The 69752-nt window shown below is 38.2% G+C and overlaps 16 protein-coding genes across 16 annotated transcripts; 7 read left to right on the forward strand and 9 right to left on the reverse strand.

The window, feature by feature from the left end:
* Positions 1–2393: 2393 nt before the first annotated feature.
* Positions 2394–3512, forward strand: BDW43DRAFT_316861 (uncharacterized protein; the record flags this gene model as incomplete). Its single annotated transcript, XM_032048403.1, has 1 exon — positions 2394–3512. The coding sequence occupies one exon, from the start codon at positions 2394–2396 to the stop codon at positions 3510–3512; it is 1119 nt and encodes a 372-aa protein (XP_031894219.1).
* Positions 3513–4586: 1074 nt separating this feature from the next.
* On the reverse strand, positions 4587–5671 carry nut2 (mediator complex subunit NUT2). Its single transcript, XM_032039750.1, has 3 exons — positions 5373–5671; positions 5204–5300; positions 4587–5105 (listed from the first exon to the last, which is right to left on the reverse strand). Exons 1-3 carry the CDS (start codon positions 5401–5403, stop codon positions 4754–4756), a joined length of 480 nt encoding a protein of 159 aa, XP_031894220.1. The 5' UTR covers positions 5404–5671; the 3' UTR covers positions 4587–4753.
* On the reverse strand, positions 5654–9455 carry BDW43DRAFT_294284 (putative serine/threonine protein kinase). Its single transcript, XM_032043924.1, has 3 exons — positions 8069–9455; positions 7907–8004; positions 5654–7852 (listed from the first exon to the last, which is right to left on the reverse strand). The coding sequence occupies exons 1-3, from the start codon at positions 8955–8957 to the stop codon at positions 5819–5821; spliced, it is 3021 nt and encodes a 1006-aa protein (XP_031894221.1). The 5' UTR covers positions 8958–9455; the 3' UTR covers positions 5654–5818.
* A 1231-nt stretch (positions 9456–10686) lies between these two features.
* BDW43DRAFT_294288 (uncharacterized protein) lies at positions 10687–12665 on the reverse strand. Its single transcript, XM_032043925.1, has one exon. It carries the CDS (start codon positions 12166–12168, stop codon positions 10906–10908), a length of 1263 nt encoding a protein of 420 aa, XP_031894222.1. The 5' UTR covers positions 12169–12665; the 3' UTR covers positions 10687–10905.
* A 2226-nt stretch (positions 12666–14891) lies between these two features.
* Positions 14892–15694, forward strand: BDW43DRAFT_294290 (uncharacterized protein). The gene has a single exon (XM_032043926.1). The coding sequence runs from the start codon at positions 15240–15242 to the stop codon at positions 15510–15512; it is 273 nt and encodes a 90-aa protein (XP_031894223.1). The 5' UTR covers positions 14892–15239; the 3' UTR covers positions 15513–15694.
* A 1465-nt stretch (positions 15695–17159) lies between these two features.
* On the reverse strand, positions 17160–18036 carry BDW43DRAFT_294291 (uncharacterized protein). Its single transcript, XM_032043927.1, has 2 exons — positions 17378–18036; positions 17160–17322 (listed from the first exon to the last, which is right to left on the reverse strand). The coding sequence occupies exon 1, from the start codon at positions 17985–17987 to the stop codon at positions 17661–17663; it is 327 nt and encodes a 108-aa protein (XP_031894224.1). The 5' UTR covers positions 17988–18036; the 3' UTR covers positions 17160–17322; positions 17378–17660.
* A 15-nt stretch (positions 18037–18051) lies between these two features.
* BDW43DRAFT_294292 (uncharacterized protein) lies at positions 18052–18480 on the reverse strand. Its single transcript, XM_032043928.1, has one exon. The coding sequence runs from the start codon at positions 18296–18298 to the stop codon at positions 18113–18115; it is 186 nt and encodes a 61-aa protein (XP_031894225.1). The 5' UTR covers positions 18299–18480; the 3' UTR covers positions 18052–18112.
* On the reverse strand, positions 18320–19042 carry BDW43DRAFT_247070 (uncharacterized protein). The gene has a single exon (XM_032039754.1). The coding sequence runs from the start codon at positions 18970–18972 to the stop codon at positions 18400–18402; it is 573 nt and encodes a 190-aa protein (XP_031894226.1). The 5' UTR covers positions 18973–19042; the 3' UTR covers positions 18320–18399.
* Positions 19043–20689: 1647 nt separating this feature from the next.
* BDW43DRAFT_304657 (putative translation elongation factor EF-1 alpha subunit) lies at positions 20690–24181 on the reverse strand (the record flags this gene model as incomplete). Its single annotated transcript, XM_032045639.1, has 4 exons — positions 20690–21798; positions 21860–22120; positions 23896–24105; positions 24169–24181. The coding sequence occupies 4 exons, from the start codon at positions 24179–24181 to the stop codon at positions 20690–20692; spliced, it is 1593 nt and encodes a 530-aa protein (XP_031894227.1).
* Positions 24182–24502: 321 nt separating this feature from the next.
* BDW43DRAFT_294300 (ankyrin repeat-containing protein ANK1) lies at positions 24503–26023 on the forward strand. Its single transcript, XM_032043929.1, has 4 exons — positions 24503–24623; positions 24763–24956; positions 25017–25194; positions 25317–26023. The coding sequence occupies exons 2-4, from the start codon at positions 24945–24947 to the stop codon at positions 25640–25642; spliced, it is 516 nt and encodes a 171-aa protein (XP_031894228.1). The 5' UTR covers positions 24503–24623; positions 24763–24944; the 3' UTR covers positions 25643–26023.
* A 75-nt stretch (positions 26024–26098) lies between these two features.
* On the forward strand, positions 26099–27580 carry BDW43DRAFT_294303 (NAD(P)/FAD-dependent oxidoreductase). The gene has a single exon (XM_032043930.1). It carries the CDS (start codon positions 26265–26267, stop codon positions 27519–27521), a length of 1257 nt encoding a protein of 418 aa, XP_031894229.1. The 5' UTR covers positions 26099–26264; the 3' UTR covers positions 27522–27580.
* On the reverse strand, positions 27580–28355 carry BDW43DRAFT_247150 (uncharacterized protein). The gene is made up of 2 exons (XM_032039755.1): positions 27701–28355; positions 27580–27626 (listed from the first exon to the last, which is right to left on the reverse strand). The coding sequence occupies exon 1, from the start codon at positions 28256–28258 to the stop codon at positions 27713–27715; it is 546 nt and encodes a 181-aa protein (XP_031894230.1). The 5' UTR covers positions 28259–28355; the 3' UTR covers positions 27580–27626; positions 27701–27712.
* Positions 28356–28803: 448 nt separating this feature from the next.
* BDW43DRAFT_323910 (glycoside hydrolase superfamily) lies at positions 28804–30624 on the forward strand (the record flags this gene model as incomplete). Its single annotated transcript, XM_032049838.1, has 4 exons — positions 28804–29156; positions 29195–29764; positions 29837–30199; positions 30289–30624. Exons 1-4 carry the CDS (start codon positions 28908–28910, stop codon positions 30622–30624), a joined length of 1518 nt encoding a protein of 505 aa, XP_031894231.1. The 5' UTR covers positions 28804–28907.
* A 220-nt stretch (positions 30625–30844) lies between these two features.
* Positions 30845–32255, reverse strand: BDW43DRAFT_316871 (uncharacterized protein; the record flags this gene model as incomplete). Its single annotated transcript, XM_032048405.1, has 3 exons — positions 30845–30993; positions 31095–31911; positions 31974–32255. The coding sequence occupies 3 exons, from the start codon at positions 32253–32255 to the stop codon at positions 30845–30847; spliced, it is 1248 nt and encodes a 415-aa protein (XP_031894232.1).
* A 1673-nt stretch (positions 32256–33928) lies between these two features.
* BDW43DRAFT_304662 (male sterility protein-domain-containing protein) lies at positions 33929–35271 on the forward strand (the record flags this gene model as incomplete). The annotated part of the gene is made up of 2 exons (XM_032045640.1): positions 33929–34062; positions 34116–35271. The coding sequence occupies 2 exons, from the start codon at positions 33929–33931 to the stop codon at positions 35269–35271; spliced, it is 1290 nt and encodes a 429-aa protein (XP_031894233.1).
* Positions 35272–36124: 853 nt separating this feature from the next.
* BDW43DRAFT_323912 (uncharacterized protein) lies at positions 36125–36847 on the forward strand (the record flags this gene model as incomplete). The annotated part of the gene is made up of 1 exon (XM_032049839.1): positions 36125–36847. The coding sequence occupies one exon, from the start codon at positions 36125–36127 to the stop codon at positions 36845–36847; it is 723 nt and encodes a 240-aa protein (XP_031894234.1).
* Positions 36848–69752: the final 32905 nt, after the last annotated feature.

Here is a 69752-nt window from a genome sequence, read left to right on the forward strand (position 1 = left end):
AAAAAAAAAAAAAAAAAAGGAAAGAAAGAAAAGAAAAGGAAAAAAAAAATTAACATCCGAGACATACTCGAAAACATTCCAACTCATCCTTGATAGGTATGAATATTAGTAGAAGGAGGTATATATTCCGGAGGTGGTATCTCTAGCCGCCGCGTAGACCCCGAGGCGTAACGCTACGGGTGGCTGAATGGCAGCCTGACTTGAGAGATTTCCCCATGGGCCGCGTTGAACGGACAACAACTTATTATGGTAGCAATCCACGAAGTTCACCAGACCTGGGGACCGGTCAATTTTGAATGGATCTTAAAGGGAATAAACCGGGTTAAAGGACAAAGTTCACGCCGTTTTCTTTTGATGAATTGTCCAGCAGAATAAAGAATGACCCTGTCAAGTGGCCAACCGTTTAGGATACGACGATTGGATACCGGGATAGAAAATACGAGGGAGTAAGAAAAGGTTTGGGGGTAGAAAAATAATAAAATAAAATGAAAAAAACAGAAAGGGAAATACCGCCCTTCCCTTTCCTTCCCCCCCTCCCCTTTACCCGCGGACCGCGCAGGTTCAGCTTAAACGGCGGGAACAAAGGGAGAACCAAGAAACGCAATTCCGTTAACTATGGGCAATAGTCTGGGGGTCGAGTTTATCGGCGTCGAACAATGAACAAACGGTTAAGAGACGGGGCGGCCAGTCCGTCGGAGCCGTTTTAGCCGTCTTGGTAAGTTGGTGGCCGGGGTTTCATTGGGTTAGCATTTTCAAAGCTGGTCCCTTAAGTGGAGGTTCCCACGGGTCAGATGAAGTCACTCTTTTCGCACGGGGGTATTCTGTAATGGAGAGAAGGGTTTGTGCTCCTCCCGTCAGAATCGGTGAGATACACTTTTTAGTCGCTTTCCTTGCCCCCGCGATATGATTTTGCCGGAGGGAGCTGTGTGTAATAGGTTGCCTTATTCCCAGTCTGTTGGGCGTGTCTTGGTTATGAGGGATTAAGGGAGCGGTTAACTGGCTAGGTCCAAATGGTGAGAAAATAAATCGGGATCCAGGAGTCAGTAGAAAAAGAACCTCGAGGATGGCGGTAATGGAATTCCGACTCTCTTTCTCTTTCTCTTTCTTTCTCTCGTCGAACGATCCCCGTCGAGTTTAGGGTTAAGGTCAATTTGACTCATTTGGAGATCCCGTGATTCGAGATTTGAGAGGCGAGGGAGATAGAAAGAGGAATGGTGTGAGACTTACTATTGGAGAACCGGAAGTACTAAACGAACCAAGAGAGAGGTACCGTATTTATATTTTTATTATTTTATTTTTTTTTTTTAAATTAAAATCCTGCCTGTGTGAAAGTGGAGACCATGACACCTGACAGAGTGAGAGTACTTGAGGTATGAAAGCTCTGGTACCTCTCCGGTCAGGTCAACAATTTAAATTTACTAATTAGGAAAACGGAACTCTTCCGATGGGGGCTTTTTTTTCCCCCAAAAAAAAGGACAAACGAAATATGATACGCGCTGTCGCTTCCACGATCTCTCAATGACATGTACATAGGCTATACAGGATCTATCCTTTGGAGGTCCAAGACAATTCTCATTACTCGTCATTACCTCAGGATGAGATGCGAAGAGAGGACATCGCGTCTTTTGTGATATCATTGGATTGGACCCTCTAAAGTGGGCGAAACCGGGTTGGATCTGTGGATGATCGTCTCTCGTACCCATTCGGTGCTTTTCTTTTTCCATCGATCGGACAATTAATTTCTCTGTCAATTTGGATCAGTCACCGGGTATGAATGGAGACACACACATACACACACACACACAGACACACCCTTTCCTGTTGGATCCATTGACAGTGCTTTCCACCTTTTAGCTGGTGTCTTCTATGATTGTGTACACCTGCATTGATCTCGATTTTGAGTAGGGCCTGTGCATGGATCCATCATAGTTCCGCGGACAAATCGATCTGAGGCTGATGGGCCTTTTTTTTTTTTTATTATTACGATTATTTTAGTTATTATTTTATTATTTTAATTTCTTCTCTCTTCTTTCATGAACTCCGTACCTAGGGATTATTATAGTTCTTCATCTCCACTCCCCAGAAATCGGCCCCAGAAAATAGGTCACAGCCTCTCACCTGACAAAGACCAGCTAGTAATCTTTCTCGTCTCTCTGGCTTCTCTTTTGCTCTCCTCACTCTTTCTCCTCTCTCTTTCCCTCTTGACTCTCTTCCTCCTCTTTCCCACTTTTACCCTATTCCTAATTGTGTTCCACAAAAGACTCCACCACCTGCTGCGACGACTTATTGTGACGGTGGATGTGGTTTCCGTATCGGTTCTTCCCCCACACGACGCTCCAAATCATGCCTCGTATCTATCCGAGCGCTTAAACGGGACGAGCCTCTAACTCGACATGGTCTCTGGGGGTAGTCCTGCACCCGGGAATGGTATCACCGGCGGTTATACAGGCAACGACATTGGCTTCAAGATCGCCATTGCGACGCTCGCCGCCGTAACCTGGTACAATGCTATCGAACTGATTATCCTCGTCTTCGTCACGTTCAGCCAATACCACGGCCTTTACTTCTGGAGTTTGTTCATCGCTTCCTCTGTCGGTCTTGTGCCCTATCAGGTCGGCTTTCTGCTAAAGTTCTTCAACTTGACCGACCAAACATGGCTATCCGTCACTTTTATCACCATCGGTTGGTGGGCAATGGTCACCGGTCAATCTCTGGTCCTCTACTCGCGACTCCATCTGGTACTGGCCAACCAACGCATCCTCCGCCGTGTACTCGCTATGATTATTGTGGATGCTATCATCCTGCACCTCCCCACCACCGTCTTTACCTATGGATCCAACCTGGCTAGCGGCCGGGTCGCCTACATCAACGGCTACAACGTCATGGAGAAGATCCAGATGACCGGGTTTTGCATCCAGGAATTCATCATCTCCGGCTTGTACATCTGGGAAACTATTCGCATGCTCCGTCTGGATCCCGACAGAGGCAAACGCAAGATCATGTACCAGCTGGTCGCCATCAACCTGGTCAGTATCCTGATGGACATCGGCCTACTGGTGATTGAGTATAAGGACATGTACATCATGGAGACGATGATCAAAGGCGTCATATATAGTATCAAACTGAAACTGGAATTCGCCGTGCTGGGCAAGTTGGTGCATCTCGTCCGCAGTCATGTCTGGAAGACAGAGTCGGTCAGCCGCCGCACGCCGGAATTCCCCGATTTTGTGGACGCAACCCGGGTCACTTCCGATCTCACACATGCCGTGCCAACCAACCGCCACCGTTCACACCCCTGGATGGACACGGACGACGTTTCGATTGCCATGTTCGAGCATTCGGGGCATTCCCGGGATCAAGAGACCGGCCACTCGGAAGTTTCTCACTCCTGGAGCGGCGAAACTCATACAAATCATCCATATCCCGATCGAGAATTGAGTCCGGTGGACTTTACCTCGCTACATCAACAGAAAAGCCTTCCATCGAGACAATCATCAGATAGCCCAGGATGACAGATCTCCAGATATCTTTTTACGCTACCCTTCCCACCCCCCCCCCCAAACCCCTGAATCTCTTTACTCCGCCCACCTCCTTGACTTCTTTAGCAGCGCCTGAGTATTGTCTGTTCTCAACGAATGACGATTTATGAGACCACGCCGTGTAAAAGTCACCTGATATACTGAGGATAGATTTGGGCAGGATAGAAGTCAAGACTGACTTCAAGCGGGACACCGTTATATACTGATACATATGGGAGGAACTCATGTATATATAAAGTATACCCCCATCGCGCCCGGCTCTCGCCATTTCTGGACGAGAGTTTGCTGTCGTGTCTAAGCACAACAGATGGGCCGTATGAGGGACAGTCGGAAAGAAGTCTTAACATAGAGGCAGTATAGGATACAACTGGAATTGACACTTCCGGTTCAAGTACATAAATTCATTTCAACATTAACTAATTAAAAAGATCATGTTACATAAGAGCAATGGGTCGACATAGCGAGGGACATCCTCGGGCAATTGTCGGAGTTGATACTTTATTGAACGATTTATGAAATGAATATCGAAACTTTTTTTCCCCCGCAGAATCCACATCTCCATTTAAATCAAGGGATGAAACTTCCCCCCACATTCCGAAAGTCAATCAAAAACCCCCAACTAATGTCTCATATATTTGAGGTTGGATGAATCATGCATTTGGTTGTCAGACTTGGATTTTTGGGCAGTCCTCCAATTCTTGCGCTCCGTTCCCTCGCTCTCCACCATGTCCGCAGCGCCCATTCACCTTCGCTTTGGGCGACCCTCCATACCACAACTACTTCTATTCGGACTGCCATGCCGCGACACAAGTACATGCAGGAGAGTCAGCTTGGAAGATGTGAGAGACTCAGACTGGTATGTACACCTCTTTCACTCTAACAGCCAGCTCATAATCCAATGGAAGCGCATTCACACCATGTTAACGATAATACTGACGCCCAGCAGAATCAAACATCTAAAAACTATGGTCCTTGACCCTCCTAAGCGTGAAACGAAATCCATCATTGCAGTAAGTCAAGTCGTCCAAAATTCTCTACAAGGTATCATCAAGCCAAATGTACAGATATACACACACACCAGCCAAGCATAAGCACATAGATCCCGTAAATTCCGCATCTCTTCCTCCTCAACCATCCATCCATCCATCCATCCATTTGAAATAACAAGCCCAACCAAAAACCCCAAACACCATAATGCACCCAAATCAAACCACTCACTCCCTCTTCCCCCCGTCCCCCTCCCCCCCTTCAACTCCCAAACTACCAAGAACCCTACTAACCTCCCCCCTAACCTCGGGCAACGCACTCCTCATCTCCCTAGCAAGCACATCCCTAAACGCCCCAAACGCCTCCCTCTTCCCTTTCAAATCCTGATTCCCCCTCTGCACAAGCTCCACAAACTCCCGCGTATAGATATCCGGGTTCCTAGCCGCATCCACATAATCAATAATCTCAGGCGGGAGTTGGATGTTCCCCAGACTTGGGTCTTGGGGGTTGGGGTTACTGTCTTCGGGCGGGTTGGCGGTGTGTGTTGAGAGGGTTTTTAGGGAGAGGGTTAGGTTTTTTCTAACCCCATTTCTTCTGGTTAGTTTTTCTGGTTTGAAGATGAAATGGAGGGAGGGGGTGGGGAGAAGATCGGGGGGTAAAGCTTGGGGGTAGGGTACATTTTCCGGACGAGTTCTTGCTGGGTTTCTGGGCCGAGGTAGCCGTGGACTGCGGATTGGATTTCGAAAAGGTGGTGGATTATTTCTTTTAGGTCGGCTTTTGGTTTTTTGGGGGGGACTTGTGTTAGTTTGAGTGAAGGTGTTAGTGTTTGTGTGTGGAGGGACTTACTGTCGACTTGGTTGAGGGTTATGGGGGCCATTGTGGGGGATATGTGTTGATTGATTGTATGGTTTGGAGATGGTGATGATGTTGGATTGATTGGAATCTAGACTTTTTTTTTTTGAGCCGCAGTGGAGACTTCAAAGTTGGTCTGGGGGAGTCTAACCGGATTTGGCAGTCTTATCGTTCAGGCTCAAATGTGTTTTACTCTCAGTTTCACTTTTCAATCTTAATTTCAGTCGCTTTCTATCTTTCACTTATGATGTATGTAAAAAAAATTTCCAAACTCACGCAAGTCTCCAATATTCAGAGAATATAGATATAGATATATATATACGTATAGAACAAAATTAGTCCACAGAGTCTATAGAACCCATACACACACACGCACATGCCAAGCGATTATCGCACCAACAGCCCCTGACGCTCGAACAGAAACAATGGACAACTAAAAATTACACCTCCTTCGTCCGAAGACTAGGTAGATTTGGTATCTCGATCTCCGTTTCTACCATCTCTAATCCCGACAGGCTCGGAAACCGCCGACTGAAGTTGGCCTCCCAATCCTCGCTTGGACTAGTAGGCGTGGCCTGGCTGCGGTCGCTGACCGGCGGCGCCCCCGGGCCCCGAGCTTGTAGGCTCTTGGGCTTGGGAGGGGCAGCTGGACGAGACGGCCCCGTGCGCTGTGATTGGGCATAGCCGCTGGATGCCGTCTCTTGGGTAGGCAGGTTGGGCGTCTCCCACCGATCCTTCACAGGCGACGCTTGCCCCTGTTGCGATCCATACATAGGTGCTGCCGTTCGCGTATTAATCCGCGGGGCCGGAAGAGGCTCATTCTGCTTTGCCGGCAAAGCAGCGCTGGGCTCCTCCGTGAACCGGCCGTAGCCTGTGGCTGTCTTGGGAGCGGGCGCCGATTTGCTGCTTTCCTCTAAGAATGTCTGCACCCGGTTCTGTATCGACTGCGACCGCGTATCGGGCCCTGGCCGCCAGCCCCCCTCACCCCGCTCCGCTACCTGACGACGATACTCCGCAGCGGCGTTGGCGACGCGCTTCTCCTCCTGGGAGAGACGTCTGCGCTCAAGCTCGCGACGCATCTCAGGGGAGATGTCATCGTTCTCGGGGTCACTTAATTCAGCAGGCGGCTCCACTAGTTCCGAAGAAGTCACCGCCAGGGGCTGTTTTGGTTCTTCTGCCGCGGGTGACTGAGCCTTGGATTCCTGGTTGCTCTGCTCGAACCGGCGGAATGCGTCACCGAACCGACCAGCAAACAATGTCTTGGTTCCGGAGAGTGACAATGTAGATAGACTTGACCGCTTGATGTGCTTGGAGCTCGTACTGTACCGTTTCTCTTTCTTCCGGTTGCTCTCCTCTTCTCTCGCTCGCAGATAATCGATGTCTGAAGAAATATTAGCCCGATCATAGCTCTGGTCTGTCTCCGTCCGCGCATGCTGCAGCGGTGCACCCATATCGTATGCGGGTCTGGGGATATCGAGGGAGGAGCGTGCGCTTTCGGACCCGCGGGAGAAGTCAAACTTGGAAGTTGCCTGAACAGACAACGGGCGGGCCTTGCTGTTCGCCGACTTGGACCGACCCGTGATCTCATCCAACTCGAGATTTGACGGTCGCATGCCCTCCAAGGAAGGCCTCGACGAAGAGGACGACAGATCGGAAATCCTGTCTGCAGAAGTTCTTGGATCCACGGATGGCCTCGTGGGGGACGGAGGGTTGATGGACCGAGAAGCCTTCTTGTCACTCTCAGAGGACCACGGTTGACTAGAGGACCGACGTTGATGGTCTGACGAAGGGAATCGAAAGATGGGACGGCTGGATGGCTTCAACTCCGGTACAGTTGGCGTTTCTGGTGGCGAGGTCATCGTGCCTGTGGATACCATGGTGGGCTTCTGCGGCACAGGTTGATACAGGGGTACCTGCGGCTGCTGAGGCTCCTCGCGATATTGATTGAAAGACTCGGCAGGTCGGGTCTTGATCTGAGACGTATGAGGTTTCTGTGCTGGTGTTTCGGGAGCTTGCTCATTCGCCGCGGGAGACGGGCGTTTGGCAAAGGCATCGTCGGCAAGGGCGTTTGTGAGCCTCTTCGCAAGATCATTATCCTCTTGCTTCGTCTCGGAGAACGCTGCCTCAAAGTCGAACTTTCCACCTTTCTCATGTAGAATATCGAATTGATCCAACGAAGGGAACCGATTCGAAAATTCGTCCGTAGAGTTCTGGGACCTGTTGGCCCCACCGTCTAGGGCAGCGAAAGGGTCTGTGGAGGTGTTGCGGAACGGGGATGGACTTGGCTTTGCAGAAGTATGCTGGGAATTGGTCGACTTGGTCGGCCGCCCGCGTCGCATGGGGGCGATCTCGGGAATAATTTGAGTCTCCTGGACCGGCGGAGAGAACACCGCGCCCACTTGTGGCGCCTCAGTCGGGGAAGGCGGTAATTCCTGATAGCGGCGGGCTTCCGACTTAGACCGATGCGCATAGATCTAGCACGAGTAAGAGACTGAGTACTGAATCCAGCGACTAAAAAAGATACTCACATCTCGAATTGGAACATCCTTTCCTTGCATGTGGCAGACTTCTCGCACAACCTCATAGATATTGGGACGCTTCTGCGGGTGTTCCTTCAACATCCACGCTATGTCGAAGTCAGTTCTATCGCTTGACCACCGGCAAGTTCCGCTCAAAGGATATAGACTTACCAATGAGCATCCTAAGACGATCCGAGAAAACCGGATAACTAGGGAATTTGTAGGTTGCGTTCAGAATGGCCATCTGTCCCACTTCTTCGAACGGAGTTGTATAGTAGCACAACTTGTATAGAAGTACTCCCAGCGCCCAAATATCACTCTTCTCGTCAATAGGCTGCTTCCGATAGACATCGATCATCTCCGGACTCCGGTACTGCAGCGTCGTGTGCTTCTGCACATCGTCCTCGATCAGGCGACCCTCCGCGGCCGAGGTCGCTGCTGGACGAGGGGGTGCCGTAGATCCGAAATCGCACAGCTTGTAGACACTCGAGGTACCGTGACGAGATATGAGAACGTTCTCCACCTTCAGATCCCGGTGCAACAACGGGGGTTTCAGATAGTGCATGCAAGCCACGCCCTCGGCTACATCCGAGAAGATCTGAATAATTTCTGGTTCGGTTAAGCGATGCTGCAAGCGTGTATTCATGAAGTCGATTAGGCCTCCGCCCGAGCAGAACTCCATGAGCAGGAACACCTCATACCCGCCGCCTCGGAGCTGAGACGCATGCGAGTCGAAATATTTCACGATGTGCCGGTGTCCCTTCAATTTCTTCATTGTTTCGACTTCCGTCCGCATATTGGCGAGCGCCGCTTTGTCCGGAACCGCAACCCGCTTCAGCACCGCCCTATCTGTACCATCTACGGGCTGTGGGAGACGCACGACGTACACATGGGCAAATCCACCTTCGGAGAGGTACTTTTCGACGACCACGCGATGATTGCCGACCTGGACCTTGGTTCCTGGTAGGAAGGTGCCTGCCGGGGCGTTCACTGCAGCCAACGGATTGTACGATGGAATCGGCCTATGAGAGGCCGCATGGCTCTGATAGGATTGGGACATGGTGATTGGGGTGGCCCTCGAGGGGCGAGGTTGAAATTGCCGGTCTTGTACTAAGTTATCGTCACAGCATAGAGAGAATTATTAGGGACCAGGACAGGGGGAGGAGCCGGACGTTAATAAGTCGACTTATACAGAGGACAGTTGGCGGCGGGGAGGTGGATAGGAGGAGGCGGTGATTTGAGGGGGGGAGAAGGTTGGTACCTGACTGGACCCCCAACAAAAGGAGGGTACCGGTGAGTTGGCAGGAAGACGACAAGGAGGATGAAGTATTCCAGAAGGACAGGAGGAGATTGGAACCAACACAGTGCTGAGAGAGAGGAGGAAAGAGCTCCGACTGACCAGCAGTGATACCTTGATTCACTTAACTTGGTTGGTCCTTCAGTCACGGGCGTTTCCCCGATCGCTGACTCAGCGCCGGCGATCTCCAGGTTTTCCCCATAATATTCTTGCTTCTTCTTCTCTTCTTTTATATACGGTCGATTATGCGAAGGATACAGAGACCCTTTTATATATCTTCTGTTCAATAATGACTACCCCCTGTTTCAACTCTTATTCTCCCCTTAAAGGATGGTCGCCCATTTATCACCCTTCAGGAACAATGCATGACCTCGGTCACGGGAACCCTGGGAATGCCGATGGTTCGGCCATGGAAAGCATGCTCTAACCCTCTTGAATCCAAATTTTTCCTATCATCGAGGTAGGTATCCATGCGGCGCAGTTGCTCTCTCATGTACATCATCCCATCTTTACTTTCTTTATCCGAGAGATTATTCGGCCAGAGGTAGGGCTTTACAATAACACTTAGTCTGTGTACTTCATTCGCCAACCGAGACTCCAAGCGAGACATTCCATTCAAATACCTTTGATACTAGTCGGGTGGTCGGCAATCATACGACCACCCCATTCCAGAGGTCACATCTTGACAATTAAATGCCGTCCCGAGGTCAAACTCCTCGCTCGGATCAAGGCGGCCGTCCCGACCAACAAATGATGTGACTGCCTAGATCTGCGCCGGCAAATATGGCTCCGGCTACCGACAGCCCTAGCAGTGGCCCAACGCTGATCAAGGTCGATACCATGCTAACACGGGAGCCGATCTTGCTGTTGTCCCCGGTCAACGGCAACGCGGTGGTACCGGCAAACAGGCCCGTGGCGGCTGCGAAAGCAAGTCTGTAGAATACGGCAAGGATGTATAGCTCAGCGACGCTATGCATATCGGCTGAGCAGTAAATTAAGATCCCGGGGGGGGGAGGGGCGGGGGCAACCCAGGGTATAAAGCTATTTAGTGGGCGAATATATTAGCTCGCAGGATATTTGCAGGGTGCACGAATTATGCCAGCGCATTGATGATGATACTAAGGTTGCCCCTGGAAGCCTGCGAGAGTTCTAGCTCCTCAGTGGCCTAGACTTATATTTTGGATCAATCAGTCAAAGTGCGGAAACTGGAAGTTTACGCACATAGAATAATATAAAGAAAGAAGTCCTATACAGTAGGAAAATCTTAAATGTGAAGAACTAGCCAACTAGAGCTTGACACGACTTGATATTGAAATCTCCATGGCGCTTTCCATCAGACAATGATCTCGAGTCCAAACGCCGAGTTCATGGTCTAGTATTGGCCTCACACTCTCTATAAACAATAGCTACGATCATGTCAGGTTGATGGAGGTATGGCCTAACCGCTCCGGCTGGGAGCAGGCGGCTATATAAGAAAGGGTTTGTTTCAATATGAACTTCCGGGCTGCATTATATACAAATAGAGATATATGTGGATAGCAATAAATCGTCAACTTCATGAGCAATCAACAACAGGGGGAATCTCTGTACAAACGAACGTCGAGTCGTCAATGACACTATGCAAGGCTGGAGCTTGAGATAACGTCGCGCTATGTGTGATATGGGGAATGATATGTAGCGTAAAGCAGGAATCGAAGATCACCCGGGCGAATTAGATATATCCAAGGTTTCCGAGTATTGAGCGGCCCTCATTGGCCGATAGATTCGTCACTCCTAGGGACCGAGCTAGCGAGCTCTTTCGAAGCCGCTGGAGTCCAATACCCACCTTCCAACCTTCTGTTTCTTCCAAGATGAAGAGATATTTCCGTCCTTCCTGGTCACGTATGCTAGCTCGTAGTACATGGAGCCCCTGCTTCTCAGAATGGGGTCCTGGCGGCGCAAGGCGACATTTGTTCTTGCATACTTTCAACAAATTCACCAGGTACGCATCGGACTCCCCCGAGGTTGGTCCTTCATCCCGTCGGCCAAAGAATGAGCTCTGCTTGGGTGGGTTGTGCTTTTGAGAGGCATATTGTGGGCACCACACCTCCGTCAATTTTATCGTCCACGCCTTCACGTCCCACTCTCGCTGACCCACCCCCCGGATATCATCATCAATAAACAGCCCTTCAGTAGTGATGCGCAGAACCAGACCATCCGACACCAGTCCCTGTCCAGAGACTAGTTGAGCTGCTGGGGTCTTGATAAACGCATTGTTGAACTCGAAAACAGCCTTGATAACAATCTTATCAGGGTCTTTAGTTTCATACCGTCCTCTAGTTGATGGTGGAGGCGAAGTCCGAGCCGTAGATTGCGAAGGGGCATAAGATGATTCGGAGTACGCTGATGAGCTTGACGTACCCCCATATGGCCGCCTAGGTCTGTCATATGGTCGAAAGGAATATGCATCGTCTTGGTCGGCGGACGTCGTAGTCCGTGCCCCAGAAGGAGGCGGCTTCTTCGGTGATGGAGTTCGGGGAGGGACCGATGCGCTCCCTGCTTTCTCCCTGGCTGCCTTCGCGGCGGCCTCCTTCGCTGCTGCTTCTTGTGCATCTTTGGCCTTTTTCTCGGCATACTTCTTTGCCGCGGCCTCTTTGAGGGCTGCAAATTTGGCATCAGCCTCCTTTTTCGCGGCAGCTTTCGCGGCGGCTTCCTTCTCTGCAGCTTCCTTCTCCGCCTTGGCTCTGGCTTCAGCAGCTTCCCGTTCAGCCTTTTCTTTCGCTTCCGCAGCGGCTTTCGCTTCTTTTTCGCGGATCTCGGCTGCTTCCTTCTCAGCACGCTCTCGTGCCTCCTTCGCTGCTGCTTCTCTGGCAGCAGCCATCTCTTTCTCGAACTGCTCCCTACGCTCACGCAGTTCCTTCTCCATTGCCTCGCGATCGCGCTGTCGTTGTTTTTCTCGTTGGTCAGCCTCTCTCTTCCGCTTGAATTCCTCCATCTTCCGACGAAGCTCTTCCTTTCGCCTCGTTTCTTCACGGGCCTTTTCTTCACGTTCCTTTTCTGCACGAGCCTTCTCTTCGCGGGCCCTTTCCTCTCGAGCTCTTTCCTCTCGAGCTCTCTCCTCCCGAGCTCTCTCCTCCCGAGCTCTCTTCTCGCGGACACGCTCTTCTTGAGCCTTTTCTTCTCTAGCTTTCTCTTCTCGGGCTCTTTCTTCACGAGCTTTTGCTTCTTGTCGGGCCTTCTCCTCGGCCCTCGCCGAGTCGGATCTATTTGGCCCTGGACCAGCGTTAGGAGGGGGTGTCTGAGGCGGAGGACCGGCACCATACTGATTCCCAGGCGGAGGATCTCCATAGTTTCCTCCAGGATTTCCCCGTTGTCCACCAGCGTTACCACTGAAGTTCGATCCGCGAGCATAAGCCCCTCCAGCACCCCCAGCGCCAGAACCACGCCTAGGCCCCCACCGCTCTTTTCCACCGGATTGCGAGCTGCCAAATCCAGCTTGGTACACGCCAAATCCCCATCCCGCTATCCCAACACCAATCCCCAAAAGACCGATCCCCATTCCTCCTCCGCCTCCGCCACCGCTCGCGGCAGCAGCTATATACCATGTTCTCACGACAGGAGATATAAATGACCATATAAGGACAACGAATAAGGTGCATACGGAGCCAGCGATGAAGCTATTTCGCTGACATTGTAGAGAAGGGAGGTATAGAAATCCCGATCCGGAAGAGTGTGGTGGGATGACGAAGATGTCATAATTTCCTTCGGGGAGGTCCGATGCCTTCCGGTACTCCTCACCATAGGTGGTATTCGGTTTCTCGCCGTGAGGGGGAGGAGGGGGTGGAGGACCATCCATGTCGAGGTGGTTCGATTAGTTCGCAAACGGACTGTCTAGGATTTGCGTTTGCGGGTTCCCAGCAAGGCCCGGGAATCCCTTGTAATTTCGTGTGCTATAGATATAGTGTTCGTGTCTGGCGCGTAAACTGCGATATATAGATCATATTCAATGCGACATCAAATAGGCGCTGAGGCACCGGCACTCAGCGCTGGCCTGGAAGAGATCTGGTGTGAGTATTCGACTCGAAACCCCATGAACGGTATTCTCGGAGTCGTACCTAATCTCGATTCTTTCTCTCGGAAAGGGGAATGTCAAGGTGACAGAAAAAAGAAATACAAAATAAGCAACGATAAAATTAAACTCCAAGGTCGAGAGGAGAGGAAAGGTAGGATGAAAGTGAAAACAAAACAAGCGGCAAGTAAAACCCGAGAGGGTGTGATGATTGTCCGCTTGGTTTTAGGTCCGCGTCCGCTGAACCTTGCAGGCAAACGGTTGCCCTGAAAGGAGATGGAATTGACGGTCAGAAGAACTACTGCTGTGTAACGCCAAATGAATGGTATTTCGTGCCTTCCTTTTGCTTTTATTTTTCCTTTGCGCTCTAATTCTTTTGGATCACGACAGGTGTTGCTATTGTGATTGAGTTTGTTTACCATAGATGGTTGCGCTATAGGTATGGGGGTGCTTACGAACTAGCACGGTAGAGTGCCTCTTTTTCTGCTAGTCTTATGTTGGAAATTAGGTCCATTTGATATGTAATTTGGCTCTTGGATTTGAGACTTATAGTTCATGTTCAATTGCGATTCATTCTTATCAGTCTTTGGCTTTCTAAAATGCCAACAGTAGTTCCACACTGAATCTGTTACCCGCACATATTTGGCTGAGACATCAGGTCCTTTTCTGGACAATTTTACTGGGTTCAGTCTATGGGGCGAGAGAGACTGGAGTATACTATCATAATAACATTTACTTGATCATATTCGCTCGGGTTGTTTGCTTGAGAATCTTGTCTGTCCATCTCCATAGTACAACCTCCACTTTGTTTGTTTTGATTTTCCTGCTTGAGTCTTAGCGTGGGGCTTGGTTCTTGCGGGCTGTTCATTGGCCAGACTTATCAGATGCCGATGATCTCCTTATGTAAGATCATCCCTCGGAGATACAATGATCCGCATAAATTCCTTAACCTAGAGCCGTGAGGTACTAAATTTAGTTCACCTTGACTTCCTTTTACTATCACCTTCAGTTTCCTTCAATTTCAAAATAGGGTTTCGCCGAGTATATCACTAGAAATAGATCATGCAATGCGTAATCAATAAATGGATTATGTGGCAAGACTGTACCTCCCCATTTGTATGTGCAATATTCAAGTATCATCGTGAATAAGTACAACATTTTACAGCTTCTAGCAAGATAATCCATGCACTAAAGGCCTTCTTGCTGTCTATAAAGGAGCCAATAACCCCCTCTTTAACCTGCTGTACTTTCCTTCCTCCTTACCCCTTTAAATCAAGTCATGAGTTGGGCAATGTGTTCCCGCACATTATCCCGGCATGCTCTCCTTCAGTGTATATCCTTCCAATCCATGAGTATCATAGTCTATAAAGCTTCAAGAATATAATCGTACATACGTCCATTCTCATCACAAGCTTTTTACCAAGACCTTGTGTTCTCTAGGACCCGAGCCAGCCTCTCCCAAAGCCTTCCACCCTTCGACGTCTCGCCAAACCTTCCAAGTCTCCTGACAGTCCTGCTTGGATCTCAAGTGGAAACATTCACACCGTCTTCAACCACAATTAGATTGACATGCGCTCGACCAGACGGCATTCCTCATCATAGTCCCAACAACTGGATCGCTCCATCTTCGTCAGCTACGATGTTTGTAGGGATATCTTCCCGGTGTCGTTGCTTCATTTACCAGACGGTATAGTTCTTCACATTGCAGATCATTTCCAAGAACTAGACGCTAACTTACCCTACCTTTACGTGTGTAACTTACATACCTCAAAATCAGCATTATTTTGCGCCGCGGGGGACCAGCCGGATCAGCACTACCGAGATTCTCACCTAGCGAGCAGTCGATATTAAAGATGATGTTAGCCTTGATGCCAAAGACGATAATGGTGTCTCTCCACTATTCCATGCTCTCAGAAACAACTGCAAAAGACTCCATCCAAAATGAGCTTTGAACCGTTCGAAAGACAGAACAGGGTTACAATTGAACCCCTGGGGGGATGACCCATCACAACAAGTGGAAGGACGATGATATTGTACGTGAAATTGTCACTTACACCCCGACTAAAGTCAAAGATCTTTTGGATCGAGAAGAAGCTCCTACCTTTCAGGACATATTGAGTCCTCCATGGAAAAGTGATTGTCGGCATTGCGGTGCCTATCTGAAGCTCATTTACAGAGATGAAAATGACCCAACTGCTCTCAATCACTATGCTTATGTCGGCTCGGCGACCTCTTGGCTACATGGTTATGGAGAATCCTGTTTCTATTGAACACAAGACAAAACAGAAACAGCTTATAGTCTCGACAGCAGTGATCCTAGTTGTCCACCAAGAGTATAGTTCATGTCAGGTACTTTACTTAACCAGAACCCGGGGATATGGAGGCCTCCGATCTATTCATGACCCGATTAGACTAATCTATGGTCCCTCAGGGACTGGGAAAACACTAGTAAAGATAACCTTGACAGATGGTTCTAACGAAGTCTTGTGGGCCTTTTGGTTCTGCCCTGGCCATTCGCACTGGACCATTTCATTGACATGGAGTACCTCTATGCGGCAGTGAAAGACTAGGCAAATTTTCTGGATGTTGCTCGGACTCAAGCTTGCAAAGATTGAGCGTGTCGCAGCTCAGTCCGTTGCTGACGAACATGCTCAAGAATAGACATCAGACACAGGTCACAAGGGATTTCAAAGTCAAAAACTTATGAGCTAGGCCAAGATATCATAAATAGAGCAGCGGATGAGCGTAGTATTCGACGAGCCGTCATCCTCTGACAAGATATTATGTTGGCTGGGAATTCCGGCTGGCAGGCCTGATTGGACCGGCCAGTGGGATGATCTGGCCGGTAAGCGGATTTAGGTGTTCGTGCTGAAGATAGCTTAGATAGGAAGCAGACAATCATGATTTTGTGAGGAATGAGCTCCATATAGTGTCCCAAGATATTACACCAAATCAACTACATCGCACGGAAGGCCGTGATGCTCTGGCTCAAACACCATCCCGGCGACGTTCTAGAATCAAAATACAGGGGATTTCTTGTGAAGTTGTACCTAACCCTAAGATTTAGCAATCAGAGGTCGATTATAGGATCGAAGATCACGAGGCTTTCTACACGGTTGAATTTTCAGGGGTTATGTGCTCACATAGACACGTTCCTGCATGATAAGCAAAGCACGCCTCTATTCGGAGACATATACTTTAAATTTTTAAGCTGAATCTAGAGCCCCCGCTACTCTCTACTCCATCGAAGTTTCTCCTGATGAATGAATGGGAGAATAAAAATAAGTATGGATAATAGGACCACGATTCCACTTTTACTTAGACTGACCTCATCATGATATAGTATCCAAAGTACTTTAAACAAGCTTTCGTTTGATCTGGAAATGCATTCTAGTTCACTGCATGTATTCATTTAAGATAAAGGTCTTCTTCACCAAGGGCTTCTCAGATCTTCAGGTCGAGATGAAAACAATCTTCGACAGTGGTAAATAAACGGACACGACCATTTGTTGTGGAGGACATGAGTACATGGTACACTGTGCCATTATATGTCCTCCGTTCGCCATTCTTTGCCTCTGCTTTAAAGGGTGGATTTGAAGTAACTTAACTATTTGGCTGTTATAGATAGCATGGCACTGCTAACAACCTCAAAGTATACCTAGCCGCGGATAAGTTCGACATCCCGCCTCTCCAAAATCTACACGACTTGGATATTGGTTGAGATCGAACTGCAGGTCCGCGAACTTCTCTGAAATCGTTTAGGAAATATGGCAATGTACTCCTCAGGAACATGAGCTCCGGGACACTGTTTCTAGCATCATTTCATTAAATATCGAGCATTTTCTAAGCCAAGAGACTGGAAATAGTGTTCTTATCGCCAACCCTGAACTTGCGGTTAAGGTCTTAAGAAGGGTGGCAGATAGTGTAGCTCGAACTCGAGATCGGTGTATGGGTCGACATCAGATCTAGAGACCCGGACCGTTAAATCCGTTGGCGATATGAGATTGCCTTCTGCATAAAAACGATTCATGGTGGTCTAGACATAACCATTTACGGGACTGAAAGTGGGCGCACCCATTGCTTTTATTCAGCGGTCAGATCAACAATATAGTCAACTCAGAACGAATATGCCTACCGCAATAGTCACAGGTGCTACTGGTAGGCAGACCATACTTCGAGAAAACCTCTTCTTTCCGCCTTTGTCATGCTTGACTACAATCGAATCCTGGTAATGACTCCATACTCCTGGGGTTGACAGGCGTCACCGGTAACACCATCGTGCCACACCTTTTAAAAGACTCCTCCCCTCGTACACGAAGATCTACATACCACCCGCAGCAAGCCAGGCACCAATGATGTACGAGTCACACACGGACGACCGGTCCTCCAAGCATCAGCCGAAGACATGGCAGGAAGCCTCATCGGCAATTCAGTAGACTACATCCACTTCTGTGTTTACCTAGCCAGACCGGACGAAGGCGAAGCAAACCGCGTGGATCGTGAACTGTTTCCCAATAATATCCCTTGATTCTGTCTCTGATCAGGAGATAGACGCCTAACTTACTACATCCGCTCGGCTGAGGTGTCGGCCCTATGATACCGATCAATGATTTCCACCAGTTTCCTTGCGTCGGCACCCATTCGTGTAATGGCAATAGGTCCCCGGTTTCTTCTGTTGTTCCCATTCCTGACAGGAGGAAATCGGCGCACGCTAGGTGCATTGAAATAAGCAGTACCTGTGTCATGCACCAGCTGGTGGAAATGCAAGTATTCCAAATTCGGCATGGAAGTAGATAGGTGATGAAAAATGGACTCAAACTTCCCACTGGCCAGCCGCACCTTTCCAATTGATAGACTGGCCAATTGAACGTTATGGAGAAATAAAAGCAGTGCTGCCGCGGAAGTACAAATGTTCCGAAGAGTGCACTTCTTGAGAGATGGGAATGCACAAATACGCAATTCGATTGAAGAAATGTTCTTCTTCCTCAATAGCATCGCTGTAGTCGATATCTTGAAACTCCCATGCCAAATCAAGTTCCTCTAGCACTGGGAACATGGTCACGAAATCATAAATAAATCAGGCGTGTTCTCGGGCTTCAGTGAAAGAAAGCGGAGACCGCCACTCCTTATCAATATCGAGTAGACAATGTGACAAGCTTAGACATAATTTTTACACCTTCTGAATGAGGACGATAGATCCGTCTTCTCCACAACTGCCATTATTTCACCGCAAGCCAACGCACAGCCGCGGGGGTAATCTTTGGCGAAGATATCCAACATCTGCACGGGCAATTTGCTGTTGCTGAGTGCTAGCATAGAACGTTTAAATAGTTTTGCAGCGGCATCATATCCCTCATATTCTGAATCCTTTATTCCGCGGAGGGAAAGAGACAGGGACACCAAGCAACCATGTGAAGTGTTAATGCGTAGGTTCTCCATTCCTTGCACTAGCAGGCCAAAACACCCGTCGGAATCTCCGGGATTTGGCACCGCATAGTGTTGTAGAGTAAGTTGCTGACCTGGTTGGGTGACGCGAGCAAAATCTTCCAAGGGGGCTTTGGCAATGTGTAGTGTCTTGGATTTGAAATTCTCACGAAATCGACCATTGGATGATTTGCCTGAAATGCTGCGCGCAGTTAAACGAAGAGCACAGAGGTCTTGGGATCCAAGAAACTCAACAACAATCTCGATCAGTTCTATTGGAATCCTGTCCAAAGCCAGCGGAGCCATATCTTGGAAATTTGAGAGATGAGTCGAAAGGGAAAGAGAAAAATGCAATCCCAGACACCGATATATTAACTACCGGGGGCTGCCACAGCCCCGGCTATTCCCGATCAGATTGATTGTGTAATATGAGAAAGGATCCATGATATAGGTTGAGTAGGATGGTAATAAAGAACTTAAAAGCTTCTGAAACAAGAAGGCATTATCGCGTTTGTAGAGAACTCCGCGTAGTTAAGTAGAGTACACCTCTTCAGGGAACCAAGGAACGCTCAAATCTGTCTGGTTAGGCACTTGCTCATCATGACTAGCTTCTCAGGCGAACGTTTGCAGGGTGCAATGCGGGGAAGGGCTCAGGAGTGGAGTGTATAATCCTACTTGACGGTAAATAGCCTCAGGTATGAAACCAACTACGAGATAGAAGAAAGGCCGCCTGTTCACACTTTTCACCTTTTTTCATAGAGTTTGCAGTTGCAGATTTGTTGCCATGACACACTAGGTATATACATGAATAACACATGGAAGGAAGATCATGTATAAAACTTCAAGAGCATGTAGATTGCTGCCAAAAGCGGCGAGTATCTTCACCATTATGGTTAGCGGAAAGGTCCACCCATCGGGTTGTCCTGTATAGCGGTAATTCAAGCGGTAAAGAGAAACCGGCAGAAAGAACTAACCGTCCCGGAGTGCTTATCGACACTCAAGCGTATGACTCTGTTGCAGGCAACCGTGTGCTAGTAGTACGCCGAAAACTAGATTCACCGCAATTCAAGCTTACTACAGCCTTCTCGCTATCCTTCATTACGTTGCTAAAGATAAAAATTATTATATTATACTACGAATTCAAGAAATGGCGGGGTGATATCGTCGGGTAATGTGAAATGTCAACCCAAAGATAGGATCAATCAAGGTGATAATGCATCAAACAAAACTTTATGTAGTGTGCACACAGGTTTGAGAAACAGGTTATGTGCTCACGGGAATTGGAAGTATATCACTGTTTATTGTGGTATTAAATGGTGGGTGGTGGTGATAGGACAATATGGGTCTAGTAAAATCACTATGAAGCGACATTATATATTTACTACCTTCAAGAATTATCGAAGGGAATTTTAGATGGCCGTTCGTACAACTAACTTCTTTGAATAAAGCTCAGCAGATATAGGTGGCATCTAGTCCAAGCAATAGGTGGTATACACTAATAAGATGAGTGTTGATAAATCTATAGGGATTACAGAGTCACTGAAGGCAAGGCCAATGATACTGATAAACAAAAAGATGATGCCTACAGAACAACTATTAAAAGTAAATTCATTACCTTACGTACATGGCAAGCAGCTCCGTGAGCATTTGTTAGCCAATAGTCCGAAAGCGCAGACATACATGAATCAATTAAGCACGTTGGATACAATAACAATGATGTGTAAATCTCAGGAAGGCACTGAATACTCCTACTACTGCTGCGAAGATTCCGCCAGGTGCGGCGCGACATGATTGGTCGGATAAGAATCTGGGATTGTATACAGATATCAGAATATTGAAGCTATTCGACTACCGGACGTGGAAAGTAAATCTACATTCGCAATGGGGCAACAAATTGAACGAAAAAATTCATGATTCAAGTCCTGTAGGATCAACTACATAACCTAAGTCTAATTCCGTGAAAATTCCATATTTTTGTGCTCATAAAAGGTTCATAATTGCATCCCCGCACATATTAACCAGCTTATTTCTTGCCGGCCTTCTGGGCGGCCTTGGTGACCTTGCCGGCACCGCCAGCAGACTTCTCAACGGACTTGATGACACCGACAGCAACAGTCTGGCGCATATCACGGACGGCGAAACGACCGAGAGGAGGGTACTCAGTGAAGGCCTCGACACACATGGGCTTGGAGGGAACCATCTTCACGATGGCAGCATCACCAGACTTGATGAACTTGGGGGAGTTCTCAACAGACTTTCCGGTACGGCGGTCAATCTTCTCGAGGAGCTCAGAGAACTTGCAAGCAATGTGAGCGGTGTGGCAATCGAGGACAGGAGCGTATCCAGCTCCGACCTGACCGGGGTGGTTAAGGACGATGACCTGGGCGTTGAAGGAAGCACAGCCCGAGGGGGGATCGTTCTTGGAATCACCGGCAACGTTACCACGACGGACTTCCTTGACGGAAACGTTCTTGACGTTGAATCCAACGTTGTCACCGGGGAGACCCTCCTTGAGCTGCTGGTGGTGCATCTCAACGGACTTGACTTCAGTGGTGACGTTGGCAGGAGCGAAGGTCACGACCATACCGGGGGAGATGACACCGGTCTCGACACGGCCGACGGGCACAGTTCCAATACCAGAGATCTTGTAAACATCCTGGAGGGGAAGACGGAGGGGCTTGTTGGCGGGACGGACAGGGGGCTCGATGGCATCGATGGCCTCGAGGAGGGTCTTACCGGTGACCTTGCCACCCTTGGTCTCCTTCTCCCAACCCTTGTACCAGGGGCAGTTGGGGGAGGGCTCAAGCATGTTGTCACCGTTGAAACCGGAGATGGGAACGAAGGGAACGTTCTTGGGGTTGTATCCGACCTTCTTGATGAAGTTGGAGGTCTCCTTAACGATTTCGTTGTAACGGTCCTCGGACCACTTGCAGGTGTCCATCTTGTTGAGGGCAACAATGAGCTGACGGACACCGAGGGTGAAGGCAAGCAGAGCGTGCTCACGAGTCTGGCCATCCTTGGAGATACCAGCCTCGAACTCACCAGTACCGGAGGCAATGATGAGGATAGCGCAATCGGCCTGGGAGGTACCAGTGATCATGTTCTTGATGAAATCACGGTGACCGGGGGCATCTATGAACGACTGTTAGATGACGGACAGGTAATAGTATAGCCTGGGGGGGTTGAAGCTTACCAATGACGGTGACCTCATACTTGGCGGTCTGGAACTTCCAGAGGGCAATATCGATGGTGATACCACGCTCACGCTCGGACTTGAGCTTGTCAAGAACCCAAGCGTACTTGAAGGAACCCTTTCCGAGTTCGGCAGCTTCCTTCTCGAACTTCTCAATGGTACGCTGGTCAATACCACCACACTTGTAGATCAAGTGACCAGTGGTGGTGGACTTGCCGGAATCGACGTGGCCGATAACGACGATGTTGACGTGAGTCTTTCCTTCCTTACTGTCGAAGAGAACGCAGTTAGTTCAACCGCCTTCACACAACGATGATAGCATATGGATGATGTTCTGCCAGCTTACCCCATTTTGACGGTATATGGAACTTTGTAGTTCTTTGAAAGATACTAGAAAGATTCTGTAGAAAAAAAACTTGCTCAGATACTACGGCTAATCGCGTAGAGGTACTGAGCAAATAAGTGGTCAGTAATGCAAGATGATGGAAGAAAGTGAATGAAAGCAGGCAAGGGGGGATAAAATACGTACTGATGCGGACGAAGAGAGAAAGAAAGAAAAAACTTGTGGGAGGGGAAGGAGGGGGAATCCTTATATGGAGGGGCAAGCGAGAAGGCGAATTAGTGGGCGGGCTTAAGCCCTCGGCCGGCCTGCTTATCATTGGACATGGAGGGGTAATGCCCCACCACGCATGTGCGGGACCGACGCAGAATCTGCACGGCGGAGTCCCTTCCAGACTGTCTGCGTTTGGGCGTTGACTGACTTGCTGCGTTCTTTTTGGGTACACCAACCTCGAAGATCCTGCGTTTCCTTGGTTCCCTTTCGCTCGGAGAGCCGACCTCGACCCCACCATCGGCCTCTACGATGAAATTTTTTCACGCCTCCTGTTTTTGTTCCAACCATTCCGGTGGATTTTGGACAGGCAAACTGGGCATCAACGCAGAGGTGGGATGGATGTTGTACTTGTTTGCATAAGAACCCCGCGGCAACCCGAGTACACGATTGGTTCGCTCAGGGTCAACACCCAAGCAGCTGTGGCGCGCCTGTCTGATCCACAGTGGAAATCTCTTCTCTTTTATTTTTTTTTTTCCCTCTCTCTCGTCTCCCTAGATACGTAGATTGTTTCCTAAGAGGTAATAGTCAAGCTACGTATCAATGTCAGAAATTTTTTTTTAGTCTATTCTTTTTCTTTTCGTACAGTTTTAACATATGATCACTGTTGTGTGTGCCCCTCATTTAGACTAATTCCTAGTACTTTGTCTCAGACTTCTTTACTACCTTCTTTTTGGTTAATGGGTTGTGCCTATCATAGGCGGTGGGAAATGAAAATTTTTTCGTATGGGATATTTATGTAAAATAGAAAATAAATTAAAGCAGGTCCCGTGTTTGGTAGAAACCCAACAAGCTTACCATGGATGATAACTTCCCTCCAATCCTAAATGGGTGATTATCTGCCGCCGCTAAAAAAAAAAAAAAAAAAGAAGAAAGAAATTGTCTGCTGATCTTCCATAGCTACGTATCCGCATATATGGACTACGTACTAGATCGATAGTTATCATAGTAACCATTGAGGGGTATCGCTAAGCTAGACTAGATGTAAACCACCATACTCCTAAGAAATGTACAACGACCTTCTAAAGCTGTTAACAGAAATAAATAGCACCGCTACTCTTTTTCTCTTTTCTTTTCCCAACCGGTAACCCACACATTTAGCTATAAGAGTGCATCTGAGGTTTGCTCTTTCTTGAAACATAAAAACAAGGAAGAAAAACCCTCAGTTTTCTCTCCACCGGGCACCGCAGCTGGTACACTGTTGACCGAGTCAGTACGCGAGATATATGCAAGCCGTCCGCATGAACTGGCAAGTCACCCACCTTTAAGAACGTAGTCATAGGTTCATCTGCACTTCGAATTTGCAGCTGGAAGAAATATGCACGGTCACCATTACAGTTCTCTGCGGGGCATTGGGCTGGAAGTGTGAAGGAAAAATCAGATGTTAGTCTCAACCACGTCACTTGCGAAGACTGCCACCACTTACTGCCCACGCTATCTGCATTGGCGAATTCTTCCTTCCCACCGAAGACATCCTCCACCTCTTTTTGTTTCATTTCCGTTTTCTCGAAATAGCTCTGCTCCAAAACATATTGATAAGGACAGGTCCGGCACTCGAATCGATTGACCCCGAGTGGGTGTCTGGGAGTCGGTTCCGCGCGGGAGATCGTTAGTGCATTACTGCAGTTAGGGCAGACTACATATAGCAAAGGGGCCTCCAGTTAGCTGAGTTCTGAAATTTAGGAAAGGAGCAACTAACAAGTCAAGGGCATTTTGGACAGATTCTCGCTGCAAATCAAATGTCAACCGCGGACAATATTTAGTTAATCGGGACGTAGCGAATCCTTTGTATTACGTAGCCCTCAATCGCGGCACTTAAGAATAAGATGAAACTACTGTCGCAGTTCCGCAGCAAGGGCTCCTGCACATTTATTTGGTCCGTTGATATCAGACAAGCTTTGTCGTTGGCGGAGAGAAATTAAGCTCACCGCCTTTGGGTTGCGGCTCTTAGGCAAGTTATGTAGATAGGTAGGCGCCGATTGGACGCGGGGCAGATTGGAGCTGAATGATCCAAACTGGGTCAATGATAATCCGAGCGGCTATCCGCAGCGGACGTGCAGGACTCCGTAGCGCAGCGGGGAATCAAGTCAGGAGAGTTGATACATACTCCTACCACTACTACTAACTACTGCGCACTAAGCCAAAGTCCTTCCGGTAAGTTGCCTCCCGTGGCTATCCGTTGTCTTTGGTTTTTTTTTTTTTTAATATTTTTTATTTTAAAGACATTCGTTGTCCAAAAGTCTACGGGAAACTTAATTGTTGTTAACGTACATACTAATATCGCGATTCATAGTAATTTGCGGATTCCCCGTGCTGAACATACACCGCCTCTTTATGATATCTGCGCTTGCATCCTTGCGATAATATCCCATAGCTATTGTGGTTTCCCCACGTTTCCTGTCTCCTCAAACAACACGTTCGAGCAAACCCCGGGATCTTTTTGATTTACTAGGAATACCCCTCAATTAGGCAGCTATGGCGGATGAAGTACGTTTCTTTTGTTAACTATGCGGCAACCTACTCGGTCACTTATGATTAATCGATTAGGGTGCATCTCCCCGTGAGCTGGTCGTCGAGGCCTGTCGCCGAGACCAGCCTCATCTGATTGAACAAGTACTAGAGGGCATGGAAGGGAGTTCGAACGAACAAGTGGCCGAGTTCTTCAACGGCGTCACAGACTCAATGGGGAACCATGCTCTCCATATCTGTGCTGCATATGGCAGCTGTAAGTCGGATGGATGATTAAAATATCTCCCTCCCCCCCCCCCCCAAACACCACCAAGCGGCTATTCTTTGTGTTTGGGACGCGGAGCCGAAGAAACTTTTTCTAATGCAATCCCGCGGTAGATGATACAATGGATTCTCTCTTCGATATTCAATACTTTGAATGTGACCCTCTCACACGCCTCGATAAAGATACCCCCCTTCATACTGCTGTACGCTACGCCAACGAAAAGGACCCCGAACTGGGTTTGGAGATGATCAAGATGATGTGTGACGCTGGTTGTGACCCGCGGGTCAGGAATAAGCATGGTCAAAAGCCCGCGGACCTTGTTTACAATAACCAGGAGATTAAGTCGACTCTTCAGCAAACAGAGTACGTCCTTGCAGAGGGTCTGAGAGATGATGCGGGCAACGGCTCTGTTCATGACAGTGCCAGTGATAGCGAGTAAATAAGCGAAGGCCACTGATAGCGCCCCTGCCTTTCTTGATAGACGTACGACTGATGATATACTACTCTTACTTCACATATGGTTCAATAGATTGATCAGACAATACATACCACAGGCTAATTGGACAGCATGTATGATGGAAAGATAGTGACTTTTCCTGGACTCTATCCCAATTTTGTCAATCTGAACCCGTGGGCCTGACGTCCAGTGTTAGACTAATATAGAAGCGATTTGCCGGCTGATTAATTTCCGGAATTTAATGCATCATCGGTGAGAAGGGCATATTAATCCTGGCAATTGCTGGAGTTTTCAATAGCCACAAAATCGTCGATAATAGAGCTAGTTGTTGCTAGCGCTTATCAGTTGATGCGTATGTTGAGCTGCCTATCTTCGGAAGGCCGAGAAGCCGAAAAGCCGCCGTCGAACAACATCCTCAATGAGATCGCTCAGAAATTCCTTTAAAATGCGCTCTGCTCATTTCGATCACAGGCTACGGTCTTTTCTGCTTCCCAGGACTCTGCCCAGCTTTAGAACCTCGATTTATCTATCGATTTTGAGCTCTTATTCGTGAATCTCGTTCGTACTATACTACTAGATTGCAACTGGGAACAAAACCAGCAGAATGGCGACAGCAAGGCATTGGAACATTGTTATTCTTGGAGGCTCTTATGGAGGCGTGTCGACTGCCCATTACCTCCTCAAACATGTGGTGCCCAAGTTACCACATCCAGAGGAATATCAAGTTATTCTGGTTAGCGCATCTTCGCACACGATGTGCAGATCTGCTTGCCCCCGTGCGCTGATCGCAGACGAGTTCTTTGACCAAGAGAAACTCTTCGTTAGCATCCCCAAAGTATTCGAGCAGTACCATGATGACCCGATTCGTAACTTTCGCTTTATCCACGGCGCCGCAACAAAGCTAGATCATGCCAATCGGAATATTTTCGTGAGTCCTACCGACGAGGAAACTGCAGAGACGATTGACTTTCACGCTCTTGTGATCGCGACCGGCTCGTCAACGCCTTCCCCTCTTCTGGGTCTGAACCGCGACATCGGAGACCTTCGAGCAAATTGGACGGCATTTCGAAAAGCCTTGCCAACGGCCAAGAGTATTGTCATCTCTGGTGGGGGGCCAGCCGGTGTTGAGACTGCCGGTGAAGTTGGCGAATATCTAAACGGCCGTGCTGGGTGGTTCTGCTCCAAATTGGCAAACCCCAAGGTGCCCATCACAGTCGTCACTTCTGGGCCACAGATCCTGCCACTCTTACGCCCTAGCCTTGCAAGCCTGGCAGAACAGTACCTTGCTCAAGTAGGAGTGACCGTCGTTAAGAACGCACGCGTCGTAGATGTGGCACCTAGCGCCGACAGCGAGAATGCGTTAACAGCGAGGACGACAGTGACTCTTGACAATGGGCACACTCTCGACGGCGACCTGTACATTCCCGCAACGGGTACAAGACCGAACGCTGGTTTCATTGACCCATCACTTTTGACAGCTGATGGTCGTGTCGAGACCAACTCTTCGACTCTCCGAGTTGAGAAAGCCGGGCCGCGCGTGTATGCAATTGGTGACGTGTCATCATGGGCACGGCCAACTGTCCACTTTATTGTCGAAGCAGTCCCGGTCCTTTGTGCTAATATTAAGCGGGACCTACTCCTCGCGGCCGGGACGGACGAGAGCTCCGCTGGCGAAGATCGCTTGTTCAAGGAAGATACTCGGGAGACCCAAATAGTGCCAATTGGGAGGAGCAAAGGTGTCGGGGCGGCCATGGGGTATCAGCTGCCGAACTTTCTGATATGGTTGATGAAGGGGCGAGACTACTGGCTGTGGACAACTGACAAATTGTGGAGTGGGAGGCAATGGAGTAAGGAGCTTTGATGGTAATATTTTGTCTGATCTCGTAGCGCATAAGTTTCATTAGTACACGTATCATAATGGTTCAATGATTTGGTTGCACCGCCTTCACTCGTCAGTCCTCGACGTCTATACGATATGAGCACTTGCTTTGGATCACTGGAAAGAGCTGAGCAGTGGATCGATAAGGAGATGCAGCATACCTTTTCACTACGCTACCTCAGTGAACTCTGGAAGCCACGGAAACTCGTCCAATTCGTGCCAACAGCCCTCTCTACCTCCGTCGCGGTCTTCCCCATCAAGTCTTTCCAAATTTCCGATGTCCCAGCGGGAACAAGTTCCTCCACCTCCAGCGCGATCAAAGCGCTAAAGACCCAATCTTGACATCGTCTCACCCCATCCTTTGGGGCCTTCTCATCCCTTATCACACTGATTGCCTGTAGACGCTGTGGGCTATCCCAGTCTGCAATTTTTGCCAACCCGATGGCATCCACCAGAATGAGGTCTGAGTCCGAGCGATGTTCAAATTCGTACCACAGCCGCCCTATATCGATGGGCCGGACATGTAAAAGGTCACCGACAACTTTGACCGGTTGGTGGATTGCGAAAGCCCAATGAGATCGATATTTGGGGTCTTTACCTTCGCCACTGACCACGATTGAAAGATGGTAGGACATCGTTGAATATAGTTTAAAAAGACTGTTATAGTCTAGCAGTGATTGTCGGATATTTGGCGATTGTGGGATGCCGTTTCCCCGCATTCGGTCGGCTTTACTTCGGCTTGTTCATTGGACCATTGAGGTCTTTCGTTTTGTATGCAGATCTCCCTCCACATTTCCCTCCCCCCGCAATGTATATCATTCCTTCTCCAGATTCCTCGTACTCGTTCTCGGTTCATCCTTGACCGAACGGATGTTTCATTTCTGGATTGCTGCAAGGGTGGGATCATGAGGGACTAAAACCTGTTTAACCCACAACTAAGGTGTATATTGACCCTCATTCGGCCTAATATGCCAAATATTGTGGATATCAGGAAGGATAATTGGGTGGACGTGTTCTTCCAAGGTGCTTTCCCTGTGCTGGATCCGCGATGATGATGACAGCTCGAGCTTGGATTGGACTTGCAGACCGTGCAGGAAAAGTGCCCCTCGGTAATCCGAGCCATGAACGATCGTCGTCCCCCGCAATAAAAAGTGTGGAGGTATACCGGATGATCCGACGAGGTCATACAGCCAGTCAGGAAATCCCCTCAATGACTCGTATTTAAGCTGAGAGCGGGTGGAGTGGACCATCAAAGTTCTAAGATGCTAAACTGACACTCCTGGGAATCATGGTCATATTAAGAAATTGGCTGATGGTGGGCTTCATCTCGCAAGTCGGACTCTGATAGCCTCTGCGAGGCCTCATATCATGGCTCCTCCACAGCCGACCTACTCCTCATTTACATACACGCAACTAACCTCCGATGTCTATGCTACGCCGCTGTCAACTTCCGTATCCTTTCCAACGCCATTTGCGCCACCGTTCAGCAAGGCATCCACTCTGTTGCCTAGCGGCGTTACCTATACTACATACTCATACGACCCTTCAGCCACCATCACACCAGACGGTCAGTATGGTCAAAGTGCCTACGCTGCTTTATGGAAGGGCTATTCGTTTGTGAGCTCCCCGCCATTTACAACCACGGCGTCTGCTAGTCCGCTATTCCTGTTGCGAAAGCAGAGCTTGCCCTACCTCCTGCGCTGTACAATGCGCCTCCCGATACAAGTCTGAAACTACCGGCAGATTTTCTCTGGGGCGTTTCTAGCAGCTCTTGGCAGATTGAAGGTGCTCTTCAGCTGGAAGGCCGCGGCCCTAGTGTCCTAGATAGTATTGGATATGCGTTGGCCCCGGAGACCGCTGATAGGAGCGATGCAAATGTAGCGAATATGCACTATTTCATGTACGAGCAAGATATCGCGAGACTGGCAGCCGCTGGGATCCCACACTACTCGTTCTCGCTGTCATGGTCGCGGATAGTTCCATTTGGCGTCGCCGGTTCGCCTATCAACAGTCAAGGCCTAGACCATTATGACCATCTCATCAATACATGCCTCACATATGGCGTGACACCGATCATCACTCTAAACCATGTTGATGCACCTACTGCAGTCCAAGCAGACTTAAAGTCCTTGCCCGAGCACTTCCTCTACTATGCCAAAATAGTTACGACCCGGTACGCGGACCCAGTCCCTTACTGGGTCACCTTCAACGAACCAAACATAGGCGTCGGAACTCTTCTTAAGAGATAACAAGTCCTGTCAAATGTACTCATCGCCCATGCCGACGTCTACGACTAGTACAAGTATACGTTAGGCGGAAAAGGCCAAATCACACTCAAATTCGCCAACAATTTAGCCATGCCCCTGGACACACAAAACATCTCACACATCGCCGCAGCCTTCCGATACCAGGACATCCTACTAGGAATCATGTCAAACCCTCTATTCCTAGGGAAGCAGTACCCGGATGCAGCTATAAATACGCCAGGTGTAATCGAACCTCTAACAAATGACCAGCTCAAGCACATCCACGACAAAATCGACTTCTGGTCCTTTGACCCGTACACCGCACAGTACTCCTCTCCCTTACCGCAAGGAACAGAAGCTTGCGCCTCTAACTCCTCCGATCCCCTCTGGCCCACTTGCGTAACTCTAAGCAACGTTCAAACCAACGGGTGGTTAATAGGCCTAACCTCAAACGCCGCGTACCTCGCACCACAATAAGTCCGCCAGCAATTGGCTATATCTAGAACACGTTCCGGCCATTTGGGATTTTGATCGCGGAGTACGGGTTCAACACATTTCTTGAGTCAAATCGGACCCTCGATGCGCAGCGGTATAATTTGGAGCGTACGCTTTACTATCAGGACTTTCTCACAGAGACTTTGAAGGCTATCCATGAGGATGGCATTAATGTCATTTGGGCTTTGGCGTGGAGTTTGGCGGATAACAATGAGTTTGGTAGCTACGAGGAACAATATGGGCTGCAGATTGTGAACCGGCCGGATGGAAAGTTTACAAGGACGTATAAGCGGAGCCTGTTTGACTATGTTGATTTTTTCCGTAGACATTTGCAGTCTCCGTGATTGTTAGGGCCGGTGATTGTAGTTGTGGTGACGGTAACTGCTGAAGTACCTTGCGAGCGTAGTTTTATATGTGAATGTCCTCCTCACTGTTCCTCATCTAGAAATGCACTCGACAACATCCCTCAAGGCATACTACAAATCTAGGCGGAATCCGAACAGAAATTCTGCATCACTAATCTTCCAAACAACCCCCTCTACTCAATATAAGTGCGCAAAATATTCAGTAAGTGTCCACCATCTCCCTTGAATAATACCCGTCAACCAACCTCAAATGCTCCCTCTCCAACGCCGCCGCGTCCAAATCCTCAAACGCCATACTCCAAATCGCCTGCGCCTCAGCCTTAACCGTCTTCCTCGCCGAGTCAAGACCTGCTTCACAATCAGCCAAACCCAGTCCCCACAACGCCACTTCTCCACCCAAAAAATCGCAAAAGAAAAGGGAAAAATAATAAAAAACAAAAGGAACATACCAATATGCTGCACAACAACCGGATACATCGCCCACCTCCCCCACCCCCCCTCAACAGCCATCTCATCCAACAACAAATCCACCTGCCCACTGCCCCTATCTCCCAAAAACCCCACAATATCCGCCACTCTCTCCCTCGGAAACACCATCGCCTGCGAACAACACCCGAACCCCTCCTCATAAACCCCCGGCGAAGGGGGCAAAAGCGACGCCTTCCCCGCCTGAAAGAAAAGTACCACCATTGCCGGATTAAGCACCAACACCACTACGCCCAGGGTCCCCCAATCAACCCACGACCGGGCCACCTGACTCTGGCGCCGGGCCAGATACCCAGCTAGGGAAATGGATACTCCGATGGCGAGAATAATCCAGTGTTCGTTGTTCCCGCCGATGGAGCGGCTAGCCCACCCCGTTGAGCGTTCCTGGTTGAAAAGCCGCATGAAGAGCCATGAGTTGGTTTTTGAAGGCGGGATCTGGGAGAGGCCGGTTAGGGTGCGGATGAACCAGGTGTTTGCGAGGAGGATGTCGTCTTCGAACAGGGCGATATAGGGAGCGCCAGTTGCGTGGCAGAGTTGCAGGGCGTGGGTGTAGTCGAAGACACCCTTTTCGGCGTAGTTGGATGTTGATTGGAGGTGGGAGAGGTGGGATAGTTTGGCCTGGGTGGTGTTGTAGGTGGTGAAGGTGTCGGTTGTTGTGCGGAGCCAGGTGGTGTTCCAGTTTGGGTGGGTGGATGGGTCTGGTTCGGCAATGAGGATGGTTAGGTGGAGATCTTGACGTTCTTGGGAGGTTAGGGTTGTGAGGACGCTTGCTATTGAGGTCTTTTTTTTTTTTGCTTGTTAGTTGCAAGTTTTGGGGGACTGGGGGATGAGGACGGACACACTTCTAGGTAATTGGTTGTTTGGCGGCGGACGGAGCTGTAGGTTAGACAGAGGGTGGGATTAGGGCTGGATTTGAGGGGTGGTTCTAATGTTGATGTTGTGTTTTGGGATCGGATGAAGGCGTCTACTTCGCGGCGGCGATGTTGGGAGTATCGCTGCTCGAAGGCGTGGGCTTCATCGTAGAAGATGCTCCCTGGGTCGCGGTAGAAGTGTGTCTTGCCATACCAGATCGTACAGGAGATGAAGAAGAGACATAGGATTAATTTTAAAAGTAGAGAGGGCATGGAGATGGCATTTGCAGTTGATTTTACAATAGATGCGACGAAAAATCTTTGGTTCAGATTCTATCCCCCCCAGTTGGGTCCAATTATGGATGCATCGACCTAGCTGAATAGAACCGGGACTTATTTCCACCTCCTGCACAGCCCTACATGGTGCATTGGATCTTAGTGAAGATCTGGACCCCGAAAAGGAAGGTCTGGAGAGTTCAGGGACCAGGGTATCATGGTACAAGGATGCCCTAATTGTGTCTAGATGTGGGGTATACCTGATTCTGTCGACCAAAATATCGAGTGTCCTGATAAGAGACCACGATTTTTCTTAGCCAAGAGGGCGAGTTGGCCCTAGTTGTCCCCGTGCCGGGGTTTCGTTGATCCTGTTCTGACATTCCGTGCTCTGTAAGGGGACTGGAAGTAGGGTATCTTGTGTTTTTAGAAATCTGGGAACTTGGGGTGTGAAAGAAGTGCCTGGCTATGGCTAATAAATAGTATACACCACATTATCTCAATTCAAGAGAATATGAATCAGACCTCTCAAAGGAAATCACGGCAAATAGAAAAGCACCCCCTGCGGTGAACTTTGCAGCAAGTCAGGGTTCGTGATGTCACGTTCTCCACATATTTCAGTGCCAAGGAATCAGAGTAGCATCGTCTGCTTTTCCAGACAAGACAATTGGTTTGTTTCCTGCATAACTGGGGATCCTTGACTTTTGGACCCCAATTGCAAACCCACTCCTTTCGTGTTTGGTGTTCACGTTGTGGGCAATTGTTCGCCCTTGGATTTCTATTGCAAAAGATGGGAGGTGCAATAATAGCAAAATACGAATCTTGCAAGGTTAATGTTCTGGAAGGCATGTACGAGAAACGCCGAATCTATTTGCGGTTAGGAAGTCTTGAGGTTAAAAAGTCTTGGTATTCGATTGCAGCATCTTATCATCAAGCTAACCCAGAGTCCCGCTAATTTGGTGTCGGACGGAGTCGGTTGTGGCTGGGTTAATATTGGTTCGCATTGGACAAGGCGCGATGAATAGTGTTGTCTTTGTTGTTGATAAAACCGTTGTTATCATATCGGCCAAAATCCTGTTATGGAGAGAAGCAATTGAATTAATTATTTGAATAAATAGCGCTGCCGTATCTGACAATGAAACCTGTGCTGGTGATAGCAACTATACATGAGACAAATATTGCTTACCTCTTCTTTCCGATTGGTCAGAGATGCATCGCCACCTGAATCCATGGCATAATTTCTGATTCTGGATATCTTCGCTTGAATTTAGGTCTTGTAGGGAGCAGGGACTTAATCATGACTGGATATTCTTGGAGTAAGGTGTCCCCTAAGTCCGGCTTGCCTTGGTATTGCGTCGTTGGTTTCCGGGTTCACCATGAGGAACAATGCGCTGTATGGTTTCACAGGCACTCTATCCAAGGAAAACCTGTCAATTAGACTTTATACCATGGGAATGACGCCAGACATTCGGCCAACGCAGAGGTACTACCAAACTAGAGAAAGACTGACGCGTATTCCAAAGGCGTCCTGGTTGGAATGCAGAAGTTGCCTCGCGGCCATTTGTTTGTTAGATGAATCACATGAACGCATACCATAGGGTTTGACAGGTTGACATATAATGGCCAAAATGCCTCTCATAGTTCAATTATAAGCTTCTTTTTCAACAAAAATTATGTGGGAGTACTACTCGGGCAAAGTCATTTTCATCACAGGCGCCTCAGGTTTCCTGGGCACTGTCCTGGTATACCGCATATGCTCACAAGCTCCTGTTGATCATATATACCTACTCTCCAGGGGTGGACTACCGTATGTACCGTAGCACATCCATGAACACTTACCACCAGCTTACATAGAATCAGTCGTCTGGAAGCTAAATGGCACGAGCACTTACCTTCCAAATACATTGAGTGCCTCTATGATGCCAAATTAGTGACCGTCATCAAAGGCGACGTGGTCGAGCCTAACCTTGGCATCGACGAGAATTGTCTGGAGACGCTGCGAGAACGAGTCAATATCGTCATCCATGCAGCTTCATCGATCTGCCTCAGTGGTTCCTTGGAACAATTATCAAAACCGATCATCCACGGCAGCGAAAGGATAGTCAACTACTCCCTACAATGCCATCAACTAGATCGCTTTGTTTACGTCTCAACGGCCTATGCAAATGCTTTCCTATACCAAGAATCTGCGGATATCGACCCTTACGTGGAGGAGAAAATATACCCCCTCGCTCAAGGAGAGAAACGAGACGTACATGCCGAATGGGGAGAAGTTCAAAAACAGGGCGAGTCCAAGGAATACAACGCACATAGTTTCCCCTGGCCCTACGGCTATGCCAAACACCTCACGGAGCGACTGGTCCTGGACAAATTCACGGCCACCGGTAAAGCGGAAAAGCTTCTCATTCTGCGGCCCTCGATCATTGCGCCTGCCCAGTCTTTCCCATATCGGGGCTTTAGCGTACCAAAATCCACGCCGACGACCGTTTTAGCTGCTGGTTTAATTATAACCCCAACCCTAGTAACGCGCATGGCAAGCCGGGCTAAAGACCCGGAGAGGCAAGCAACAATCGACGAGGTTCCCGTGGATGTTGTAGTGGACCGACTACTGGCTCACCTTGCGAAAGGGACGACCGGTCCTGTCCATGCAGTTAGTGGCGCGAGAGCGCGGTACCAATTTCGAGCTTTCTGGAAGGAAGCCATGGAGCTGCGCAGGCTACCATGGCCCTTGTGGAAAAGGTGGTTGGATGTGGATTGGCGATCGAGCTCACTGCACCCGATTGCTCGCATCTATGTGTTATATGCAGCCTCGTACCACTTTTCCGAAGAGAAAACTCTTTCATTGTGGAAGAGTTTGGGTGAGGAGGAGAAGACTGGATTGCAGTGGTTTACCGCGAGCTCTGAGGGCCAGGTTGGTCTGGCTGCGAGGGTTGAGCAGATACGATTTGTTGCGCAGCATTTCGCTTCCAAGAGCCTTCTGGGACGGATTTTGTTTCGGTTATTCTATTCCTCATAGCTCTTCCGGTGATGTCGGTGACTTTTGTATGCCGCGCTTCAGGGGTAAGTGTCGGTAACGCGATGGTGTCCGCCGGCATAGTCGGAACTGATATAGCATTAGTAACTAGAGCTTTACATCATTATAATCATTGCAAAACATAACAGTCCCACTTTATAACATCAAGGGCCGCAATAGACGAACTCAAACACCTATACTCCGGACGGAGTAGGACTCACTCATGCTCTAACGACCTACAGGCCAACATTGCAAACGGCATCGTAATCCCAACAAGATCTAAGCGAAACCCTTTGAAACGCTAGTGTCCGATGGAGCTTCTTCAGAACCAGTTCGATGTAACATGAAGAGAGTTCGACCGGTGGAGGTCCCAACGGCACCTGACACCTTAGCCGAGTTGATCGACACCCGCCTGTCAAATCATAGTGAAGCCGAACAGATTGATTGTTTCAGCTTGATTGCCGACAGGAACATGAGAGCACTAAGGTTACAATGGCATTTGACATTACCAATCATACCTTCATGGGGTGATGTTGCCGATGGTACTGTGCTCTTGCATGGATTTTGTGATTGTAACGATGGGTTGTTGGAGTATAAATAGGGATTCCTAATAGTAGTAGGAGGTAGGGAGTTAGCAGAGCGAGTTATACTTTCACATTTCACTTACTTTATTTCTTCATTGCCTCCGAGTTAATCTTTAATCGCTGGTCGATCGTACATTCATTATAGCAGTGCGTCTCCGAGTATCTCTAAATGATTATGACCATAATCACAAACCCCAAATGAACCATACTAACACAGTATTCGACCACCAGTCTTCAATTCAATAACCCACTATCAACCACCAGTCACCACGATGAAGCCCATCTCTCTCTTGACAGCCATCATTCCCCTCCTCCCCTTCACCGAAGCCCTCGTTGGCCTAGATTGGAGCGCGTCCAACATCCCATCCACGGGTCTGAAGGATATCACATTCCCCATCTCCATTGCCAACGCCCCGCACAAAGAAGGCTTCTACTTCGCCCAGCAATACGCCTTCAATGGTGTCTCAGACATCGGGTACACAGGTCTCCAGCCTCGCCCCGACGCCAACGGCGCCAGCATCATCCACGCTGTCTTCTCGAGCTTTATCCCAGGCAGCACTAGCAACGACGCAAACTGTCACGATGGTGCTGACGGTGGTGCGGGCGTCAGCTGCGCTGTCGAGGTTGAAGCATCTTATGCAAACACGTACCATCTTGCCGTGAAGAATACCCAGGGAACAACCTGGACCGGTACCCTTGTCGACACCACCAGCAACACTGAAACCCATATCGGAGAGTACACGCTTCCTTCTGGTACCGGCGGAATCAAAAAAAGCCAGGTTGGCTTCGTCGAGTATTATCCTTGGAACTCGGCTGGCGGACATACCTGTGACTCTTTGCCGTATACAAATGCTACTTTTGGGACGCCTACTTCAACCGAGTCTGGCGTACAGGGAACGGTGAGTAAGCCGTATGAATATGGGGACTGTGTGGGGAAGGTTAGGTTTGATGTGCAGGAGGTTGATGGGGGCTACGAGGTTTCTGTTGGGTTCTAGATCCAGTAATTGATACGGAAAATGTGGTGGCTAAGTTCTTGCTTGGATAGTAAATGAGAATACACTAATATTGCCCTGGATATGGCGCACCTAGGTTTGAACAGACCAAATACATATGTGAAACACGTCCCATCTCCTCATCACCTTGTAGACTATTAGTTACATATACACTTCCTAGGAGTCTATTGTTCCGCACAGTGCTATCCCCTGCCCCTAAATTGCATATAGACGCCTTCGTCTATGTACAAAAAATGAAACTCGAGAGGCTCCTAGTGCCATCGGGTGTAATAAAGCCACAGAAAATTCCAACTTTTTTCTTGACAATGGCAACAACCACCCAGTCGGCTTCAGGCTTGTATTTGACTGACGGTAGATCGGCAAATTCCTTCCCACTTCGGAGGATAGGCCATATCCATAGCATAGCTGGCTTCTATGACTACATGGACCTGCTGGCAGATCGACTTCGCGAACTTCCAGGTTTCCTATCCGCTCATTCCGGTATTTCTTTGGAAAGGACCTTGCGAGTTGGGTTCGTTTCATTGGTTGGTGCACGAGGTCAACGAGGTCCGATTGCCAAAGGGATAGCTTACGACTGGTTACGACCCGCTTCCTCTTATAGTTAATGACATATGTTTGTGCTATTGTGCGACGTATGCGACACTCTGATGTGTGTGCTGGTCTATAAAGAATGCTAGCTTTGGATGTTTCTGTGTTTTGACTTCCTTGTAAGAGGTAAAAAATTGCTCCTTGCATACGGGATCCGCATTTCCATCCTTTGCACGGAAACAAGGTGCTTTTCTATGCTTCGCCTCTCAAAAAGTAGCAGATGGCGCATTGATTGTAAAGGACAGGGCTTGCTCAGCTGAGCTAAGTAAGAAAATAGCAAGTATGGTAATGAACTTCATCTTGTGTATCCTTGAATAAACCATTGGAGTCTGTGGTGTAACTGGAACATTCACTCTTATAATCCTCGTCAGCTTAAGAAATTGGTTCTTTCTTTTCTTTTAAGGGGTAATTATCTCTAAACAAAAGTCTTAGTTTTACACTTTCCTAGAGTTTCAAGTGCATAGTAAATTCAGCACAAGAAGCCTTTCGGGTCAAACAATGTACAGCGCACCAAGCTTCCTAGATGGAGCAATTAGACATCCAATAAAATCAGTTCCTCGAGCGCCCTACATCCCGTGTACTACCTAGGCCCTAAAACAGAGAAGAATACTTATTACATCCTTCCATCTCTATATGAGATATAAATACTAGCAATATCCCCTCACACGAATTTCCTGCAGAATGTTGCGTGTCTTCTCAACCACTATCTTTCTATCCAGCATGACTTTCCAAATTAACATGTAAACAACAGCCCATTCTACCTCAACCATCTTTACTACTCTATCATGTTCCATTAAAAATTACAGGAGTTTCTGTGAAGATCTGTATGGCTCACAAAGAGATAGAAAGAAGGAAAGCCCACAAGCAAACGCTCAATTAGACAATCCCCATAGTCAAGACAAGCCAGTGCATCAACGGAAAATAACCCCATTTTCATATCTAAACACCCAATAGCCTTCTAGTCAGCATGTTATCCTCAATAAAAGATACCAATCTAGCAAGGCTGCCTACATATCTCGAATTGTGCCCTGGCAACATTGGCCCCTTATGGGTTTCCCCTTTTCGTTCTGCACGTACACTCGAGTACATCGCCGTTCGCCATAAGTATGCAGCTCCAGCAATCTTCCCTGGCGAAAGCCCCTCCACTAACACCTATTAGTCATCAATTCCAGGAAAGGTCCGAGTGAGCAAACCATACTTATATTGCAGAACCATGTGAACAGTATTTATGTCATACCCAATACAAGAGTTCAGGTCCTGGATACCTTTCCTGTACGTTCCGTCCTTTTACAGACAATTTTCCTCATACTCTAGTACTTACTGGTATGTTTGCCTATGATAGCCATCCAGCAGATTCTTGTTCGTGCATTCCTTCACTGATCAAAACCCTTCAAGGGGTATATAAGGTCGTCTCCCAGAAGTACCGCAGGCGGGGCGCCTTTCGACCTAATCGGGGGCTTGGGCTGGACGGGCTGCTAGAACTGATAAAAAGAGGATGAGTATAAGGATTAAAGGTCGAACCATTTTCGATAGAAAACATGAAGGGAAAAAGAGAGAAAAAAGGACAGTAGAGCGGAAGTGGACATTGGAAACACAAAGGGTCGCGTGCCAACATATATGTTCTCCCTCGGTATTGCGCCTTTTAGTCTTTCTTCCCTATTTAGTGATGTTTGGGCATAACGCCCTTAGCCCCTTTAATATATTGGCGGGAAGTGGTTCTCTGTATTGTCTTTGTCGAGACGGGCTGGGCAACTCTTCTCGTCACGATTAGAGTATTTGGTGCCCTAGGAAGTTAACTACTAACAAACTTTATATAAACAGGGTGGGGCAGGATAGCGTATTGTGCATGAAGTCATAGAACACAAGAATCGAGACAGAAGACCTTGTGCTGGAATTGTGCAGTATAAGAATCCATCTTGCGAGGTTCCACGTGGAGCCTGATGGGCTATATATATTGAATGATATACACCGTACCAATTTAAGACAATCAGTGGAGATAGTCTACACATAAGGTAACAGCTTGGTAAACCTGTACGGAGACAACTCGAGCCGTTCTTGACATGTAGTCATAGAACTATATTTTCTTTCATGGCCTTTTAGCTACTGGTATACAATGCTGAGGTAGAACACATTTAGATCAGATTAACGTATTAATATACAATGTATACTATATAATCATCTGTCTTCGTGAAACTTATACATACGACCATAGGGTGTGGAGAACAGGGCTTCCCGTCCGCTCAGCCGTACTTAAGCCACACGCCGGCCGGTTAGTAGTTGGGTGGGTGACCACCAGTGAATCCCGGCTGTTGTATGTCTGTGTTTACCAGGTTTTTTTGATTTATTGGGTTTAGTGCCCTTGCCGCTTTCTCTTTACTCTTCTTTACCCTCCTTTACCCGAAGCTCTTAGTCCCCTGAATCCCCAATAGGTCTTACCCAGACCCTGCTTCATTCTCTGTCTGGGTGACGTGTTCTTCCAGCCTTAATATTATATAAGCTAATATAATAAGTTAGAGTAACTATATCAATTAGTTACACGTCTGTTTTATTCTAAATAGAGAAAGAGATTAATTAATATCTACTTCTTAAATTCTCTATCCCAAGACCATGAATCATTTGTACAGTCCTAAATATACTTCAGAAAATATTTTTAGTGGGTAAACCAGCAATAGACCATACTTAGCTGATATATATTAAAAGCTGGCTGGAGAAACTTTTTAATATATCTTTATTTCTTTCTCTACTGGAGGATCTACTATCTTCAATTGTATCCTATGCAGATAAAAAGAAATGAGTAAGATCTATATCTCTATCTCACTAATCTAGTTTATTAAAATAACAATAAACTGATATTAATGACTCTAACTAAAGAATCTCAGCTTCTTCAGAAATATTAATTTTATTAATTTCCAATTATATAAAGCTTTGCTCTAGTGTATCTAATATATTATGTTAGCTTAGTCCTATCCATGATATCTTTAATTAACTTTAACTGGCAAAGTCTGTGATTATATATAAGCTATAGGCTACTGGCTCTATATCTAATACAGTCTTGACACTACGGAAGCGCCTTATAGATAGATTTGGCTAGAAGATTATTCTGAGAGAACTTGAGATACTGATATTATATACTCTTTATCTAATCTTTGCTAATTATTAATTTAGTCTTGGATACATGTATTTAATCTATCTGGTACTGAAGATATTCCTGATTCTATATATTTTGACTCTGTGTATATATTAGACAATGACCTTAATGCTATGTAGAGTGAACTTAAAGAAATATGCTTAGAAGCCAGATACTATAATATATATAGAAAAGATAAGAATACTTAATATCTAGATATTATTTAATCTATTCTTTATTTATCGCTGAAAGAAGTATCTGAACTGTAATTAACTAATATATAAGTACAGGCACTTCTATTTAGAGATAATTTCTAATTATATAATTTTAGATAATTATAATAAATTAATGGGAACTTGCTCTCTATTATAAATAATAATTTTATATAGATTAGTAAAAAGACTGATTATTTCTTTTTGTTTTCCTGTCATAATCCAGGAGTCTATAACCTTTATCAAAGAGTTAGTATAGATGGCTGTAGTTATTAGATTAACTATATAACTGACACTTTTAATAAGTAGACTATACTATTCTCTAGAGTTAAGATTAAAGCTAATAATAATAGAAAAAAGAAGATACTTGCCTAACTTGTAATCTAGTTAAGTACTAACTTTGAAAGGCTAGTATATTTAGATAAGCTGGTAAAAGAAATCTTAGTTATAACTAACTGATTAGTCTTTACTGTCAGTTATACTGTTATCAGTTATAACTGGTATACTTATATTGCCTACTAAATAGAAAACAAGATAGTAAGATATGTTTCTATATTATATATCTTAAGTTAGAAGCTAAAAATATAATATAGTGTATTATTAGCCTAATTAGTACTGTACTTATTGATATACAGTTAATATACAGTATTCTTAAATTATATAACTTGGAGTGCAGAGTGATAAAGTATACTATAGAGATATACTGGTTCTAGATATAAAAAGAGATTTTATAGCCATTAGTAATATCTTCTTTAAATAAATAAGAGAGTAATATCTATAGTAAGTTATAATATATATAAATAGAGCTTTAAGACTATAAATTACAGAAGCCGCGTCTCTTTAATAGTAGATAGAGAAATCTTACAGAGCTTAAGAGAATTTTAGCTATATAATTTTCTGCTACTAACTTATTATAGTCCTTTGGATATCAGTAATCTTTTATTAATCCTATAACTGAAAATTATATAGTTATAGAATTATTTTAATCTTATTTTAAAATTAGCTTTTCTTTCTCTTAATACTATATTCTACAGTACTATTTATCTTTATTAGATATCTCTTCAATAACAAGATTTAGCTATCCTTATAGTAAGGAAATATAATCTTAGATATATTAAGCTATCTCTTTTGGTATACTTATTTTTCTAAGAATCTTAGAAACTTAAAAAATAGAATCTGCTATTATCTAATATATAGATATAATAACTAATGAAGATTAAAACTTCCTGAATCTTCTATAAAATATATTATAAAGCGCCAAAATCAAGTATATTAAAAATAATAGAAATATATAATATTTAAATAAAAGTCTTGATAATAAAGTTTTATCCCTGCTTAAGTATCTAGACCTGATAGTAAGTAGAAGTATTGTTAATATTAGGCTATACTAAGTAATCCAGTAGAACCTAGACTATATAGTATAGAAAATTTTGACAAGAATATCTATAAAAAATAAAACTAGTCCAGAATATATTATCTCTATTCTCTGTATTCCTGGAACTGAACCAAGGCTTGTATCTTGGGATAGATTATATCTGGACTTTTATATCTATTATAATAAAGCAGTGGATCTAAGGTCTGGTTCTTATATATATTATAATAGTTCTGTAGATCTTTTTTTTAGACTAATATACCTATTTATCAGAAATCTATCTTAATCTTAATAGACAGTTAAAGAATACTGCTCTGGATAGAGTCTTAATAGAAGTAGCTATTATACACTACTAAGATATCTTTTTTATATAGATTAAATTTACTCTATATAGCAATGGCTAGTCATTTATATATAGGCTAGAATATAAATTAGTATTATCTTATATCTATTAAACTGCTTCTATAGATAAGTTAAAAATTATTCTAATATTTCTTATATAGCTTCTATACTTATTCTATCTCTGGTCTTTAGTATATTATTCACGTGCATATTGTTTTATGGGGCTTATATATAATTTAAGGGGTAGAAAGAGCCAATGCTATTATTATATAGTAAGTTAGATATCTTATAATAACTAAATAGATCAAAGAATAGCTTTATTAGACTCTATAATATTCTTTATATAGAATCTGAATTTGAGTATAATATATTATTCAGATCTAAGGTATTCTGAGAGAGTTGTATATAGTTTAAAAGATAAAAGCCAATGCTATTGTTATATAGTGGGTCAGGTATCTTATAATAGCTTAATAGATTAAAGAATAGCTCTGTTATGCTCTAGTATATTCTTTATACAGAATCTATATCTAAGTGTAAGGTATTATTTAAATTGAGGTTATTCTATTAGATTTATTTATAGCTTAAGGAGTATAAAGAGCCAATACTATCATTTCCTGATAAATTAGATATCTTATAATAGCTTGACAGATTAAAAAATAGTTCTACCAGACTCTATAGTAATCTTTATCTAGAGTTTATACTCCTATTCTGTTATAGAGCATTATTTACTTCTAAGTTGCTCTGTAGAACTCGTGTATAATTTAAGGGAAATAAGAAGCCAATAATATTATTATCTGATATATTAGATATCTTATAATAATTTAAAGAATTAAAAAATAATTTAGTTAGGCTCTAAAATAGTCTTTGCCTAGAGTTTATATTCTTATTTAATTATAGAGTATTATTTATATTCAATAAGTATTAGGGAGTTATTGTATAACTTAAAGAGTTAAAGAATAGAATAATTATATTATATATTTTAGAAACTGATTTTATATCTATAGAAGGGTTAGAGTATAATTAATATAAGATATTTAAATCTCTAGAATAAGATATATTTATAATAAAAGAAATAGATAGTATACTTAGTATATTTATATCTAAATTATTTCTAGGCCTTAACTCTACTTAATCTATTTATTAAGTAGTACTGGTTAATATTATATCTAGATTTCTATATATCTCTATATTATAATATATGGTTATCTTTCTGATCTTGTTTAGACCTGGATACTATAGTAAGTTAGATATAATAATTCTATACTTTTAAGAATTAACTATTTAGTTTAAGCTACAGTAATATATAGAGTTAGAATAAACTTAATATATCTAGTAATCTAGATCTTATATTCTTCTTATATTACTTACTAATTAATTATTTAAGATATCTAAGATTTATTTTATAAGTTATAGTTTATAAAGCTTATATTTTATTTATAATAACTGATACTAAGCTTCAGCTTATAACTCTGCCTGGAACTGTAAGCAATAATACTCTGAAAACAGTCAGTGATATAAATCTATTAAAGGATTCTAAAGAGTATATATAACTTTATAGTCCCTGGCTATAGACTATGCCATGTAATCTGATTTTATACAGATTACTGGACTTAGTATATATTTATATATACTTCTGAATCTTGTTTATCTTAATATACTTTTCTCTCTAGATATATTTAGTTCTTCCAGAAGTCATATCTATAAGTAATATATAAGCTATAATAAATCTACTCTTTATTTTCTGAAGATAATAATCTAACACTACAGTTATAACTTTATATATATGGTTTTGGTTAGCCTTATCTTTCTCTATAGTATCTTGGAGTCTGTAGAGAAGTAACAAGATCAAATTATTATATCTTTTATCTAGTAATTTTAAAATCTTTTCTAACCAGCTACTTAAGTTAGAAAGGAATTTATTATTATATCCAGGTATCTATAAGATCTCTCTATACTTGAAGAGAAGCAGAAATAAAATATCTAGATCTTCTAGATCCTGAATTAATAGCTTAAATTTTTTACTATATTTTATCTAGGTTACTAGCTTGCCTTGTATGCTTTTCTTGTTTAACTTTAACAGGCTGACTTACTGAATCTTACTTAAGAGAACAGTATAAATATTATATTAAATACTAATTTTAATAGTATAAAATTAGTAGAGTTGATACTAAAGAATATAAAAAACTTATAATTATAGAATATTAAGAATAGGCTTTTCAGGACTATATTAAAGATAAAAGTATTGCACCAGAAAGAGATATTATTATTCTATAGAATTATTATTTATTAGCTCAGGAAAATTGCTAAATATTTATATATTATCTTTCTATTTATTAAGATATAATTTCATATCTGGATAAAGTATAATCTTAGACTTTTCAGTTATAATATAATTTACTCTATTTTAAGAATCCTGAAAAATCTTTAGAAATCTAGTAATATCCTGTTTAATATTCTGTCTCTTTTAGTAATATACTTATATCGCGATAAAAGCTATCTATATTATTATTATTAAAGTTATCTATTTTTAATACTGTTTTATTGTCTGCTTATACTCTTGTATATATATTTAGTATTAAATCTATAATATATCTTGCTATAGAGAGATCTATTATTATATATAAAGAGAAAGTTGACTAAATTATTTAGACTCTACCAGAAGAGATAGGGAAATAAAGTTTTAATAAAAAAACTTCTCTATATTTAAACTGTATTTATATTAAGCTATATAGCTCTATTGATTCTCTTGATATAGAGCCTTCTCTAGAGAATACTAGTGTAATACTACTAATACCAAGTATTTTCTGAATAATAATTTATTTCTAAACTATAGATCTTGGCTATTTAAGGAATATCTTTCTCCATGAAATAATCTAAAGATAATAATATATAGTAAATATAACTAGAAAATAGAATAACTGAAAAGTAGTATTAATTATAGATTAGTTTTAAAAATTAAGTTAATAGTAAACCAGTTTTTAGTACTTGCTTTATATGATATGCCGCGGAATAAACTAATTGGCTGTGACAGTTATTAATTTAGTAATACTAAAGGATTTTTCTTTCTATAATCTGGTTAATATTATTCTTGCTATCCAGTATTAATAGTAATATTAAGTTTTTACTAAATATCTATTAGTACAGTATATTCTACTGATATAATATTAGTTTAGTTAAGCTAATTACTTTCTTTTATATTTAATAATTATTATTCTCTAATATATAACTGTTTCAGTATTATATTAATAACTGTTTACTCTCTGGTTATTGATCCTGATATAATTATCCCAAGGACGGAATATATTAAAGATAGGAAAAAATTAATACTATTTTAACTAAGTATTATTATTAATATATTTATTTAAGACTCTAAGATAAAGATATTTATTTCTTAAATATTTAAATATTCTTATATCACTGATAGCTATTATATATAGTATTGGTCTAAAGAAAATAGTAATTTTAAAGATTTTTTCTAGCTTCTCAGTTTATATTATGCTGGATTAAATAAGTATGGCAAAAGAGATATAATATATAATATAAATATATCTAAAATAATTATATTGCTAAAAAAAAACTGGAAAGTCTCTAGAAAAGAGTACTCTGCGAATTTAATAAGATTATAGAATATAATATTAAGGATATTAATAGAGACTGTTTATTATAATCTTAAAAATAGTAAAAAGTAAGATTCTTAAATTTAGTAAGTTACTATCTTCTTTTTTTAGTTATATTACTTATTAACTAATAATTCCTAAAGTTTTTCTATATCAGGTTTTAAACAGATATATATTATTAGTGGCTAATAGTATACTATTAGACTAGACAGAGTAGCTATAGTTAGACTGCTAGAATAATATCTGTCAGTTATCTCTTTTACTGGTATATATACTGCTACTATCTTTTTCTATTACTGTGAATATCCTAATAAGCTTTCAGTAGTATAAAGAACAGACTTGGAACAAGTTCTTGACAGAAATTCTTAGTATAATACTGGAATAACTTACCAGGAATATCAGTGTTAATTATAAGAATCAAGAAGTCTTTGTAATTAGATTTTATAGATAATATATTTATATTATCTGGGGATTTTTTATAAAAGATTTGATTTTACAGATATATTTAAAGAATTATATAGAAGGTAAGGCTATTAAATTATAGTTTATATATAGCTATAATTTATCCTTAAGGAAAGACTAGCTTAAAGCTATAAATATATTAGCCAAGCTGGTTTAATATTTTCTGAGTAAAAATATAAAGATAAATACTTTAAAGGCTTATCTATATAAAACTGCTACTAAGTATATAGAGTATATCTAGATTACTATTGCTATCTCCTACTTAAATAAAATAATAATTAAATGTACTTTAAAATATATCTGAATAGATATAGAAATATATTAAATATATAAATATATAATATAATACTTTATAGAATACTTATATATATAACTATTTACTGCCTACTTTAATTTATATCTTAGTCTTTTAGTTGTGTCCTGGCTGTACTAGGGTTCAGTAAGTAATCTTATAGAATATAATATTTATATATTCTTACAGTATATTACTTATTATATATTAAAGAAATTAAGAAGAAAAGGACTATAGCTAGGTTCTGATAGCTTATAGAGTCTCTTAAGAAAATAAAGAGTTACCAGACTCTTATAGAAATTAATATAACTATATTTAATGGTATTCTCTATACTTTTAGATCTATATATTATCTCTTATAATATAATAGATAATTATCTTTTACTTTATAGAACTTGTATAACAAAAGACAAAATGGTATAATATTCAGAAGATATAATAAATAATAATAAATCTAATAATTATAATAATCTATTATAAAAAGTATACCAAACCAATATTTTCTAATTCTTAAATAATTTCTGGAGATACTGAAGTATAGAATAAAAACTTTCTTTACAGTTCTTCTACCAGAATAGCCTTTCTTAGTATTAAGCCATAGGTAATAAAACTATATCTAAATCCAGTATATCCAGTACTAGACTTTCTTGATTACTAAGCTAATAATATTAATTTTTGCTCTCCTGCTTATAATATAGATAATCAGTATCTAGATAAATCTAAGGGCCTGTACCCTTTCTTTAATCTTTTTAAGGTTAAAATAGACTAATCTTTAGATCTATAAGAAAGTATCTCCAGTTTCTATATATGACTGTGATTTGAGGTATTTTATATAGTCAGGTAAGAAATCTACAGTATTTATATAAAAGATTATGCTATATATAGCAAGGATAAACACTTTCTGGTTAGGATAATTAATAGAAAAGACACCATACTTTTGCTTGAGTATTGTTTCTATTAATTCTGTAATCTCCTGAGTAAAGACAATTAAACTAAAATACTTAGGCTTTCTAGAACTGTATTTTAAGCTCCCAGTATTTCAAGTTTTGCACTACTAATCCAAGAAAATAATTAGACTATAAAGTATAGAATTAAAGAATTATAATTAAACTTATCTCTAGACTAGTTATAAAGTAGTATAATATTCTATCAGATCTAGAAATACTATCTAAGAAGTTAATAGTAATCTACCTGTTATTAATAGCCTCATGTATTACTTCTTCAATATAAAACTTGAAGCAAACTAAATTACTAAGACTAATAATTAAATCAGAAAATGGTATATTTACAGAGTTTAGGATTACTGACCAGTATAAATAAGGCTTGTTCTTCCTTTCTTGACTAGCTAGAACAGTTAAGATATTATAATCTTCTATATTTATTAAGATATAGTTAATAAAGTCTTTAAGAGTCTATATATTAATATTCTTATTAATATTCTTATTACTAGAGATAGAGAGCTTGGTTATATTAGAAATATTACTAATATTTCTCTAGTAAGCTTAAATAATCAATTTCTCCAATATATTAGTAGTACTCAGATCTGAAAGGTATTTGAAAAGTCCTTGATATAGGTTATCAGCAAACTTTTATAATTTATATTATTTAAAGTTATCAATATCTGCTACTCAGATATATTTATAAAGATAAAGAAAAACTATAACTATAAGTTTTAGTAAATCTATAGTAGTTATTTAGATTTACTTACTCTTGTTATTATTATTTGGAAAGTATTCCTTAGAAATAATATACTTTAGATTAAGTCTAATTAAAGAAATAGTATAAACAGTATTAATCTCCTTAGTATTTTATCTAGATTCTAATTATCCATAATGATTAGGATTCTCTTAAAGATTAGCAGTTTCTAGATATCCTGTATTTCTTTAATACTCTTGTGCTAGGGCATGTTGGCGTTCTGTATCTGATAGAATAAAAGAGACAAGGATTGTCATATTTAATAACTGAAGAAAGTAGATATTAGAAGACTTGAAAGGAAATACTCAAGGATAGAATTAATAGAGTAGAGTAGTTATTAAAGAAAATAGCAATATATATCTTTATATATTAGAAGCTCTATAATTCTCTTATTCTAGGCTAGATATAGTATTATTTTCTTCTAGATAACTAAGAGCTTCTCCTAGCAGAGAGAGACAGTAATATAGATATAAGCTAGTTAAAGAAAATAAATTTATTTCTAATAGATATTATCTTTAAATAAGTTAGGCTAAAATATTATTATAAGATATATTAATTAGTCAAAGCCTAAGCTAGCTATAGGATAGCCTATAACTGCTATACTATAGTAATATTAGACTGAATTAAGACTTAGAGTATTAGTATTAATCAGTCTAATACTAGTCACTAGTTATAGTATAACTTAGACTAAGACATGATATTAATTCTAGACAGAATTAATTTCAGTATTAGTACTAGCTGGTCTAGTGCTAGACTTTAATATTAAACCTAATCAAGATTAAGGTATTAGTATTGACCAGTCTAATACTAGATATTATCTATAGATAAGTTCTAGTTTAAAATTAGTGCTGACCAGTCTAATACTAATTCTGAACTGGAGCCTAGCTAGAGATTAATATCCCTGTTAACTAATACTAGTAACTAGCTTCTGTTACTGGTTACTATTCCTGATAAGGCCCTGGAAGATTTAAATACTAGATACTAAGAAGATTACACTATATAAAATACTAATATTTAGTAAATTATTCTAGTATATACTAAACTGAATATAAAGAACAGCTGCTGGATCTCTATAACCTTTTCAGTATTAACTCTAGAGAGGCTTATACTACTGGCTGTATAATATAGATACAGTATTGGCTGTAGATAAATTACTAGATCTTAGTAAAGTAGATATAGTATAAAATTTTGATACAGCTAGATCTTATATATAGCGTTATATATATATCCTGATACTTAGTAGCCTGAAAGGCATTCTGACCCTGTAAACTATATAAGAAACCGATACTATAGTTATATAAGATCTATATTAATAAGTATAGATCTATAATAATTATAAAATCTAGATAATCTATCTTGGTGATTAGGAACTAAAGCTATATCTATAAGATATTAGTCTTGTTCTAAACTCTCACTATAACTTAGTATAAATTAATTAATTAATTTAATATTCTTTTTTTTAATATTGTCTTACTTTAGTTAGTATATTCTATATCTTAAGTCTTCTTAAATTCTGGAGAGCCTGCTTCTCCTTACCAGATAGTGAATAACTAACTGATATCAAGACTATTAGTAAGATAGTTTATTAATATATTCTTTATTTATTTAGTAGTAAATAATTAATAGTAATTAAGGCTACTAATTATATAGCTTTAAAATAGCCTAAAACTGTTCTAGTACTATAAATACCAGAAATAAATCTAGTATAGAATATTATTAAAGCTAACGAGAGATTTAGTATATCTTTTCTTAGATAATATACTAGCTATAATTTTATGGATAGCCAGTTTTCTATAGTATTTTCAGCTCAGTTCCAAAAAGACTCTTATATTATATGCTATATATCCTGGCTATAGAAGATTAATGGCCTATATCTAATCTTAGATAAATAATACTTATTTTACAATTACCTTAGCAGTGTAACGTGCACTATACTGTAAGAAAAACTGGAGAAATATTTTAATATAGATAAATAGAAATGGTGGTATTCTGTCTTAGATAATCAGGAGAAAACCTAATTTTAGAGAAATTTTTTCTATTTTCTTTTCTATTTTTCTACAGTGAATATATTAGATTAGATAGAGAATAGAAAAGTATATATTTTTATAGTTAAAGATTTTCTTTAGCTAGCCTATATAAAATTAAGGTATAATATACTATATAGATTTCTTTTAAATATGCTTCTCTTTCTTTTTCTTCTTAAAATAAAGGAAACCTTCCTAATAGAAAAGAGATAGTATATTAATTCTAGGAATATATAATACTGTTAAAGAATTTCAGCTTCTCTTTCTCTATTTAGATACTGTATATAAGAATCTATCTTATAACTGACTTTATATTTAATATTTAATAATCTGTGGTAAATAGCTGCTATATTTGCTACTAAAGCTAAAAACATATTTTTAGAGACTTCTGAGATCTTTTTAATTTTCCTATTGCGCTATATAATAATACTCTTATAGATAATCTATTAGTATATCTCTTCTAAAACTGATATAATAGCACATGGAATATATAATAGCAGAAGTATTATTATATAATAGTATATTAGAAAACTTTTAAGCATCTCGGTAGTTACCTTAATAATATCCTAAAAAATAATATTTAATATAATAATAAAATATTTTAATGTCTTAAAGCTACTTATAATGCTTTACTTAAAAAGCTAGTATAAAAACAATTCTGTGTCCTTAAGCCAGATAATAACTACTCTATAAGATAATATATAAAAGAAGTATCGCTATTACTGGTTTCCTTATTATACTAGATATATTCTGGTCTAGAATCTACTACTGAAATATATAATATATTTCTTTATCTATAAACTAAAAGCTTATATTATTCTATTTTTACTGAGCTATAGTATGTCTTTATTTTACTGTAAGATACTGATTACTAATATTGGCTACAGTACCCACGCGCCAATATTTATTGATAATAAAGAGAGAAGCTTATAATATAACTGGAGTAAAGAAACCAGATATACTATTCCTGCTATCTAAATAGACAGAAGCAGAAGTATTAGATATATCTAAATATTTAAGTAAATTAGAACTCTTTCTCTAAAATATAGTAGAAATTTATAATATACTGTTCTAGTCTAGTTTCTATAGATTAATATAGTATGTTTAAGTTTTCTTTTTTCTTTTTATTATTATATTATGGATTATAATGTATATAGCATAAGAATATTAATTTTATTATCTACAGAATATAGTATTAATAGCGCTGTAATATAAGATTATTAATATATTAAGATATCAGTATATATAATATAATAATATTTCTTAGTAAATAATTCTCTATTATAGTATCTTTTCTTCTTATTATTCTATTAATATAGGTGGGACTTTTTATATTTTTGTTAATCTTCTATATATACTTAAGGAAAGATTTATTAAACAGTAATAGCTTAGTTATCTAAGGCTATTATCTATATAATAAATAGACTAGAATATATATATCTCTTATTACTATTATAAATATACAGGATGCTAATTAATGGAAGATAACCAGAAGATATTATAAAATAGAGCTATAAATAAAGGCATTGAACTTAATAAAAGAAAATATAGATCTATAGAACTAGATAAAGATAAGAACAGTAGTCTAGATTAAACTTTACTATTTAATAGATAGTAGAAAAATAAATAATTGAATAGACTATAGTTAAAGAATTTTTCTTATAAGGAAATATAATTAGAGAAGTACAGGAGAGTATAGATAAGATAGTAAATAGATTAAAATTAAAGTACTTAAATTATAGCTAAATAATTTATTTTATTAAATCTTTATTTTAAGAAATTATATTCAGCCTTGCTAGCCGCTTATAAACACTAGAATATACTGGCATAACTCTTAGTACTGCTAGGTTATAATTATATATTAGATTTATAGAATATATTATATAGAAGATTTATTATCTATAGTTAATTATAATAGGTAAAGCTTAGCTTTATTAGTCTATTATAGATAAGGCTTAGATATAAATAAGATTCTTATTTTCTTTTTTTTTAAATAATTAATCTCTGTTGGGATCTAGATCTTTACTAGAATACTCTATACAATTCTAGAAAGTATCTTACTAATTATAATTATCTAAAGTTAATTTTAATTCTAGTATATTCAGGTATTTAGATTATACTTTCCTAGCCTTATACTTAGTATATTCAGTTAGTCAGATAAAAGAATAAAAAGTATATTTAGTTCTTATCTAGAATAGAAAGAATATTGGCTCTATTATTTTGTTATACTATTTTAACTTACATTAGAAACAGATATTTTACAGTAGTGGTATCTCTTTATATTTTATTTTCAGTACTCTTTTTACCAAAGAATTGTTTATTTTATAATAATAAGATTATCTTTGATGTGGGATGAAAATCCCTGGCCCAAGCAGATAGAGAAATATATAAGATATAATTAAATAAAGCTTAAGATAAGTCTTTTTATTAGCTTTATAAATAGTATATTATCTAATTCCTGCAGTGCTTAAAAATAATTCTATATTCTTGGTATAAATAAGATAGAAAGCTGTATATATTACTAGTGTAACTTAGAAAGACAGACAGTATATATAATCTATAGAGCTTCTCTGTTAATAGTATATTATTCCAGTCTATCATATTAATCCCGTAAGAATATTTAAACCTATATAGTCAGTATTATAATAACTTACTTCTATATCCAGCTTAAGAAAGCTTATCTCTGATGGATATAGCCTTATTTAGCCTACAGGATAAGTTATATCCACTGAGGATGGTATTTTCTCTAGAGATTATCTAGATCCTTTGTTCCGTGATATTTAATAAGTCACCTATTTTGTGTTCTGTGATGAACAAAGAACCTGAATATAAGATTATTTATATTATTGTATATATACAGTGTATATGCCGGAACTAGATTGCTTTTAAACTTATCTCAAGTATCTTGGATGCATTGATTAGAATATATAGAATTATTTATTCTGGATATAAAGCTGTAAATAAGCTAGAAATAATTTAGATACAAGATTAGCTTAAGTCCCTGTATATACAGTTTACTGGGACAATTAATAGCTTTATTTACTGGACTGATCCCAAAGCACTTTTTAGCTTGAAGAAAGATAGTACTGGTAGGCTACTAAACCAAGATTATAATAGTGTATTTTTTAGAATCAGGAGACTTTTCTTTCCTTTGTTACTATAGGAATTATCAGTTAATGGGACCTAAAATAGACATAGAGTCCAATAACCTATGTAAATTACTATAGCCTTAAGCTATTAATAATAAATTACCTTTAATTACACTATTTATATATATACTGCCTATGATTAATATCTTATCTCCCAGTTATTGACCGCTAGATTTCTAATCAGCTAATTATTATTGATAATAGAAAATACAGTAGCTGAAAAAAATTTTAAGTGATTAGTGTGGCCTGGCCAGAAGTAGAAATAGAAGCAAGCTATTTAGAAATGTTAATTTAGTGGCCTAAAGCATCTGGAAAAGAAAACTATATCTATTAGATAAATAAGATTAGCTCTAAGTTATATATTAGTATATAGTAAAGCTGCTTATAGATTTGTATACCGGTGAATATTATCTATATATATTATATACTTTCCTAATATATATACTACTTCCCTTGGTAGTGGCTATGCAGTCTGGAAAACTTCAGTTATCCTATAAGTAGTTAGTATAGATAGACAAATTTTAAATCAGTAAGCAGTGCTATAAATATTTTTCTTGATTTATATAACTTTTTAGATCTCTTTTCTTTTATATCTCTATTATAGCTCTCTATTGTCTCTACTGGGCTACCTATTTCTAAACTTTTAAAAGCTAATTATCTTTATACTTGCTAAGATAAGAGAAATTTTTCTTCTGTTTAATTAGCTACTGATAATTTAATTCTAGATATAGAAAAATAACTGATAAGCTTTCTGCTACTGGTATATCACTACTATTATCCTTAAGTATAATTACCGGGAGCTCTATAGAGGATAATAAAGATATGACTCAAGGATATATATACTATGTATATAAGTCTTTTAAAGATATATAAACTGACTATATATAGAAATCTACACTGACTAGATAGCAGATATAATTATGATATATGCCCTTATTATAGATAAGAGATATACTCTAACTTTACTTCCTGAAGCACTATTCCAGACATGCCTAGCTTTATATAAAAAGCTAAAGGACTTTATCTATGCTAAGATCTACACTATAATAATATATATATTTCTGAAGTAAACTCTAGATAGTAAGTGTGGAAAGACTATCTTAGAGAAAATTAGAACCTAGCTTTAGAATAGTTAGTTCTGTGACACTAATAACAGTAAACTTATAACTCTAGCAGTTAAACTATAAAGTAGGGTTTATATAAGGTTAAATAATATTAATCCTAAATAACTGGCAACTCTGGAGTATCTATAGCCTATTTCTATAAGAGGTTCAGCTCTATCAATTTAGTATATATCTAGTACTTTTAAGAGATATTCAGGAATATTTAAGGTTAAAAAGTAGCTTAATAAACTTATTATTTATTTTTTTTTTAGTAAGAAATAGTTATTGGATTTTAGTTATTTATCAGTATATCTCACCTTATACATGTCTAGTCACTAAAAGATAAATAAAGAGTAAATAAAAAGAATCTACTATAGATATAGAATTATTTTTCTTGCTGTAACTATTCTAATATATAGATTCTAATTATCTATTTTTTTTTTTAGATATAAGAAGTAGTCCTTAGTTAAGCTTATGTTAACAGCTTTACATAGTCTTATATAGATAGACAGCAAGGAGAAGGTAGAGTAGTCTCAGAATAGTACTATTAAGATAGGATTAATAAGTATAATTTACTCTTCTAACTACTAAGAATACAGTTACTAGGAGCTAGAGATATACAGTAAAGTCTTGAGAACTAATTATTGCTAGAGTACTAAAGTCTGATATTATAATATAAGATCAGAGAAGCTCCCGGGAACCCTAACCAACCTTGGATACAGACCTCTAGCAGGCGGTTTATCTATTAATAAGAATATTAGTCTAATCTCTACTATACTAAGTGTTGAGTAATTTTATTTAATAATAGTTAAAGCAATCCTTGCTATTGCTAGTGACTGTAGACTAGGTTAGCCTGAGAAACACTTAGCTCTTTTTTTAATATCCTGGAATACCAGAAAGCCTAGTATTAATTAGCTAAGGTCTCCTGGTGCCAGTTAACTTTTTACTTCTTAAATATTCTTTGGCTGCACTATCTATCTATTTAATTATAGTACACTTGTCTAATAATAGCTATTCTAGAATATTCTTTACTATAATTCCTAAGAGAAATAGTGCACAAGACCTGTATATATCTGTTTAATCAGTAAAAGCTAAAAATAGATTAATTATACTTTTCTATCAGTTTATAGATAAGATTATTTTCTATATAGATATTAATCTTCAAGAAATACTAGAGATATATAAAGACTAATTTATATAATATATCTCTGGCTAACTACAGTAATTCTATACTATTATTCAGTAACTTTATAAGAGAGCTCTAAAAGCTGTATAGATTATTACTAGAGTAATTTAAGAGAGCACTGTGTCTTCTAGAAGATATAAATATAAGCTAGAGAGAGATTCTTCTTATTATCTATCTAAGTCTGCTAGATATAAGGCCAGCTGCTCTATAAGAAAAACTGAAAATAAATCTAATCTTAATAAACTTCTAAGAGTATTAATCAGAATAACTGACAAGGCTTCAGCAGAGCTATTGTTATTAACTAATAGCTATTTATCCTAAGAAAGCAGCTTCTATAAAGTGAAAGATACACTAGCCCCAGCAGCTGTAACAGTAGCAGCAGTTAGGGAATATATTACTTTATCTTAGACTAAGAAATTTAGTAGAAAGAAAAACTAAATATTACTTGAAATTACTACTTTATCTAACTAATCTAAGTTAATAAAGTTTTTCCAGAAGATAGACTTTATTATAGACTTGATCCTTAAGGCCGCTTGCACTATCTATCAGCTTAATAAATATAAAAATAGGATTCCTACAGCTGTATATATATATATACTTTAGTCACTCTAGAAAGACCAGCCCGGGGTAATTGCAGTACCTGCTATAAATCATTGATTAGATAATTTAATATAGATACAAGTGCTTAAGATAGAAATATTCTAATAAAGACAAGATACTATCTTGAATATGCTCAAGTATATAGAAGCCTGGCAATAGTATAACAGCCAGGTAAGACTTGCCCAGGAAATAATCTGGACAAAGAATAATAAATTAGTGGAGCACTAAGAGGCAGTAATCTATATATTAAATAAAATACAGGACAATACTGCACAAAAAGAAAGATAGATTAGTAAAGTTAGTATAATAGTATTGCCAGGAGATAAATATAACTTACTATTAAAATATAGCTCTACCAGTATAACTGTGTGAGAATAATATTCTTAAAGAAAATATATTACTCTATAGTTTAGTAGAGATCAGAAGCTAAGTATAAAGCTTGTAAAAGATCTTGGACTCAGGATTTTATTTAATTAAAAGATTTGATAAAAGTTAAGAAAACTCTTAAATCTTCTCTATTAATATATAATAGAAAATATATTAAAATAGATATAGAGCAGCTTGATACTCTAGTAAGAGATATTTAAGCTAATATTAAATATATAAAGCTTCTTTAAATTCTGAGTTTATAGCTAGAATAACTGGTTTATAATAGATTACTAGATCTGTACTTATTTTTTAAAGACTTAAAAAAGAAGGATTTAATATCTAAAGATAAGCTCTATAAAATATAAGTAGCTTTTACTTTAGATAAAATAAGTTATTACTCTATAAAAGTTAGAATAGAGATTAATCCTATTATTAAAGAATTCTCTATCTGATAATAAACTCAAGCTAGTAATTAAAAGCCTGATTAAAAATATTAATATAAAGATACTTAACTAGATAATATTTAGCTCTGATAATATAATTATAGTTAATAAATATATAGAGTTACCATATAATATTTTTAAATAACTTTGTCTGGATAGATAGTTAGATATCTGGACTATTGAAGCTCTTATATAGCTCTTAGATAAACCTATATTTATTAAGTATAGTCTAAGTATTCTATTGAATAAGAGAAGTAGTAATAATTATTTTTAACTAATTAAATAGTCCCTGAGTAGATGGGCTATAAAGATAGCTAACTACTGATAAGAAGCTAAGGAAGTCTTTAAGAAAGTAATTTCTTTAGTTTTTTTCTATTTAATTAATTATAATAGCAATTATTTTACACTGCTTAAGATTAATAAATAAGACCGGGTAATATACTATTATAATTTAATAGCTGGCACTGATACTATCTATACTGTTAAGGAGACATGAATGTTATAGCTGGTTAATAAGTAATTTAGTTATTTAAAATATTATTACTAGAAAGTTATAAATCTTTGTTCCCAGTATTTATATCTCTACTGTAATACTAATAAATTAAAGCCTACTCTATAGCAGAAGGATGGCTGGAGTTACAGAATTAGGGTTATATAGAATTTCTGACATGTATCAAATAATCTTTCAATTGAAACATGGGATATATTACTGAGTCTGGAGCAGATAATACTAGAAATAATATAGAAATTAGTAGCTTGTATTGAGAGTGGTATAATAATAAAATATATTTAACCAAGACAGTTAGATTAAGAGAGACAGGTAATAGTCTAGAACTATATTTAGCTAATCAGAAAATAGTTGAATAAAACCCAAACCATTATAGAGAATATAATATAGTAAGTTTACCTAGATATATAATATAAAATAAATAAACTGAGTATATACTATTATATATAAAAAGTATATCTGCCAGTTATAAATTATATATACTGTTATATTATTTATTAAGTTCTTGACTATAAGTATATTTAACTAAGTAAGAGGCCTTCTATACTCTCTATAACTTATTATATAATTTATTTGGTATTTAAATATAGAATACGCGTGCTATATGTTATACTAAGATATTATTATAGAATCTAAAGAATACTGTAATAGTGAGAGAATCAGGAAGTTTTATAAAAATCACTTGATAATTAAGTAATTAAATAATATATTAGGTATAAATAGTTAGACCTAAGCTAAATCTATATAGCTACTATATATATAATAAGCAGCGGAAATATTATAAAGATAAAATAAATAATTTATATTATACTAGTTAAGATAAAAGATCTGTTAAGTGAAGTTAATATAGGTTTCTATTATATATTTATCCTAAAAGTAACAGTATCTGTAATGATAGATATCTGAGTCTTGGAAGTTTTGGCCAGTGTAGAAATAAGCTGCTTACTTAAACCAGACTAAGTAGATATAGTGAATATAGGTAAATAGATATATATAATAGAGCTGTTACTATTAATTCTAGAACTATTCTATATTTCTAGCTATTGGTATCCACTTGAACCAGATCTAGTAAGTATAGCAGATATAGATGTAAGAATATATATAATAGAACTATTCCATATCTCTAGCTGTTAATATCTACTTAGCTTATTTAAAGAAGAGAACATGTTAAGTATAAAAATTATATTAGAAAAATAGATATTTAATTCTGCTAAGTTACAGAAAAAGACTTATATATTAGTAAACTTAATAGGAACTCTCTCTGCTTGTATAACTAAGGATATATCAGCAGTTCCGGCATATCTATACTGAGATAATTAGAGATGGCAGTCAATATCTTGGATCTAGAAACTAATAATATCCCTAATATTGGCACTTAGTTAGCTAGGCTGAAAATGTGGGAATCCAATACTGACTTTAATATAGAATGTTGGTTATCTAATGATACTAGATATTGATAGGGTTGGTATTACAGAAGTTATGTTATATATATAACTGCACTGAATTATAAAGAGATAAATAAAAATAATAAATAGTATATTAGCTATACTAATTAAAAGTAAAAATCTAGTACTCTTATCTTTTTATAAATAGATTAACTAGACTGATATAAATAAAGATATATTTATATATTTAAAAATTTACTAAATTATAATTCTGTTTAATGTCTTTTACTAGAGACAGAATGTGACTTTTGTATAACCAGTAATTATAGAACTGTGATATAGTTAAGTAATATTATCCAAGAATATGCCTTATAAATATAGTAGTTACAGTTCAGAGACTAGTAAACTTTTAGATATTTATATAAGGATAATTTTTTGATTGTATCTGATCATTTAAAAAATAAAGTATACAGTAGTAATAATAAACTTTAATTCCTGTTTTCTTTAATATATACTGTCTATGATAGTTTCTCTATTAATTAATAGACTTTGCCTTTCATGTTGGCCTAAATAAGACAAAGAAAAATATTATACAGGATTTTATTAGATATATAGATAGCTTAAATAGCTTTAGAGCAAAAGAATTCTATCTTAAAGAAATAAAATAATTAACTAATAATCTTTTATCTATAGAAGATTTAAGCTATTTCTTTAAAAGTCTTTACAGTATTTTAGAAGTGTCAGTAGTAATCTAAGTCTTACTCCTGCAGGTAAAGTATTTCTATACTAAGGAGATAGCACAAGTATAGACTAGTGCCTAGTCCTAGACTAGGACATATCTTGAGAAGATAAGTGCAGTATATCCTGGAACTAGAATATACTTTAGTATTGGTGCTCTTATTTGCTACTTTTATTTATAATTATGAAATTATAGATATTTCTGTTTTATAGATAAAATAGTGTCTATCTATCTTAGTGTTATATTTATAGCCTTATTTATTGTTACTAACCTGCTAAATACCTGGTATATTATTATAGGTTTTATAAATCTACTGATAATTATTTAGTTCAGTTATAACTATAATCACTTTTGTATTATAGTTATTATACAGTTAATATAACTTTTATATAACTGTTTGCCAGCAATGATAGTCTGGCTATCAATACTCAACTGTTGGCTAAGGTGCTTTTAGTATTCTAGTAGAGATATAAATCTTAGCAAAACTTAAGAAATAGCAGTAGAAAGAAAAGATAGAAACCACTTTTATAAATTTTAGTAGTGAGAGAAATATATTATTATAGAAAACAGTTTTTTATGGCTAGTTATAGTAAGAGATCTGCTCTATTTTATACTTTCTACTATAAGCTGAAGAGATATTCTTAGCTATTATTATCTATAAGTTCTTTATAAATTATAGACAGCCAATAAATATAAAGTACTCTCAGTTACCGGTAAATTCTAAAATTAGTAAATACTGAGATAAATATCTTATTATTGCCTATAATTCTTAACTAGAGAAAATTAATAAGGTTAGGTTATTTTATCACGCGTGGGTTCTAAATATAGTAATAGTTTACCTATAATATAAAGTACTTATTACTGTTGCTAGTATAAAAGTACAGAAAGTATAATTTTTTTTACAGGTATATATTATAGAATTACTATAATTAATAAAGTTAACTTTTGATTTTTAAGTGGTCACTTAAATATATCCTTTATCACGCTAAATAAGAGAAGCTTGAAGATATATTCTATATAAAAATAAATATTATCTAAATATATATATACTTACTAAGAGAAGTAGCCCTACTCTTATTTATATTCAGAGCTATAAAAGTTATTCTCTGCTATAGTTAATATTAGCTGCCTTGGCTAGTCTACTTAATTTAATATATTTCCTGAAAGGCGTTATTTTTTATATTTAAGTATATATTATATTTACAGGTCTTTTATTACTGTTCAAGAAGTTGGCTACTTCTGTAGTCTATCTACTGAGAAGAAATAATTATCTATAACTTTATTAAGATATATATCTCTTGATATATAGCTATATAAGCTGGAAATCTTGCTATCTTAAACTTTATTTCTTTACTGTTAGCTGGTTAACTTAATCTTACTGTAGATCTTCTTAGCCTGCTAATATAATTATATATTCAAGTCTACAGGACCTTTAGACTTATAACATGTATTCAGACTATTATTCATGTTATTCTCTCTATATATAAGGGAGGATAGTTTCCAGACTATTTAATTTAATTCTATAGACTTATAGTAAGATTCCTTCAGTTCTTAATATTAGTGAAGACTAATCTAAACAGGTAGTTTCTATCTTCACTCTCTTTATTATAATTCTCTTTATTTAAAGATTTATCTATAAAGTATTTATTAAAATATATTATTTTCTTACTATCCTTACTTTAGTTACTATCTGGTACTATATATATCTCTAACAAAGTTTTGCTTAATTATATATATTAATTAGAAGTGGTCTCTTGATCTTTATAACTATTCTATATTAGATAATACTGATTACTTAAAACATTACTCTTGATCAATTTGGCTCCAGGACAAGAGTATATAGAGGGTGAGATACTCAGATTATATAAGTAGTTATACTAATTAACTGGCCATTTACTATCTATACCGGGATAATAGTATATATATAGATACCTGGGGTCAGCCTTTTCTCTTGGCTATATAGCTATCTATTTATAATAAGCTGGTAGAAAACTAATAAGAAAGAAAAAATAACTAGTATCACTCTTCTTGTCTAAAAGAAAAGCAGATTTACTAAAAGCTTAATAAACTATTAAGAGAAAGAGTTTATAACCTGAATTAATAGGCCTTATAGAAGATTATATAATATAGTACAGTATAATAATATACTTATAGTAGCTTCAGATATTAGTATTATCGCGTAGATACTATATATATAACAGCTTTTAGATTTTCAGCCAAGATATATATTTGTAGTATAGGAGATTACTGAAGAATATAAGTCTTTAACTATTACTGCTTAGGCTAAGTATCTAATAGCTATTAGCAAATCTAAACTGGGTTTATCAATAGATGGACTAACTACTTACAAGGGATATAGACTTATATATTTATCTCTATTATAAAGATCAAGAATTTCTAGCTAAATAGTAAACAGATTCTTCACTTCGGTCTTTATATATCCTGTAGTTCAAATACAGCTGGGATCAGGTAACCTTAGAACAGTAAATATAATTATATATAGAAGCTTTCTGGAGATATAGATTCCTGGAAAGTAGTATCTACAGAATTCTGGAGACAAGATAGGACTACTTTAGTAACAGGTAACTCTTCTATAGAAATTTTGTTATTCTGGCTAATCTATCAGTATCTATAAATAAATGTATATAATTAGAGATCAGAGAAGTTATCTAAAGTAAAATAAAATATATTATTAATATTATTGAACTTCCTTATCAGCTAGATAAGCCTTAACCACAGAGTTATCTAAAAAGAAGAGCAGAAGAAAGAGTATAATAGATCTTTCTCTAATATATTTAATTAAGTCTTTATATAAGGAATAGCTACTTACTTATATTCTGAATATCTGTTATATATATCTTATATATTTTCCACAATATAGTGTTAAATACTAAACCATAAACTAAAAGTCCTTAATATATTCTAATATTATTATATTCTAATATAGTTCTATACTATATAGATAATTAGATATTTATAGTTATAAATTAGCTTATTCTGGTACTATAGTAGATTGAGATTAGTTATAGCATGAGTTTACCAAAAAGAAAAAAATAGTAGAGATATATTAGATATAATTTCTTCTTTATCAAGATTAATATCCACTGGGTTAAGTATTTATTTAAGTTAAATTAAAAGTAATAATATACTTTTCTAGGTAGTACTGGTTTGGATATATTAGGCAGGCACTCTATACATGAAAGACTAAGTTTTTAATAAAGATTAGGCAATTCTGTCTACAGTATTTATTATTTATAGAAGTCTTTCTTAATCTAGCTTATAGCGCGGCTTATAGTACAGCTAGTAATATTTTTATTATGATTTGCTCAGCTAATACTAAACCCTTACACAAATATATGCAGCGCTGTAATAAAGAGAGATATAATAGCTAACTATATCTCTAGAATATTATAGACTATAATAAGTCAGGAAAAACTAAGGTTCTAGTATCTCTTAATTCTCTATAGAAATAATATAACTTTCTCTTATACGGCTGGCCCTTTCTATCCCTATAAGCAGTCCCTGGGCTGTTAACTAGAGTTATACACAGCCATAGACTTCTAATATATACTTTCCAAAATTCTATATCTTATTTCTGAACTTGTTTTTTTTTACAAGAGATTAGTATAGAGCTATATTATAAATTAGGCCGCGTTCAAATTATACTTTATAATCTAAATTTAAGCTAATGGAATTAAGAGATCTGAAGTACTTATACTAGGTCTCTAGTAAAAGGCCGCAGCCATATAATTTATAGGCTAAGTAGCAGAATTTTCATACTAATAAAAGTATTCTTCTTTCTTTTGATATAGGGCAATCAGATAAAAAAGCACTCCCTGTTTATTATTAAAAGTGCCTGGATCTACAAGCATTTGTCACTGGCCTACACTATAACTACTTCTGATAATGTTATCTGATATCCAGTTAATAATCTTATATATAATCATGAATATTACTGTAGTTAACTTCCTGTTTAGCCTTCTTTTATTATACTCTTTAAGATATATAATATAAGTGGTTATATACTTTTAAGGGCTATCTATTCTCTTATATATCTATTATATTAGCTATATAATCTATACAGTCACTGTTAAACTTATTAATTTCTATAATTCTCTGTTAGAATATTATCACTAAATACAGAATCCCTTGTATCGGGATATAATAAGCAATATAATTATGATAAGGAACTTCTTTTAATTTAACTTAAGCAACTCAGATTATCTTAGCTCCAAGTTAAAGACACTTATAACTGAGATATATTACAAGACTGCCAATAAATAGTTTATATACTACAGAATAAATGGTAACAGCTATACAGAGACAGGATAGTTGTTTAAATAGAGATCTTTATTATTTTTAGTAAATTACTCTAATATATTTATTATAGTCTATAAGTCCAGCTTTATACTTTAAAATAATAGTGATTTGGTAATGGAGAGATTGCTAGAAGTAAATAGAAATATATTCTATATCAGAGTATTACTGGATAGAGAAAAAAAAAGTTAAAGAAAAAAAATAAATAGTAGTATCTCTTTAGTTATTCAGACAAAAGAGATTGCTGTATTCTGGTATATAGATACTTAAGTAGTAGTAATATATAAACTGCTTCTGTATTATCTTGCTTAAAGATAAAAAATATATATTTAGTATATTACCAAATATTCTCCCTTTTCTATAAATTAAAGATACAGGAATTATCTATAGATCTATAAAATATTTTTTTTTCTTTTATTCTTATCTCTTAAGAAATTACTGACTCCTAAAGACCGTAACTAATTATAATCTTATAACTAATATTAACAGCTTTCTTGTCTGGGAATAACAGTTATTAAACTGTATTTCTACTCTGAAGTAGTCACTAAGGAAGGCATTTATCTAAAATAACTATAAATAAGTTACTTTTAATACTCTTTATTCTCTTTACAAACTTCTTTACAATTCATACAATGATTTGGCAGTGGCATATACTCAGCTCAGATCAGACATCTGGAAACGCGATCCTTCCGTTTAGCTGAATTGATTTAAGATTAAAGTGAAGAAAATATAAAGGGCGATTAAGGATTTTTATAAAGTATATTTTAGTTTTGCGGATATTATATAATGCTCTCAGAAAATAGATGAACTGCTTTTGAAAGCTCTCTTAAATAAAGCTCTAGATATCTGCTGAATATTTTAACTGAATAATTAATTTAGATATATATAGTAATAAAACTATTTTATCTTTATAGAATTTTATATATTTATATAATAACTATTTATTTTATATAGATCTGAGCTCTTTAGCAAAATTGGGCTGATAATAGTCTTCAAACTTAAAATACTTTAGACTAAATAGATTAAAGCTACTAAGCTATAATATCACTATTATATTATATAAAGAAGGTTCAAGATTATCAATTTAAGAAGATATATCTATATTATAGATAGTTACTAAAGATCTGTTACAAAGTATATTAGAGATTCAGTATACTATTTTAAACTAGTATAATTAATTTCTTTCAGTTTCTATATATATTCTTAGGGATTAAGAATATTGTTTCTCCTGCCAGACATGCCTATACTACTATATAAGATAATATATGTCTCAGGTGAGGTAATAATAATACTTGTCTAGTATTAACTGGTAAGAGAAAATAGTAGACACATTTATATCTATATTAGAGTATTGCTATATTTTGCTGGTATTATTTCTCAGTATAGCAATTATAAGGGAATTCTTTATAAAATTAAAATAGTAATAAGAGATGTATATATACTATTAGAAGATTTTTCAGTATAATACTGTATGATAAAGCTTAATCTAATTTAAGTATTTATTAAGTTTCTTTAGCTAGTGATAATGCAGGCCTGTTTATATTATTATTTTTAGCTTATAAGCCGGACTGCTTTTGACTTTACTGATACTATCATAACTGAATAATGATGCCAATCAAATCTGTCTAACAATCATCTACAGTAGTCAGAGGGGAAGAGTAAGAGGTAGTCAATAATTATATAGAGATATACCTATATTTACTACTGTTATAAGTAATAGGTCTATTCAAAATCTCTCTAATTAATTGATAGCTATATATATAATCCGTGATTGCAGCTCTATACTTACATAATCCTAACTTAGGGTCACTGATATATATAGTAAATCTTAATACAGCATTTATTGAATATATAAATATATCTTAGCAAAAGCCTAACTGTTCTTTATTTATCTGATAAATAAAGATAATTAATTAATTATAGTGATACTCAGTTCTGGTTCCCACTACTGCAACTATTCCATGCAGATATAGATAGGCCTGGCTTATTCTATATGCCATAAAAATATACTTTAGAACTCAGTATTACCTAACAAGATTCTAGAGCTAGATTACTTATATTCAGAAGGTCATGAATTAAAGAACACTGGATAAGGACCTGAAAACTCTGTATTTCTTAAGACTAAAGTTCTGGCCTTATCAGAATAATTATATTTAGCTTTATAGAGACAGTCTTTAGCTCTATAATTTCTATTATTATAAATTTAATAGAGTAAATATTATTATATCTGTCTTGCTCTAAATTTTGATTATAGCTAAGTAAATAAGATCCAACATTTGCTATATTATTACTTTATTCAGTAATATATTTATATATATATATAGGAAAAAATATATACTGATCTTAATAACACTAGCTTCAGTCAGAAGAATATAGTTTAGAGATATACTAATTTAGGCAATATCAAGATCTTAGTAGCAATATTAGAGTCTATAGAGTATCTTATAAATAATAAGTTATAACTATATATAGAGATAAACTTTCTTAAATACTTACTTCTCTATAAATATAAGAAATATATTTCTTTTCTAGCTCTATATATTTGCAGAGCTGATCTAGAGTGATTTCTGTAATCTTATAAACCAGGAACATAATTATATTATTAATAAAGACTATAAGCAAGTTTACTAAGTTTATATAGAAAGTTTTAAGAAGGCGGCTTATAATACTTTTATCAGGTATTTTATACTGCTTAACAATCACTAGTTACTGTAAAGTAATCTTATTATATACTAGCTATATCTTACTAGAATTATTATTATATCTAATATATATATACTTTATCTATAGTGAATAATTTTTATATAATAGAGAACTGTTACTTTTAGTATACTTAAAGCCTGTACTGCTAGATTTAATAGGTAAAGAAATCTATAATAGACTATAATATAGCTTTAGTCCCTATACTGTATTATATAGTTATAATTATATTTTATACTTTAAAAATCATGGGCTATATCTTATAAGTGTTATTATCTAATAAAATTGGAAGTATACTGGTATTCTTTAAGGTTTCTTGAAAATCCCCTGTAAAATAAGATCAGAATAAAATAGTCTAGCTTATTAAAGAATAGACTAGCTAAGATATTTCTTTTCAGTAAGATTTAAACAAAAAATAGATATATATTTATAGTAAATTTTATTACTATAGTGATATTATATACTTTTAATAGAATAATTAAGTATGGTATCCATAAAATATAGTAGTACCCATAAATTATCTGTAAAGTTATATTTTAATAAGCTAAAATAGTTATCTTAAATAAGGTAGTTTAGCTAGGCTTAAGCCTTATATAAAAGCTATATTATATTTCTTTTTTTCTGGGAATATAATCTTTATCTATAAAACCGGGAATTTAGAGTATCTAATAGTATAGATAACTTAATTACTACTATAAATCAAATTATTATCTCTCTAATATACTAGTAGGAAAAGTTGGAACTGACATATAATAGTTTATTTCTATATATTATGAAATTTATACTAATAAAAATAAAGAATTCTTAAGTGAAAGAGTATAGTTACTAAACTGTTATATTTTATATAGAACAGCCTTGCTATATATTGTCTTTATAAATATATTATAATAATATTTTTATATATAATATTTAGTGTTTAGTTATATCTGATATTTATATTATCTTATATTAATAATAACCTAAGTAAAATTTGTCTTGAGTATAATCTAACTTACTTAATATAATTTACTATCACGCCTATTTTACAGGAAAACCAGGTAAGATATTGTGGGCGTTTAGAAAAGATTATATAATTCTAAGATATTATATAAAGACTCTCTATAGGCCAGGAATATAATAAGATAAATACAGTTGTGATTCTGGACCCCAGTAAAAATAATGCTAGTAATATAATTAATCTGCACTAAAATTAATTAGCAGATAATTTTACACTTATTAGGCAGGTCTATTAGATTAAATATTTTATTTTAGGATATTTATATAGCAGACAGTAATATATGTCAGAATATCTATAGTATAATATCTCTAAAAGTTTAATATTATTCTTGTAGGCCTAATATACTAAAATACACTTTATATATGCTACTTAGTAGCTTTAAATATAATTCTCAGTACTTATATTATATTACCTGAAATATATTATAGCTAGCTAAATAGTAGATTAATATTATTACTCTATTATATCAAGAGCAGTAGTCTAGAAAAGATTATAATTAGCAGAATTTATAGAATCTAATTTAAATTAAAGAATATTTAAGAATTGGTAAGACAATACTATAAAGTTATATAAAGTACTCTAAACTTAAATAAGTTTAATTAATATAAACAAGAATAAATTAATAGACTCTTTAATATAATTATTTAGACTGTATATAATTACTCTTTAACTTATTCTCAGGAAACTGGTAGAGCTACTGGGATATACTGTCTCTAAAGATCTATATAGTTCTTAACTAGCTTATTATTTTTCTAACAGATATATTCAGAAAAAAAATTATAAAGGTCTAACAGCTACTTCTGGTAATTTTTTAGATTCTTAATAAATAAATCTATATACTTATTTTCCAGTAGTCTATATTTATTAACTATCCTGTATTAGTGCCGGGCGAAAGCCATGATTATAGTATTCTATAGTATAAGAAAAGTAATACCGAAAGATATGATAAGCTCAGAGATTAGAGAAGGATAGCATCAGAGATAAATATACTGCTAGTACAGTATCCAGTAATACAATATTAAACTAAAAGAATAGTAAATTTATAGAAGTATAAGAATATACTCTTGCCTTTATATATTAATCTTCCAAGGCACGGGGAATTATATAAACTATTATAAGATATTGCTCTGGAGGTCTTGATTATTACTGATACAATCCTTTAAAAGATATAAGTAATAGCCATTGCTTAGGCCTAGTGCTTCTATATCCCTAATATTGGAATATGAAGATGAGAAAAGATAATAAGCCTAATAAAGAGTAATATAAAAATAGTTATACTGGGATAAAGCTCTGCAAAGTGAAAGTAATTAAGAAGACTTGAGATAGCCAGAAAGAAATAGATATAATTTATATTAATTATAGAGAGCTAAGACTTTCTAATAAAACTTAATAGAACTTAATTTTTCTTTAAAATAATAAGTCTTGTTATTATTTTTTGAATTTAGTTATATTAATCCTTGTCCTGCAAGGACTACAGAACTTAATAATATAAATAGTGTTTTAGGATATATATAGTTAATTATAATTTAAAAGAATATTAAAAAGCCACTTACTAATAGTACTGTATTTAGTTTAAAATATAATATACTCAGAACAGATGTCTATTATAAGTTAAAATATATATTATATTTTAAATTATTATATCTTATAGTGTAGACCG

The sequence above is a fragment of the Aspergillus alliaceus genome, assembly GCF_009176365.1.
Source record: "Aspergillus alliaceus strain CBS 536.65 unplaced genomic scaffold BDW43scaffold_87, whole genome shotgun sequence".
In the NCBI taxonomy this organism is placed as follows: domain Eukaryota; kingdom Fungi; phylum Ascomycota; class Eurotiomycetes; order Eurotiales; family Aspergillaceae; genus Aspergillus; species Aspergillus alliaceus.

Bases quoted from the DNA above. Each gene is read 5' to 3' on its own strand.
- BDW43DRAFT_294292 (XM_032043928.1), bottom strand. From the start codon at position 18,298: ATGTTCCCAGTGCTAGAGGAACTTGATTTGGCATGGGAGTTTCAAGAT.
- BDW43DRAFT_247150 (XM_032039755.1), bottom strand. From the start codon at position 28,258: ATGCGGGGAAACGGCATCCCACAATCGCCAAATATCCGACAATCACTG.
- BDW43DRAFT_294291 (XM_032043927.1), bottom strand. From the start codon at position 17,987: ATGACACAGGTACTGCTTATTTCAATGCACCTAGCGTGCGCCGATTTC.
- BDW43DRAFT_247070 (XM_032039754.1), bottom strand. From the start codon at position 18,972: ATGGCTCCGCTGGCTTTGGACAGGATTCCAATAGAACTGATCGAGATT.
- BDW43DRAFT_294290 (XM_032043926.1), top strand. From the start codon at position 15,240: ATGACCCATCACAACAAGTGGAAGGACGATGATATTGTACGTGAAATT.
- BDW43DRAFT_294303 (XM_032043930.1), top strand. From the start codon at position 26,265: ATGGCGACAGCAAGGCATTGGAACATTGTTATTCTTGGAGGCTCTTAT.
- BDW43DRAFT_294288 (XM_032043925.1), bottom strand. From the start codon at position 12,168: ATGGAGGAATTCAAGCGGAAGAGAGAGGCTGACCAACGAGAAAAACAA.
- nut2 (XM_032039750.1), bottom strand. From the start codon at position 5,403: ATGGCCCCCATAACCCTCAACCAAGTCGACA. The intron at 5,301-5,372 runs GTAAGTCCCTCC...AAAAACCAAAAG, and splicing joins AACCCTCAACCAAGTCGACA to CCGACCTAAAAGAAATAATC. The intron at 5,106-5,203 runs GTACCCTACCCC...AAATGGGGTTAG, and splicing joins CAAGAACTCGTCCGGAAAAT to AAAAAACCTAACCCTCTCCC.
- BDW43DRAFT_294300 (XM_032043929.1), top strand. The intron at 25,195-25,316 runs GTAAGTCGGATG...ATCCCGCGGTAG, and splicing joins CTGTGCTGCATATGGCAGCT to ATGATACAATGGATTCTCTC.
- BDW43DRAFT_294284 (XM_032043924.1), bottom strand. From the start codon at position 8,957: ATGTCCCAATCCTATCAGAGCCATGCGGCCTCTCATAGGCCGATTCCA. The intron at 8,005-8,068 runs GTAAGTCTATAT...ACTTCGACATAG, and splicing joins TCGTCTTAGGATGCTCATTG to CGTGGATGTTGAAGGAACAC. The intron at 7,853-7,906 runs GTGAGTATCTTT...TACTCGTGCTAG, and splicing joins AGGATGTTCCAATTCGAGAT to ATCTATGCGCATCGGTCTAA.